Source organism: Theropithecus gelada, chromosome 13 (assembly GCF_003255815.1).
Source record: "Theropithecus gelada isolate Dixy chromosome 13, Tgel_1.0, whole genome shotgun sequence".
NCBI classification, from domain to species: Eukaryota; Metazoa; Chordata; class Mammalia; order Primates; family Cercopithecidae; genus Theropithecus; species Theropithecus gelada.
In genome coordinates this window covers 30,414,118-30,486,206 of record NC_037681.1, presented here as the reverse complement: position 1 = coordinate 30,486,206, position 72,089 = coordinate 30,414,118, and the positions used below count along the sequence as shown (strand labels likewise).

The 72,089-nt window shown below is 46.5% G+C and overlaps 1 protein-coding gene across 2 annotated transcripts; it reads right to left on the bottom strand.

Annotated features, from left to right (window-relative positions):
* Positions 1-19,604: 19,604 nt before the first annotated feature.
* Positions 19,605-71,239, bottom strand: GRHL1 (grainyhead like transcription factor 1). Of its 2 annotated transcripts, none has more exons than XM_025353909.1 (16): positions 71,058-71,239; positions 67,823-68,009; positions 63,682-63,752; positions 61,101-61,491; positions 59,994-60,070; positions 58,475-58,631; positions 58,171-58,282; positions 57,131-57,225; positions 35,192-35,350; positions 30,831-30,882; positions 29,132-29,271; positions 28,021-28,058; positions 25,246-25,337; positions 24,818-24,903; positions 22,834-22,898; positions 19,605-21,290 (listed from the first exon to the last, which is right to left on the bottom strand). In XM_025353909.1, the coding sequence occupies exons 1-16, from the start codon at positions 71,075-71,077 to the stop codon at positions 21,176-21,178; spliced, it is 1,857 nt and encodes a 618-aa protein (XP_025209694.1). In that variant the 5' UTR covers positions 71,078-71,239; the 3' UTR covers positions 19,605-21,175. The 2 variants fall into 2 exon arrangements, with proteins under 2 accessions (XP_025209694.1, XP_025209695.1); XM_025353910.1 differs by having other exon boundaries at positions 63,573-63,752; positions 71,058-71,215.
* Positions 71,240-72,089: the final 850 nt, after the last annotated feature.

The following is a 72,089-nucleotide window of genomic DNA, read 5'->3' as shown; positions in this document are numbered from 1 at the left end:
TCCTCTACGGTCACAGCCCTGCCATGGCACCTATGCTTAAAAACAGTTGCTTCATATAATTTGTCTAGTTTTCTAGTTGTTTCTGGCGGAAAGGTAAGTCTGCTATCTGTCACCGTCTTATGGTTGGACCCAGCAGTCCCAGCAGAGCTGTGGGAATTTAAAGTTGGTTTTACTCCTCCCATAAGCTCTATGCTCATCTCCGTAAGCTCTATGCTCAGGCGGCTTGAGCGATCCCCACAGTATCCATCCCATGCTCACAGTACCTGCTTTGGACTCTGTGCACCCCTGACTCCTAAAACATTGACACCCACCCTCCCTCCTCCTACTCACCCTGCAGCTTCCACTTGGACTCCCAGGAAGTCTTCCCTGGCCCTTATGCTGGGCCCAGGTGGGTCTGTGTGTGCTCGTGGCTCCCAGGCATCCACGTAACTCAGTGTGGGGCAGAGAGCCTGCCCCTACTACATCCTATTCCTTCGCCTTGGGCCTGGAGCACTTCCATGAACACATGTTGAACACAGAAAGAAATAAAGTAGCACCTGTGCACACACATGCACCCATATGCACGCCTGCCCACCTGACCTGCCCGTACGCGCGCCTGTCCACCTGACCTGCCCATATGCACGCCTGCCCACCTGACCTGCCCGTACGCGCGCCTGTCCACCTGACCTGCCCATATGCACGCCTGCCCACCTGACCTGCCCGTACGCGCGCCTGTCCACCTGACCTGCCCATATGCACGCCTGCCCACCTGACTCATGCATACGCATGCCTGTCCGCCTGACCCGGCCATACACAAGCCTGTCCACCTGACCCGCCCGTACGCACGCCTGTCCACCTGACCTGCCCATACACACGCCTGTCCACCTGACCCGCCCGTACGCACGCCTGCCCACCTGACCCGCCTGTACGCACGCCTGCCCACCTGACTCATGCATACGCACGCCTGTCCGCCTGACCCGCCCGTACGCACGCCTGCCCACCTGACCCGCCCGTACGCACGCCTGCCCACCTGACCCGCCCATACGCGTGCCTGCCCACCTGACTCATGCATACGCACGCCTGTCCGCCTAACCCGGCCATACACAAGCCTGTCCACCTGACCTGCTCGTACACACGCCTGTCCACCTGACTCTCCCATAGGCACACCCATATGCATGCCTGCCCACCTGACCCGCCCGTACGCACGCCTGTCCGCCTGACCCGCCCCTGCGCACGCCAGTCCGCCTGACCCGCCTGTGCGCACGCCTGTCCGCCTGACTCGCCCCTGCGCACGCCTGTCCGCCTGACCCACCCACACGCACGCCTGTCCACCTGACTCTCCCATAGGCACACCCATACGCACGCCTGCCCACCTGACCCGCCCATATGCACGCCTGTCCCTCTGACCCGCCCACACGCAATCCTGTCCACCTGACCCGCCCACGTGCATGCCTGCCCACCTGACTCGCCCATACGCACGCCTGTCCACCTGACCCGCCCACGTGCACTCCTGTCCACCTGACCCGCCCACGTGCACGCCTGTCCACCTGACCCGCCCACGTGCACTCCTGTCCATCTGACCCGCCCACGTGCACGCCTGCCCACCTGACCCGCCCACGTGCACGCCTGTCCACCTGACTCGCCCATACGCACGCCTGTCCACCTGACCCGCCCACGTGCACTCCTGTCCACCTGACCCGCCCACGTGCACGCCTGTCCACCTGACCCGCCCACGTGCACGCCTGTCCACCTGACTCACCCATACGCACGCCTGTCCACCTGACCCGCCCACGTGCACTCCTGTCCACCTGACCCGCCCACGTGCACGCCTGCCCACCTGACCCGCCCACGTGCACGCCTGTCCACCTGACTCACCCATACGCACGCCTGTCCACCTGACCCGCCCACGTGCACTCCTGTCCACCTGACCCGCCCACGTGCACGCCTGTCCACCTGACCCGCCCACGTGCACGCCTGTCCACCTGACCCGCCCACGTGCACTCCTGTCCATCTGACCCGCCCACGTGCACGCCTGCCCACCTGACCCGCCCACGTGCACGCCTGTCCACCTGACCCGCCCACGTGCACGCCTGTCCACCTGACCCGCCCACGTGCACGCCTGTCCACCTGACTCACCCATACGCACGCCTGTCCACCTGACCCGCCCACGTGCACGCCTGTCCACCTGACCCGCCCACGTGCACGCCTGTCCACCTGACCCGCCCACGTGCACTCCTGTCCACCTGACTCGCCCATACCCACGCCTGTCCACCTGACCCGCCCATACGCACGCCTGTCCACATGACCCGCCCACGTGCACTCCTGTCCACCTGACCCGCCCATACGCCTGTCCACCTGACCTGCCCACGTGCACGCCTGTCCACCTGACCCGCCCATACTCACGCCTGCCCACCTGACCTGCCCACGTGCACGCCTGTCCACCTGACCCACCCATACGCACGCCTGTCCAGGTGACCCGTCCACGTGCACTCCTGTCCACCTGACCCGCCCACGTGCACGCCTGCCCACCTGACCCGCCCACGTGCACTCCTGTCCACCTGACCCGCCCACGTGCACGCCTGCCCACCTGACCCGTCCACGTGCACGCCTGTCCACCTGACTCGCCAATGTGCACGCCTGTCCACCTGACTCGCCCACGTGCACGCCTGTCCACCTGACCTGCCCACGTGCATGCCTGTCCACCTGACCCGCCCATACTCACGCCTGTCCACCTGACCTGCCCACGTGCACTCCTGTCCACCTGACTCGCTCACGTGCACTCCTGTCCACCTGACTCGCCCATACGCACGCCTGTCCACCTGACCCACCCATACGCACGCCTGTCCACTTGACCCGTCCACGTGCACTCCTGTCCACCTGACCCGCCCATACGCACGCCTGCCCACCTGACCCGCCCACGTGCACTCCTGTCCACCTGACCTGCCCATACACATGCCTGTCCGCCTGACCCTCCCACGTGCACGCCTGCCCACCTGACCCGCCCACGCACACACCTGCCCACCTGACCCACCCAAACGCATGCCTGTCCACACCCACGCCTGCCCACCTGACTCATGCATATGCACGCCTGCCCACCTGACTTGCCCATACGCAATGCTGTCCACCTGACTTGCCCATATTCACGCCTGTCCACCTGACTCTCCCAAACGCACGCCCATACGTACGCCTGTCCACCTGACTCATCCATATGCATGTCTGTCCACCTGACTCACTCATACGCATGCCCATACGTACACCTGTCCACCTGACCCGCCCATACGCAATCCTGTCCACCTGACTTGCCCATACATACGCCTGCCCACCTGACTCGCCCATACGCATGCTCATACGCATGCCTGCCCACTTGACTCACACGGTTTGAGACGGTGCCCCGCATGCACATAGATTCCCAAGTACTTGGCAGAGCTTCACAGCCTGGCGTACTCAGGCATCTAGCTGGGACCCCTGTCTCAGATACAGCCCCATGAGGAGGGCACTGTATCTCCTGGGCATTTGTGCCCTCAGACTTCTTCCCTGTCTCCCCCTATCTCCCACCAGCTTCCGGGGAGCCGAGGTGAGCCCTCTGCATGTGATTGCTGTGCACACGGCCTCATCTCCCCAAGTCAAGGCCCTGGCACAGTCACAAGTGCAGAGATGTGCTGTGTGTTTGTTGTCTGGACCTTCCAGGAAATCAGGCCTTTCCAGAAAACCCCATGGCTCTGCGCCTGCTGCCCAGGGCCCTGCTGTGGGGGGAGATGTCTCCACGGGGGCCAGGCCAGGCCAGAGGGGCCACGGGCTCAGGGGGCCTGAAAACCACAGTGCCTTCCTTTAGACAAGAAGGCTTATTCTGGTCAAGCCACTTCCCCTTCACCCTCCACATCCAGTCAGTCACCAAGCTGGACCAGTTTCTCCTCTTTCCACACTCTTGCCAAGCCCACGCTTGCTCTGTGTCCCTGCCGTCATTTCGTCTGTGCCCGGAGCTCTGCCTCCTGCCTCACTGTCTCCTGTCCATTGTCCAGCTGTAGCCAAATCAGCTCTCCACAGCCCAGCGGCTCTGGAACTCTCCTGCTCAAACCCCTCTCTGCTCCCCTCTTCCCTCTGGACCAATTTCAAACACATTCAGCAGCAGTGAGGAATGCAGAGTCCCAGGCCTGGATGTGGGCCCCGGCCCTGCTGTTTCTCGCTGGAGATGATGCGGGTGTTCCAGGGAATGACGGGGAGGGGCCTGCATCAGCTGAGAGAGGTCGGAGGAGGAGACTCCAGCCTGAGGAGCTGCACAGGTGCCCACCCCCTTTCCCGTGACAGGAGACCCTCGAAGAGGGAAGAGGCAAACAGTTTCGTTGCATTCCTCTCCTGAGTTCCGCAGCCCGCCCGGAGCCCTCATATCACAGCTGTGCCACTCTGAGGCAGGCCAGGCTCCCACCCCACCTGCCCCAGCCCCAGAGTGCCCTTCTCCACGCTCTCCTCCCACCTCTGGCCCAGCCTTTGCCACCACGTCACCACTTCTGTGAAGGTCCCCAAGACTACCTTGGGATTCCCTGCTCGGTTCCTGCCATTCCAGGTGCTCTACTGCCACCTTCCCTCTTTAGAGAGACCCGGGGTAGCCTAGGGACTTGTGTCACTCATGGGTGCCCTCACCCCTCCCTTCCTGTCTCCAGGAAACCCTTGTCCTGCAGTTTTGCCTCTCCCAGTACAGCGGGCTGTGTCCTGGACAGTTCCTGGGCCGAGGCCTCCGCCATGTTCCTGTCTGTTTTTCCAGCCTTCCTATAGATTTTTAGAATTGCCTTTCTGCCCACGTTAGCTGGAGAGTTTTCTGTTGCTTGCGACCAAGAGCGCTGACTGACATCAGTGTGAATTAGCTGAATCCCCAGCACCCAGTGCAAGGCCCAGAACCAAGTGACAGCCCAGGAAGGTGAGCTCCTTCCTCTTCCTCTTTTCCTTGGGAAGGTATCCCTCTTTCTCCAGGCTGACAGGCCCCACCTGATGGAAAATTGCCCTCGGGAAGAAACAGAACAGCTAAAAACGTCCCATGACACAGGGATTCTTGAGAAGCCCTGGGCCCACCCTTCCACATGGCCTCCCTTCGCAAAGTTAGCAGTGAAGCTACCGGCACCAGCCAAGGGAACCCACCCCCCAACACACACACACACACATGCATGCATGCAATTATACACACATGCTGTGTGCACAGGGGCACACACACATACATGCACCTTTCACTGCCCCTCCTTGTCCGCATAAGTCCTTGGCTGCCACATGAGACTCTGGCCAGGGCAGCCCCCATCAGCACACAACAGCAGGGGTGCTGTGGGGCTGCTTTGCTGGGGCTCCCCCAGTGACGGGCCACTTTCAGTTGGGTTCCCTGACTACACGAAGCCCGATCTCTCTCCTTGTCTTTCCTCAGTTCCCCTCTACTCCTCGGGGTCCAACTCCTCCCCTCTTTCTCATGCAGCCCTTCGGGCACGACATCCATAAGAGAGACCCTGTGCACGGACCGCCTGTGCAGCCGCCCACCCCTGTCTGCACCGGCAAGGTGAGGCAGAGGTGGCTGTGCCCCGGGAGAGACAGCGGCGGACTGTGCTTTAGGACGCTCTCAGGCCAGAGGGTTCTCTGTGGTGTCCTGCGAGGGAAAATGCCCTCGGAGGGTCTGCATTTGGGCTTGTGCGATGTTTCCCTATGATGGGTTCAGAGTTTGCATCTTTGGCAGGAAATCTCCCAAGCCAGGCTGTGCTCTTCTCACTGCAGCTCACGGTGCCTAACAGGATTGATTTCTCCTGTTACCAACAGCGTTCATTGTGGCCTTTTGATGAAGTGTCGTCTGCCAGGCATCTCCGCGTAAAGTTACTCTTTTTTATTTTGTAAATTAGTAAACATTGAAATTATGTAAATATCTATTTCTTGTTAACATTTCAATTTATTTATGTATTAGTTTATATCCGTGTGGAGGGGTGATATTCTGTTTTGTTCAGATGTGTTATAATTATTTATTTACTTAGATGCTCAAAACTCTCCTAGATTTGGCTGGTGGGAGCCCTCATGGTCTGAACATCTGTACCCTCCCCACATTCCGGTGTCAAAATCCTCATTCCCCAGGGTGACGGCATTAGGAGGCTGAGCCTTCAGCCCAGGGTGATGGCATTAGGAGGCTGGGCCTTCAGCCCAGGGTGATGGCATTAGGAGGCTGGGCCTTCGGGAGGTGATTAGGTCATGGGGGTGGAAGAGGCCAGAAAGCTAGTTCCTTTATTTCCATCACAGGAGGACACCGTGAGAAATCAGCCGTTGGCAACTCTGAAGACAGCCCACAGCAGAGCCAGCCATGCGGGCCCGGACCTCAGACTCCCCGGCCTCCAGACTGCGCGAGATACGTTCCTATTATGGAGAGGCCAGCAAGTTATGGGATTTTGTCATGGAGGTGTGCACAGACTAAGACAGAGCCCCTCCGCCCTGGCTCTTGTCGCCTTTTGACATGTCCCATCATTCTTCCAGCAAGTCCTTGCTCTGGCTCGACAAGATACTCCAGGCCCACCTGCCCCTTTCCCAGGCCTGTCCCTGGAGTCAGCCATTTTTCCAAGGAGGTTTGGTTTCTTTTAGTGAAAAACGACACTTAGAAGCCAAGACTTGGGCACCAGGGTGATTATTCTCATCAGAGTGTCCCCCTGCCCCTGAGAGAGCAGCCACACACACTCACAACAGCAACGTGGGTGCACACACGCGCATACACACACGCATGCCCACTCTTTTATTTTTGAGACAGCGTCTCGCTCTGTCGCCGAGGCTGGAGTGCAGTGATGCAATCACGGCTCACTGCAAACTCAAACTCCCCGGCTCAAGCGATCCTCCCACCTCAGCCTCCCGAGTAGCTGAGACTACAGACACACACCACCATGCCCAGCTAATTTAAAAAAAATCTTTAGTAGAGATGTCTCACTGTGTTGCCCAGGCTGGTCTCGAACTCCTGGCCTCAAGTGATCCTCCCATCTTGGCCTCCCAAAGAGCTGGGATTTCAGGCATGAGTCCCCGTGCAGCCGATGGTATTTCTGGATAGGAGCCGGAGGCCGGTGCTTTGCGCTCAGAAGCGCTGCCATAGCAACCCTCATTCAGCTGCACCGAACACCCACCACGTGCTCCGCGAGCTCTGTGCGCCATCTCCGTCTCCACGCTAGCCCCTGAGTCAGTTTCATCATTGCTCCCATTTTCAAACTGCAGAAATGGAAGCTCAGAAGGGGTGCAGCGAGTCACCTGTCACAGCCTAAGTGCAGCAGGCAGACAGGCACCTCCCTGCCTGTTTCTCTAGGCTTGGAATACCTCTAGAAATACAGTTAGATTCCCTTTCTTACTTGTCCCAGGCCCTCGAGCTCTGGGGTCTCCTCACACAGGGGTGAGGTCGTCTTTGCAAGTTTTAGATAAGAAGGTTCCTCTTTTTTTTTTTTTTTTTTTTTTTTTTTTTTTTTTTTTTTTTTTTTTTTGAGACGGAGTCTCGCTCTGTCGCCCAGGCTGGAGTGCAGTGGCGCAATCTCGGCTCACTGCAAGCTCCGCCTCCCGGGTTCACGCCATTCTCCTGCCTCAGCCTCCCGAGTAGCTGGGACTACAGGTGCCCGCCACTGCGCCCGGCTAATTTTTTCTATTTTTAGTAGAGACGGGGTTTCACCATGGTCTCGATCTCCTGACCTTGTGATCCGCCCGCCTCGGCCTCCCAAAGTGCTGGGATTACAGGCGTGAGCCACCGCGCCCGGCCGAAGGTTCCTCTTAGGGACTGCAGTGACCTCCTGCAACCTGTGTGCCCATGGGGGATCTCCCTGGGGGGCGGGAAAGTAGTGCCAGCCCATTCTAGGAGCTGGGCAGGGGCAGGTGGACCACTGCCTGCTGGGAGGCCGAGGAGCCTCAGCCTGGGAAGGGCACAGACCCAAGGGACCTGGTGCAGACGGGAGGCTCTTTGGGGTGGCCTGGTGGATGCCACTTCCTACGTTTGCTTACTGAGTCCTGTCCCAGACCTGAAGAACAAGAATTGCCAGAAGGGAGGGGAGAGTGGGTAGAAGCCGAGAACCGACTTTGGTGCCGTTTACCCTGCAATCAACATGCAATCGGGGAACCCCCTGCCCAAGGGCTACAAAGCATCAGGCTGGAGACAGGGAAGATCTCAGAACACAGAAGCCAGGCAGAGGCGGGTGGTGTCTGGAGGCTTGCATGGCAGGCAGTAGTTTCTGCCCAGGACCCTGCTTCCCTCCCCTAAGGCCGGGGGAGGGCCAAGATGACCTCCCCACATTCCTGCCCCACACCCTCAGGCAGGTGTGAGAGGTGTGCAAGTCATCAGCTCCCCCTACACCTCCCACCCTCGGCTCTGTGCCCCTGGGTCCTCAAGTATTGATCAAGGCAGAGCGAGGGGCTGCGGGTCACCAGGGCCTCATGTATCTGGTCCTGCTTTCAGGAAGCCTTCCCTCTCTGGGCCTCAGTTTCTCCATCTGGCCCATGTGGTGCGGTGGGACCGGCCCCTGCTCTGAAGGCGGACAGCCCTGTGCCCCTGCTGCGGGTCTCTGGGAAGATCGCTTGGGCCTCAGGCTTCCTCAGGGCAGATGAGGGGCTCACCTGTCACTCTTGTGTTGGGGACAGGTGTGCAGGAGGGGGTGCCTGGGAGCCTGTGCCACGCTGCAGGGAGCAGAGAAGTGGCTGGGGTGGTGGTTGTGGGCACTAATCAGGGGCAGAGGTCAGAGTCTCTTTTGGGAGGGGTGTGGCCCACGGACACCATCCTATCGGCCGCCAGAGTAAGTGGGTCACTGAACCTCAGCCCTCATGACAAATGACATTCAGGGAAAGCTGGGAGCACCGGCGCGGTGTGGGGCGGGGGCTTCTGAGGCCTGCGGGCCTTGGGCGCAACAGAGACTCTGGTCCCACACCTGGCCCTGCTCAGGGGCACAAGGCCCCGTGCCTGCTCTCCAGAGCGGCCCTTTAAACCCAGAGCAAGGAGAGGGAACGGGGTGGGAGCCTGCCAGCGACATGTGACTCGTGGAAACTTCAGAGGCCTGGAATCATCTGGAAGCCAGAGCTGGAAGTGGGGGAAAGGTCGCAGCATCATGCCAGCTGTGGGGCTGTGGCCAAGGCCAGTGGGAGAAAGGTGGCTGGTGGCCAGCTGGGCCAGACACACACAGGCCAGTCCCGGCCTGGCCGCCAGCCACCAGGGCCGGCTACACAGACCTGCGGACAGGCCTGGCTGGCTTCTGGTCTCCAGGGCAGGTGCAGGCCAGCGTGGGGAGGGAGAGCTGTGGGCCGTGGAAAGAGGAGGCCCCATGACAGCACCTCCCTCTTCCTGCTTGGAAAGGCTCCTCCAGGCCCCAGCCCTTGCTGTCCCAACAGGAGGGCATTCTGGGGCCATGCCAGGGTGTGATGGCTGGAGGGGAGGAGTTGGCTGGACAGGGGTTTGGTGGCTGTGGGGTCCCCCCATGGGGCCCCTGCTAACCATCCAGCCCTCCTCACCCATGGGCAGGGACTTGGAGGAGAGAGGCAGGGGGAGGAAGGAGAGCAGCGGACCGTGCTCGTCCCTCAGCTAGGCCTGTCCCCTCCAGGCCACGGCCAGGACTGCACAGCCCCCACCCAGCGCAGGTGCCAGGCGCTCCGCCAGGCCCAGGGTGCTGAGCTGCTAGGTTGTTTCCAGATTGCTGCTGAGTTTGTTTCAACAGCAGATGCGGAAGCCCGGCTCCTGCCACCGCGTCCTAGTGCCCTTCCAAAACCGCCTGCTGTGGACAGAAGCAGTTGCATACACAGAGGATTCCAGAACAACCAGAGGCAAGCCCTGGACAGGGAGAGCAGGAGGGGCTGCGGGCATTGGGCTTGGCTGGCAGTCCGTAGGTATTCACCAGGGCAAGGGTGAGGGGGCACTCTCACCAGGGAGCTGTGCAGGCAGAGGTGGGCAAAGGCAGAGCCGTGTCCACAGGGACCCATGGGGAGGGAGTTGCCGTCTCACACAGAGACGTGGTCCTGCCAACTCTGGATGCAGGCAGACTGGAGTTGGGGGAAGCCGGGAGAGGGAGACAGCTGTTTTCAGGTAGACAGAGATCCAGGTCATCTTTTCACAAAAAAAACCCAGCTTCGTTGAGATATAATTCATATACAATGAACTGCACCTACTCAAAGTGTACCATTTGGTAAGTTTTCACGTCTGCACTCCTGAAACTGTCCTCACATCAGATACCGAGCATCTCCATCACCCTCACAGGGTTCTTCGAGCCCCATTTTACTCCCACTCTCCCGCCCCGCCCCCAGCCCAGGCAGCCTCCCTTCTTTCTGTCGCCATAGATCAGTTTGCGTTTTCTAAAGTTGTAGATGATTGGGCCACGTGGAACGTGTTCTTTTTGTCTGGCTTCTTGAGTTCCGCAGTTATTTTGAGATTCATGTTTCTGTGTGGTCAGTGGTTTGTTCCTCTCACTGAGTGGCATCCATTGTATTCTTCAGCTCCTGCGGGAGCCTTGAAAACCAAAAGCCACAATCACAGCAACAACCAGCAGCCTGGAAGCCCCAGAAGTGGCACATCGGGGTGGGAGCTCCTTCGAAGGCTTAATCCGGAGAACTGTCGTTATTTTGCCGTCTGGTGGTTCCCTGGAAAACCCTGCTTGCAAGGCTGCCCTCATTTGACCTGCCCGGGAGCTCCCCCAGTAAGAAAAGCCTTTTTCCCAAGGGGATTTGTCAAAAACGATTTGGAAGAAATTACCTAATTTCATGGCTGAGGAGGCACATGGCAGCTGGAGTAGACACTGGGCTCACCACAAGGCTTAGGAGGAAAAACCGGGCAGTGAAAGGTGCAGAGGTGCGTTCAGAGGCTCCAACATGTTCCCGGCTCCTAGGAGGCCGTGCACACTCCCAGGCACCCGGGAGGCCGTGCACATTCCTGGGCTGTGGACATGCTCAGGAAGGACCTGGAGCGGCTGAGATCTCATCTCTGGGTGATCTTGAGGCTCTGAGCAGTAGGAAGTGCAGGCTAAGGCAGAGATGCCGCTGGCCTGGCTCAGTGTTGAAGGTACCCCAGCACCCCACAGAGCTCTTGGCAAGGACTGGGAAGCTTTGGTGTCGAAGGCCATCTCTGTCCAATCATTAGCCACCCACCGCACTGCTGAGTGGAGGTTGCAGGGTCCACACAACACAGAAAGTAGACTCCGGAATTAGTCCAGAGAAGTCACTAATCAAACAAAACTGCAGCCACAAAACCTGGGGAAAGGGAGAATCTGATTTCCACGGTAGCCACATTATGTTACCTAAAATGTCCAGTTATTAACAAAAACTTACCAGACATGCAAATAAACAAAAAAGTACGGCCCATGTACAGGGGAGAAATCAACAGAAACTTCCTGAAATATCCCAGAGACTGGATTTATTAGACAGAGACATTAAATCTGAGGTTTAAAATATGCTAAAGAAAATAAAGGAAAGCATGTCTAAAGAATGAAAAGAAAATACGAGGACGATGATCTCACTGCATAGCACCTCTGAGGTGCCGTCTGCAGGCCAGAGCCACCCCGCCCTCCAAAAGTTGCCTGCAAACAGCTACCAGATTAGAAATCAGGCTGGGGAGGCACTAGGAGCCCCCTCAAGTCTAAGGGAGCTGGAATGAAAGCTGCAGCCAGCCTGGCCTCCGAGGAGGTGGTGGCCGCAGGCGGAGGGGGCAGTCCTCGGGCACTGTTGAGCTGGGCACACCCTGCTTTGAGGCTGGATCCAAAAGAACAAAAATGACAAAGAGCCCGGCACAGTGGCTCACATTTGTAATCCCAGCCGCTCAGAAGGCCGAGGCAGGAGGATTGCTTGAGGCTAGGAGTTCGAGATCAGCCTGAGCAACATAGTGAGACCCTGTCTCTCCAAAATAATAATATTAATAATAATAATAATAATAATAATAATAAGCTAGGCTTGCCCCTGTAGTCCTAGCTACTTGGGAGGCCGAGGAGGGAGATCTCCTGAGCCCAGGAGTTCGAGGCCGCAGTGAGCTATGACCACACCACTGTATTCCAGCCTGGGTGACAGAGCGAGACCTTGTCAAGGAAAAAAAAAAAAGGAGCTGGGTATTGGGTGTGGGACAGAAACTGCAAAGGGCACAGCCTTTGTACACCGTGCAGGGCTCTGGGGACAGTCAAGAGATTGCCGCTCTGTCTGCTGCTGTGACGAGTCACTGCCCACAACCCTGGGGATGACGATCCTGCCTGGTCAGCTCTGCCCTGTCTGCCTCAAGGTGCCAGAGCGGCCTGAGGGCGGGGTTCTCCTCTCCTTTGGTCTCTCTCAGGGGCTGCTTCCAGAGGGGCTATTGGTCTCAGGGGCACCCTGGCAGCCTCACCCCCAGCCTGCACGGCCTGCAGGATGTTTGCTTACTCTTATCAAGACCAACCCTGTGAACAGAGCCAAGTGCTTCGTGTGGGCGCCTGGCAACTGGGCCACCCTGCTGGCTGCCATGCTCTCCCTGTGCTCTGTCTGCAGTGACAGGGAGGGAGTCCACCGACCCACACAGGCCTGATGGGACAAAGACAAGGGAGGGGGAGGCCAGGGGGAAACCTAGCCAGCTAGGGGTGGGGAGCAGCTGCAGAGAGGCTGCCACAGGCCCTGGGAGGCTGTGGGAGGCAGGGCCTCTGCCCAGGTACCCTCCTTACCCCATGACTGAGACCAAGCTCTGGGCAAACAGACCACTCCTAGCGCCCACCCTGGGAGCAGGACCACCCCTAGACACTACCCAGGGATACAGAGTGGGGAAGGCAGTCTGTCCACCCCCGAAATGAGCATTCTTTGACCTTGGCTGCAGTGATATTAATTTTAGGTGTCAACTTGCTGTATTACGGAATACCTGGAAACTCGGTAAAGCCTTGTTTTCGGGTGTATCTGTGAGGGTGTTTCCAGAGACTGGCGTGTGAGTCTGAGTGGGCTGGGTGGGGAAGACCTGCCCTCAGCGTGGGCGGGCGGTATCCACTCTGCGGGGGGGACCACTCTGCAGGAGCTGAGGCACACCCTTCCTGTCCTTGGAGAACTCCAGGATCCTTCTCCTTTGGACCTATGCCTGTGGTGCCCGGGCTCTCACGCCTTTGGCCTTGGACTGAAAGTTACACCATCAGCTTCCCTGGTTCTTTGACTTTCACACTTGGACAGGGCCAAGCTGTCAACATCCCAGGGCTCCAGCCTGCAGTCGGCCTGTCGTGGGACTTCTCAGCCTCCATAAATGTGGGGCCCAACTCCCCTCATTAATCCTCTATCTCTCTATCATCTATCATCTATCTATCAATCTATCATCTATCTCATCTATCCCTTATCTATCTATCATCTATCTCATCTATCCCTCATCTATCAATCTACCATCTATCTCATCTATCCCTCATCTATCTATCTATCTATCATCTATCTCATCTATCTATCCCTCATCCATCTATCTATCCCTCATCTATCTATCTATCTATCTATCTATCTATCTATCTATCTATCTATCTATCACCCATCTATCTGAAAGAGAGAGAGAGATGATAGAAGTTGGTTTACCATGACCTCCCATCTGCAAACTGTAGAACCAGGGGAGCTCATTCACTCTGAGTCTGAGACTGAGAACTTGGGGATGGAGGTGGGCAGGGAGGGGAGGGTGGGGCAAATCCTGGTCCCATTCAGAAGGCCTGAGAACCAACAGCACCGGTGTCTAAGGCAGGAGAAGAAGAGTTTTCTGGCTCAAGAAGAAAGTGAATTCACCCTTCCTCGGTCTCTTTGTGCTATTCAGGTCCTCAAAGGATTGAGGGCCATCCGCCCACATGGGTGGAGGTGACTCCTCCTCAGTCTACTCATTCAGATGCCGGTTTCTTCTGGAAACATCCTCACAGATGCTCAGAAATGAGGTTTCACTAGCGACCTGGGCATCCCTCAGCCCCTCGCTCACCCCTTGTCAACTTAGCACCCATTTGCATGTCCTTAAACCTCACTTAATCTCCAAATGAAGGCAATAACGAGGTCATCATAGAGCCCTTGGATGTTCAGTCTTCTCCTGGTATCCCATACTCTAAATATTATGATGTGAAATTAACCATACTTAACCACTGACAGAAAGCCAACATGTGTATGTTACATGCTAAGGGGATCAGAGAAGAATGGAAACAAAGCTATTTGAGTACTGTATGTATACCACGAATGTATTCAAAACTAAGGAGGAAACACTCATGACAATGGCGGTCCTATTTCTGTGTGGGGTCGGAGCTGGGCTTTATTCCTGCTTTCTGCCACTCTCCATCCTGCACTGCCTTCGCCTTCAGGAAGCCCCTCAGCTGGCTGCAACTCTCTATACCTGGTGGGATGACCCCACCTTTATTCCTGTGAAGGGTCTGGGCCTTTGGTAATCCTGCCTGGAATCAGTTGTTGCAATTTCCCATCGACAGTAATCACAGAGCACGGGAATATTAAGAGGCGCCCTCAGAGATTGCTAGCATTCCAGACATCCTCTTTCTCACCTCCTTTGTGCAGGAATGTCCAATTTCCCCTTGTAGTCTGGCTCTGCCAGCCATAGCTCTCTTCCTTTGCCTGTTGACTCAGAGGAATGAGGACCCCAAAGTACCCAGTGGCAGTCTTAACTTACAGTTTCATGGAATCGTTGTTGTGTGTCCTGGTAAAAGCATTTCTCCCTCAAGAATTAAGACCACTAGGCCAGCAGAGCATGAAGTTGTGGGAACGAGAAGCAAATATTTGGCTAGCAGGTAACTAGGGGTAATGGTGAGTGATGCCACTCCCATTCCCAACCCTTGATTCCTGGATGCACGAATCCTGGCTATGGGACAAACAGCATCATCCATTGGATGTGGATTTGGAGCAGGCACAGCCTTCCAGAGAACCTTGCCCCAGCCCTGCAGGTATTGCCACCTAGCTGGTGCTGTAACTGTGGCTTCAGAAGGCCATTCCACTGTCCTATCAAGCCAGCTGCTTCAGGATGATGGGGAACATGGTAAGGCCAGCAAGTCCCATGAGCATGGGCCCACTGCCAAACCTCTCTGGCTATGAAGTGAGTTCCTTAGTCAGAAGCAATGCTTTGTGGAGTAGCATGAAGGTGAGAATGAGGCATTCTGTAAGTGCACAGATGGCAGTTTGGGCAGAGGCACTGTGCTCAGGGAAGGCAAATCCATATTCAGAGTAAGTGTCTCCAGGAAGGACAAAACGCAGCCCCTTCCATGATGGAAATGGTCCAATGTAATCAACCTGCCCCAAGGTAGCTGGCTGATCACCCTGGGGAACGATGCCCTATCAGGGCTCCTTGTTGGCCTCTGTTGCTGGAAGATGGGGCACTCAGCGGTGGCTGTAGCCAGATCGGGCTTGGTGAGTGGAGGTCCATGTTGCTGAGCCCACGCACAGCCTCCATCCCTGCCGCCACGGCTGCTTTGTTCATGAGCCCATCCACAGAACAGGTCATCTTCTCCACCTGCTGATTAAAGTCCTCCTCTTCTGAGGTCACTCTTTGTTGAGCATTTACATGGGAGAAAAGTATCTTCATATTTTTGCTAATTTGGAGAGGTTTTACCTCTTCCCCATATTTCTTTGTCATCAATTTTCTAATCAAGCTCCTTCCAAGTTCCTATGTAGCCAAACCATTGCCATGAATATAACCCACATCTGGCCATTTCTCCTTCCACACAAAGTGAATGGGCAGTTGCACTGCTTGGAGTTCTGCCCACTGGGAGGATGTCCCAGAGAGGGGCTGGGGTGCTGCCACTGTCCACCCTCAGGTGGTGTCCGTATATGATGCAGAACCATCTGCAAAGCAGCCAGAGTCTTCTCTTCCTCTGTCAACTGAATGCAGGGCACTCCCCATGAGGCCATAGGTGCAGGCTGGGAGACAGAAGGCAGGGCAGCAGGGGTGAGGACCAGGAGCATCTGGGCCACTTCTTCACGTAACTTGCTTGTGCCTTCAGGGCCTGCTGGGGCCCGGTCCTGTAGTCACCACTTCCATTTCATGACAGTGTTACTGTGCACACCCAACTTTATGGCCTGGAGGTTCAGATCACACCCGGGTCATGATGGGCAGCTTGGGTCGCATAGTAGCTTTGTGGCCCCTGGTCAAGCGTTTAGTTTTTACTAAGGCCCAGTAGCAGGCCAAAAGCTGTCTCTTGAAAGGAGAGTAACCATCTGCAGATGACAGCAGGGCCTTGCTCCAAAATCCTAAAGGCTTGCACTGGGGTTCACCAATGGTGGCCACCAGATAGCGTCCCTATCTGCCGCTGACACTTGGAGCCCCATTGATCTGCTGGATCATATAGTCCAAGTGGCAGAGCAGCTTGCACAGCAGCCTGGCCCTGCTGCAGAGCCTGCCTTAGCTATGGGCTCCACTCCAAACTAGCAGCTTTTGGGGTCACTTGGTAAACAGGCTGGAGTAACACACCCCAATGAAGAATGTATTGCCTCCAAAATCCAAAGATGCCCACTAGATATCGTGCCTCTTTCTTGGTTGTAGGAAGGGCCAGATGCAACTTCTCCTTGAGAAGCGTTACCTTGACATACCCCACACCACCGAGCTCCTAGACATTTCACTGAGGAAACGGCCCCTGAATTTTAGTTGGATTTATTTCCCACCCTCTGATACGCAAATATGTTTCCAGTAAGTCAAGAGGGGTTGCTACTTCATGCTTACCAGGTCCAGTCAGCATGATGTCATCAATGTATTAGACCCATGTGACATCTTGTAGGAGGGAGAGATCAAGATCCCTGTGCGCTAAAGTGCGATGTGGGGCTGGAGAGCGGATGTGCCCCTAGCAGAGAAGGGGGGCTGCTGGCCTTGTCAGCCGAAAGCAAACTGCTTCTCGTGGGCCTGGGGGACAAGTACGAAGAAAAAGGCATTTGCCAGATCAATAGCTGCGTACAGTACCAGGTACTGGGAAATGTGGTAATTTACTTAAGCAATAAAACCACACCTGGTACAGCTGCTGCAGCTGCAGCCACCACTGAGTTAAGATTATGATAATCCACTGTCATTCTTCAAGATCGATTTGTCTTCTGCACAGGCCAAATAGAACCGAGTGAGGATGTGTTGGGAATCACCATCTCCGCATCTTTCTTTTATTATTATTATTATTGTTGTTTTCTACATTTAAAAAAAATTTTTTTATTATACTTTAAGTTCTAGGGTGCATGTGCCCAACGTGCAGGTTTGTTACATATGTATACATGTGCCACGTTGGTGTGCCACACCCATTAAACATCTCTGCATCTTTCAAGTCCTCGATGGTGGCACTGATCTCTGCAGTCCCTCCAGGGATGCAATATTGCTTTTGATTTTCTATTTTCCTGGGTAGAGGCGGTTCTAGTGGCTTCCATTTGGCCTTTCCAGCCATAACAGTCCTCACTCCACAGGTCCTGGAACCAGTGTGGGGGTCCTGCCAGCTGCTGAGTATGTCTGCTCCAATTACACATCTGGAACCGGGGGTCAGGGCCCCGCCAGCCTCACTTTGAGATGGACCTGAGCGAATACTCCATTGATCACCTGACCTCCATAAGCCCTCACTCTGACTAGAAGGCCAGTGCCACTTTGAGTCTCCTGGAACCAGTATCAGTTTAGATAAAGCCAGTGTCCAATAGTCAACAAAAGGTCTGTTTCCTTTCCCCTAGTACACAGTTTCTCTGGCCAGGGTGGTTCCCTTCGGGGAAGGCTGGGAGAGAGATTGACAGTATCAATTCTTGGTAATGCACTAAGGTCCTTCCTTGAGGGGTCTTGGGCTCCCCTTATTCAAGAGGTCCTGGCTCTGTAAACTAGCTCAAGTCCGGAAACTGATTGTGGGGCTGTGACTAGATTGTCGCTGAGCATTTGTCCTTCACCCTGGAGGGGTCTGTTACATGCCCCAGATTGCTGGGCCCCTGGAATGCTACTGAGGCAGCCCCTGCATTTTTGCAGGGATTGTTTTCTGCCCTTTGACATTTCCGTACCCTCCTAACGCTGCCTGGGGAAGATGCTACCCCTGCTCTCCAGGTCTTTCCTGCACTCTCAGCAATGGGATGGGCTGACTGACGCCCTGTGGGCTGGAAAGGTGACCACAGTCGCTGCAGACCAGACCTCCTCACACAGTGAATGCTGGGCTAAGGAATCCAGGAGAGCCGAGGGGGACACTGAAGGTGTATCGTTGGCCCTGCCAGCCGCAAGTGAACTGCTTCTGATGAATTTTAATAGGGAGAAAGAAGTATTTGCTAAAAATGGCAATCTTAACACTCAGACTTCAACTCATCTTGTTACTAATACCACCAATATCCCATGAGGCTCATAAAACGAGTCTTTCTTCCTGGACACATGACCAAGATTGGGCAAACGTCTCCAACGTGGCTTTGAGCAACAGAAACTAAGAGTCAAAGGCATTTATTACCTGAATGCCCACATTTGCTCTCAACATGGCATAACCTCAGCAGGCCTAACTCTGCAGGACCTTCAGCTATGGTGGAATGTGAGGTCAGTGGCTGGAGGACAGATCCTGTCTACATTATGAGTGAGGCAGAGAGCTACTGCAGGGTTCTGAGCAGAGTCCTAATTTCTATTTTAGAAGAATCATCATGGCTCCCAGATTAGGAATAAAACAAAGGGGCCCGGGGTGGAAACAATGAGTGCAGTTGGGTTACTGCAAAGATCCAGGCCAGAAATCCAGGCACAGTGGCACACGCCTGAGCCCCAGACAATTCCACCTACTGGTCCTACTCTGTGGCCTACTGGTCCAAGTCCAGCCCTGACTGACTTCTGGGCTTGTAATGTCTAAAAACGCTCCCTGCTGATGCTTTGCTGATAAACTAGTCACTTTATCATTACAGAATCATTCACTGAGCATCGACTACGTAACCAGCATTGGGTTGGGTGCCAGAGATCCAAAGCTGACAGACACCAGAACCTGCTCTCCAGGAAACCAGAGGCCGTGGAGACAGCCAGCAGGTGTCTGTCAGTACTGGGAGCCGTGAGAGCAGGGAGAGGGTGCTGGCTGAGGAACCAGGGGTAATGTCCCTGGGGAGGCCCGGGAAAAGGGGAGTTTTGAGGCAAAGGTAAGTCCTGGGAAGGCAGGGGGTGAAGGAAACCCATGGAGCGAGGCAGGGCTCCCATGGAGAGGATGCGCCGGCCCGTCTCCCCTGTGTGGAGCTGAACTCCAGAACCGCTGAGTGAACGGGAACCCAGGCTGCAGGAGAGTCTTCACTTTGGCCCGAGGGTTACTGTGAAAAGTGCTGATGTCCCAGGAGCTCTGCCAGGGAGCTTACTTCATTAATCTGACCATGTATCCATTTAAAATACATTCTAGTGTCTACCATATTTAGGCCCTGGATTACCCTGGAATACGTTCAGGATGCCTGTTTTAGAGATTCTGATGATTTAAATATTGGTAAATTTTTTAACTAAATATTTTCTGTTAGGCTTTTAAAAACTAAGAATACTAAGATTTTAGGTATGAAAGCATTCAGCCTTGGTGGTTAAATTTTGGTAAGAATTGGAAAATCATTCAGGGATCCTGACTTAACAATTATGTGGATCATTTCAGGCATCAGTAAGGAAAAGTTAACACGAAGGAAACGACCTAAGCACACATATTAAGAAATAAGGAGAAAGTGCTAGCAATGAGATGCTTTTCCGCTCTTATGTTTTACTGAGCAATGCAAAGTCAAACTGAAAAACAGGAAATGACATATTACGAAATAGACATATAAAATTTAATCCCTTTGGTTTAAAATACATTTTCAATGATACAATTAAAAATAACACACAAGACAAAATCAATTTCATAAAAAATATAAAATAGTTATATGACCCATATCCCATACCTTATCTTAGAAAACCAGCAATTGAGTTCCCATACGTCATTAGAATACTTTAACCTAAGACTGTTACTACCAGTCCATTTACACGAATGACCTAGCCTAGTTCCCTGAACCTAAAGATACCCGTGACTTTGTTATAAAATTCCATATTTTAGTATTTTTATATATTTAAATGTGTACAAAATGTTCCCCTGCCACAGTAACGTATTTTTATAAATTCATGAATGTTTTCTAGAATTGTTAACATACAAGATAATCAAAGCACGAAGGCTCTGATGTGTGAAAAAACAATCATTTCTCAAAACAGGAAGATGAGAACCCCATTTCGAGTTGTATCACTTGGTACACAATACTTGCAATCTGTGTGCTGTAATTACAGTGTTTCTTCACTCTAAGTGCATCTGACTGATACTAGCATAACAAAAGACGTGATTGCAGTAGTGTTTTTCTTTTACTTCATTTGTTAAACAGTGCAGAAATCCAATTAACAACATTCTCAATAGCAAACAGAATCTCTGTCATTTGAGAAGGTTTTGCTATGCTACAGAATGACTGTGTTTAGAAAAACAGAGAAAAAGGTTTTTAGTGGGTTTCACTAAGCACAGTATTCTATCTGCTTGGTATACATCATCAAAAATAACTTAACCTTTGTCTAGGGCAAGTCTTTAAGGTAGCTCTTACTGCATATCTTCACTATATGTACACAGACACCATATTTATATATTATATATTTATATAAGACATGTATGTACACATTTACAGACCTTCAAAAATATATTGCACTTATATACAATGCAGCTTTATCTGAACTGAATCCATACTGTAACCCATTAACATTCTTCATGAGAAAGGCAGTTGATATGTCCAAGAAAGTCGCAAAGGAAGATTTCAGTAACATGCCCTGTTTAGTAAACATCTGGTGGAGAATGAGAGGTTAAGGGAGAGAGGGCTCACCCCTGTACTCTTCAGGTGCGCTCCCACTAACCTGAGGCAGTGGAGTTGTACTGAATTCAGGCAAGGGCACGAAATCTTAAAGCCAAGCCTATCGCCTTTTCTGACTTCCACTAGCGAGCAGGCCCACGGCATTGTAGGCACAAGGCAGATATCCCAATATTTTGATAAATAACGTAGCAGATGTCCTAAAGCTTCCCAGAGACTCTGTTAACTCTTGGAATAAAGTTTTCACTTTAAATCCTGTATATATCAGGACATTCAAACATAATGGTATATGGATTTCTCTTTCATCTGAAAAACGCCAATGCAATAGATTAAATGCTACCACCAAGCCAGATGCAGCCCCGCCTCCAACCTGCAAGGAACCCCTTCCCTTGACATAGAGCTGTGCTGCCGACATGGCTGACTGGGGTTACCTGCACTTGCCAAACCATAAGATCTAGAAACACTTGCACTGAACTCCTGGGGAGCTGTGGCCTGCGGGCCTTTAGATCTCAGTCAGGGTGAGCTTGTACGACCCCCCAGCTTCTTCAATCTGCAGCTGGAAGGTGTCCTCATTGGAGTAATGCTTCACAATGTTGTCGTCCATGTTCACCAGGATCCTGGATGGGGAGGGACAAGACAAGCCAACTTCACTCCCACTCAGTTCTGAAGTCAGACCTAGATTTAACTGTTAGCTCTCCCACTTACTAGTTGCGGTATGTGAGGCAAATTATTTAAATCTCTTTAAGCCTCAACTTCCTCATCTATAAAATGGGGATAATAGTAGTACCCATCTTACAGGATTGTTGAGAGAACTGAGTTAGGAGGAAATCAGGTGATACATTTCTATCACAGCATTTGGAAAATGAAATATACTAGCTTATTTATGATTACTATCTCCAGCATGTATTTAATAGTAGTCACTTGCTAAATGGTACTTGGCTCATACCTGTGATCCCAGCACTTTGGGACACTGAGGCAGGAGAATCACTTGAGTCCAAGAGTTTGAGACCAGCCTGGATAATACAGCAAGATCCCATTTCTACAGAAAAATTTTAAAAACTAGCTGCATGATGGTATATGCCTGTAGTCCCTGCTACTTGGGAAGATGAGGTGAAAGGACTGCCTGAGCCCAGGAGTTCAAGGATACAGTGAGCTACGATTGCACCACTGGACTCCAGCCTGGGCGACAGAGTGAAACCATCTCTAAACGAATAAAGCAAAAGCACATCAATAACACTAACTTACACGATGTGAAGCCACAGCCCCCTGATATATTGCACACTCCAGCAAGTTAGCCTCCAAGTTTAAATGAACTACTATTATCAAACAAAAAATAAAGAACAAAAAAACAAGAAAACAAACAAAAATAAATTAACTACTATTAAGTCCAACTCTTTCCACTAGAACCATCTAGAAATTTCCCATTAGAATTTGTTTTAAAACTAAGCCAAAAAATTCTTATGCTAGCCAATGCTTATCCATGCCAAACATCATAGACAGACAAAAAAGAACTAAAAATACTAATTCCTGGACAAAGCAGCAATATGATATAACTTGGAAATAGGATCCTGGGCAGGAGGGTAGAGCAGAGCATGGGCTGCAGAGGGAGCAGATACCAACCGTGGCTCCTACAAGCCTCTCGAGCTCTGAGCCTCAGCTGACTGTCTATAAACTATGAACAAGCCCTAAGACCAGCTGAGAAAGAAGACGTGAAGACCCAGCACAGCACCGTGGGACGTGCCCAACCCAGTGCGTGGCTCCAACGGGCTTGACGCACGGAGGTGCTGCCCTGGCCATCCTCAGTGGCGCTGGCCACACACCCTGGAGTGTGGAGCCATGGCACTGCTGCCAGGCATGTGGAGGGCAAAGAAGGTGACTTGGAGAAACAATACACAAAGATCTCCTCAAGGCAGATCAATTTTATCTAAGTAATTTCGTATATAATTTAGAAAAGCCACATTCTAGCACCCAGGTTTCTTCGGCTGCTTCTGGACTGGACACAAGGCGCACTGGCACACGGGGTGTGTCGCTAGTGTGCGCAGTGTGCTACACTGGTGCTGGGGGTGTCAACAGCACTGGGGGGTGCGTCTCACTGGCACTGCGGGGGGCATTGGCACTTTCCTTGCTCAGCCCTTCAGACAGGACACAGTGGCTGCTTACCCCTTTTTACACTTCTTGAATATTTTCCCAATCTTGTCATGGGGAACATCGTATTTGTCTGAGATCTAAAAGAGGAAAGAAAAATAATTACAAAACCCTGTATCAAGGCTTTAGAAACCAAACAACAAATACATACACATGTGCATAGTCACTCGACTTTGTTTTTCCAAAACGCAGACACAAAGACATGGAAAAGCCCCAGCTCGCGTGCTGGGGGCCTCCCCCTCTCCTCAGCCCGGCTGCCCTCGCTGTAATGAGCTTCTCTGTGTAAACTCCGGCTGTCTTCCTTTCAGGGCATAGAGGCGATTTTTAATATTTTAAAAGAGAATGGGCAAACAGCTGATTCACTCTAGATCAAACATTGCACTTGTCATCCAGACCATCCTCAGGTTGGCATCACCAGCTTAACCTCAAGCCACAGAGCAAAGTTCAAGGTGGTGCTGAGAAACGGAGCCTCAGGTGACGAACTTGTAGATCCCGCCAACCTTCCAAACACATGTGTTTCAGACCAGACCCTAGCTCCGAGTTCTCACCACACAAACCCTTTTTCTTTTCTGTACCAGTGGATAATACTTTGTGTTCTGATACGTAAGACCTGTCATGAGTTCCCTGTGAGCCATGAACAGTTATGCTTGCCCAGTAACTCTGCATCCTCTTCACTCTCCTCTCTCCCTGTAATCAGAGTAGGCACAATTCTTTTTTTTTTTTTTGAGTCGGAGTCTTGCTATGCCAGGCTGGAGCGCAGTGGCAGGATCTCAGCTCACTGCAACCTCCACCTCCCTGGTTCAAGCGATTCTCCTGCCTCAGCCTCCCGAGTAGCTGGGATTACAGCCACCCACCTGGCCAATTTGCATGATTCTTAAGACATGATGAAGGGTCATCAAAAGGCAAGAAAAGAGAAACTCAGGGGACATCCCAGGAGGCAGGAAGTGACAGTGGGAACAGCACTGCCTGTGCTGTGGGCAGGCAGGGATGCACTGAATGACACCCGTGGACTTGGGCCGCCTGGCTGAGAGACCGCACAGCAGCTCCCCAAACCTACGCCCCATCTCCCCGCTTTATCGTCTTCATTGCACTTATCAGTACCTGAAAAATGACCTCAACTTCTTTGCTCATTTTGGTGTCTCTGTCTTCCTAACTAGAACATAAACTCCATTCAGCACTGTCACTGACGCTCGTAACTCCAGTGCCCGCCACAGTGCCTGGCATGAAGCGAGCCCTTTATCAAGATGTGTTAAATGAATTCAACATACTACAGTCATCAGAGGGAGCTAGGGGAGATGCTTTTAGCCCAATTATGGACACACTTTGAGCTTAAAGATCTCTACAGTCTATAGGAGACAGGTTGGTAAATATCTGCACTCAGTGCTGCTAACATGCGTTTTTCCAGGGCACAGCCGGAACAGGAAATTAACATAGCAGCTTTCCACGTTTCCTCTCTTACTGATATCCCCACAGGGAGCATGGGGTCAGTTTATTCCAGCCTCATGCTGAGATCCTTGTAAGATGGACATATGGCCATCACTGGTTACACGTCTACTTTCTCTGCAATAGGCTGTGGTGAGGTATTGATACAAGTTCAGTAATTTCCTAGGATTGGGAGTTTCAAAGGTAGACTGAGGAGCCACTGTTTTTATTATGTATGAAGTTTTTAAGATTGTACCTGATTAAAAATCATTTTTGTTAGCTTCTAAGTGGCTTGCTAAATGGCAATCTCCCTTTAACCACGTATATAAAAATTAAATGATTTCATAGGCCATCACAAATGCATTCACTTCAGTGGAACAGGTATGACTGAGTGACTATGTGAGTTAAGATCCCTGGGTGAGGATAAAATGTGGGACGCACAATGACTCAAGAAAGGTGTCAAGGATTCCAGAAGGTCTGACAAAGGATTTGGATCATCTGATAAAGTGTTTCAGTGAAATTCTATGTATGTGTCCTTTCATTTTGTACAGGGGATTACAGAGTTGATCCTACTTACAGCTTCCATCAAGCCCTTCAAAGATGGGGTTTTGAGCATCAGGGCATCAAAGACTTCTTCTGACTCCTTTCGAACGTAGAGCAGCACTAATCAATCCCCAACCAGGAATGACGAAGGGAAGAGAGAGAAAAAAGGATACAGTTCACATGAGCAAAAGAGGAAAACAGACCATGGTACCAGCCAAAATAAAAACCACATTCACATCAAGGATGGCAAGCATTAGCCAGTCTCAATTCTGTTTTAAGAACATGGGTTTCAGCTTCTCTGAACTTTGCTGTAAGTCCTAGCTCAAGCTAGATGTCAGTCTGATGGAAGAATTCCCAAGCACGTGAAACTGGAAAAAAAGTGCTTGAACCACTGATGCTTTTGATAGATTCCAAACCCATTTCTGATTTAAAATTCCCACTAAGACACGGAAACCAACACACCTCTCTTTGGTTCTTCTATCCGGGCCAGCTTGGTAGAAGGAGGGACAGCAAAGTCATCTTCTGTGCCGTACGGACCCCTTTTCAAGACAGAGCTGCAGTGATCCAAAATATGCCGTTAGCGATTCAACTTAACCAGCTGCATCAACAAAAGGTGTTTTAGAGCCTATCATGGAACTAGATTTAAAGTGACTTTCATTCTTTATCTAGTCCAGCTTCCTTATTTGTGGATGAAAAATTGGGCTGAAGGAAAATCCTGACTCCGGGGCTCATGGATATTCACAGGCAGACATGGGACCACACTCAGGCTCCCTGCAGCTATCTGCACTCTCATTAGATAAAGTTGCCTTCTCGAAGATGAGGCGCTTTGGTTTTTTTCTTTTTTTTGAGACAGGACCTCATTCTGTTGCTCAGGCTGGAGTGCAGTGGTGCAATCATGGATCATGGCTCACTGCAGCCTCAACCGCCCAGGCCCAAGCAATCCTTCCACCTCAGCCTCCCAGGTGGCGCACACCACCACGCCCAACTAATTGTTTTAATTTTGTAGAGATGGGTTCTCCCTATGTTGCCCAGGATGTTCTCAAATTCCTGGGCTCAAGCGATCTTCCTACCTTGGCCTCCCAAAGTGCTGGAATTATAGGCGTGAGCCACCGTGCCTGGCTATTGGGTGCTTCTTTTCAGGAAACACTATGGCGGAGGTAGGATCTGAGATAACCTTGTATAGGCAGTGACAAAGGAGATGATGTTTCAAAACACTTAGGAAGTGTGAGCAGGAAAACGTAGGGCCAGCCTGGCTCAAACAGAATGGCCCACAAGAAGCCATATCTAGAAATTTTGGGAAGCCGACTCTACCGTGAATGTCCTGATCCTTCAGTTCTAAGGAATTAAATTTTACATGGCAGGGAAGAGGGAATATTTGAAAGTTCTGTGAGACAGAGTGTGGTCCCCAAAGCGTGGTCAAGACTGGAGGGGACCCCAGGACCTTCAAGCAGAAAAAGCAGGGGAAGGAGAGGCTGGTGCGATCCGAGCACAGGACTCCACACATTTAAAATACGGTGGTGTCATGAAACCAGGGGAAAGAGAGGCTGGTGCGATCCGGGCACAGGGTTCCACGGGTTTAAAATACGGTGGTATCATGGAAGCCAGAAGGGGAGAACAGACCAAGGAGAGTCTGAGGAGAGAAAAGCTCAGATCGAGCGCCTGACTACCAGGGGCACCTGGCATGGAGGGTCCAGCAGGCGCTGTCATGGCGAGCAAGAGAAGAGGTAAATAACTGAAAGTGAAGGGAGGGAGTGCTGGATTTGGAGCAGAATGGCCACTTCGGGAGCTGGGGCTAAGCCTCCGAGACTCTGCCATCTCCGTTCCTAGCACACAGCAGCCATCTAGTGAAGGTGCCTGCAGGACTCAAGCCTGAAACACTAAGAATCAAAGGGGCAGTGCAGGACTCGCCTTCAGAGAGAGGCATGGTGGGTAACGTGTGGGGCATGAATGTCCCCAGTATGACGGTTTAACCCCTGGGAATGAATGGAACATGAGGGAAGAAGGATGCTGAGGAATGAACTTCCCATGGAAACCTTGGCTCTTTCCATCAGGATGCACCTTTCTGAGGGTAGATAACAGAAAGAGGGAGGCTGAGGCCGGAGGATTGCCTGAGAACAGGATTTCTACAATAATAATAATAATAACAACAACAACAACAACAATAATTAGATGGGTGTGGTGGCATGTGCATGTAGTCCCGCCTACTCGGGAGGCTGAGGCAGGAGGATCACTTGAGCCCAGGAGCTCAAGGCTGCAGTGAGCTGTGATTGCACCCCTGCAATCCTACATAGGCCTCAGAGCAAGACCCTGTCTCTAAAAGTAAAATGAAATAAAAACAAAAAGAATCTTTGCCTTGTTGAAAAAGTCCCAGAGCCATCAAGAAGGTTCTGATGGCCCAAAGAGGGATAGTGTCAGCCCCCTTCACTAGGCAGAGTGTCTGAGTAGGGGGCTGCCCGGCACAGGAAGGCAGAGCCCAATTCTGGGACAACCTGCGCATCAAAGTAAATGACTAATGAATCACAACTTATTGAATAAAACAGGAAACTATGAGTTCATACTGATAACCATAAATGAACGAGTAAACTGAAAGTTGGATGGGGAATGAGATATTTACAAAGCTACAATGCACCTCCCCAGGCAACACTTATTATCAAAGGAGCCACTCTGCAGTGGAGAAGCTGGCAGATACCACCTTAATGAAGTGACCAAAGAACACCATTAGTAACAAATAAACCGACATCAAGCGCCATCTGCTAGGACACACGGAGAACCAAGTCTCGCCTCTGTGACATCCCTGCCAGGCCTGGAATCTAACTATGAGAAAATAACAGACACAGGCAAACTGAGAAGAGTCTACAAAACAGCTGGTTGTAATCTTCAAAAATATTTGGTCAGAAAAGTTAAGGAGTGTTTAGTTCTAGACTGTAGAAGATTAACAAACATGACAACTAACTACAACATGTGATCCTGAACTGGATCCTTTTTTGTTATAAAGGACATTATTGGTGCAAATGTAGCAATGTGAATACTCTGGTCTTGACTGTGACACAGCAGGATGTCCTTGTTGCTAGGATATTAGGATATATACCCCACGATATTCAGGAGTGATGGGCCATCAGGTTGGCAACTTACCCTCAATGGCTCAGGGAAAAATGAGTTCTTTGTACTCTACTTGCAGTTTTTCTACAAGTTTGATATTTTTTCCATTATTAAAACAAAACAAAACATAAATCTTACCCTTCACTCTCCAATTCTTCGGAGGCAATGGGAAGGACCTAAGACCAAAGAAATAGATTGCTTTTCAAATGTATGCTCAAAATGTTTGATCATAAATGAATTATTCCTAAAATGGAAATAATTTTGAATTTGATCAATCTAATATAAAATCCTTAAACCTTATTTTTCAATAACCAGATTCTTACAGACGTCTTGAACTCCCCTAACTCAGTGGTTGCGCCAAATCTGGTCTAAAGCCAGTTTATGTAAATAGAGTCTTTACTGAAACAAAGCCATGCTCATTTATTCACATGCTGCTTATGGCCACGTGTACACTAGCGCGGCAGAGCTGAGCAGCACAGTGGAGACCGCGGGGTCCCAAAAGCCGAAAACCTTTACTGCCTAGCCCTTCACAAAAACAGTCTGCGAACCCCTGCTCACCTCCAGCTTCCCATTAGAAACTAAACGTACTGGCCACAGCTCCAAGAACTCTGACAAATCTTTAGTCCTTACGAATCTGTCCACAAAGTGCATGAAAGACTGTCTTTTTGATATTTATTTGCACTCAGCATAAAACCATGCTTCATTCTACTGAAGCTCCTATCTCTTGTAAGCCTTTGCCACAAAACAGGGAGTGACTATTTTTTAAAATTTAGCTTTAAATTTTAAAGCTAAGACATGCCAAGACATGGCCATTGGTAACTACATGTGGCAAGGACGGCTCAGTAACTGGAACCGTAAGAAAAGCCTTCGGATGTTCTTATGTTATGAGAGCTCCTTAACCTAGGTATTCCCCCAAGTTAAATCCAAAAAGATCACAGGCTCAAACTTCAAATTATGTGACTATTCTAGAATCTTTTAAATGAGTTAGGATATGTAGGTATGAAGAATGAACGAATGAATGAATACAAACAGAATAAAGTTGACAGGCTGCACTGCACCTTCCAATCAATGATGCTTACCATTTTTATTGCACGGGCATCATGTCACCCCAGCAGAATATGCCAAAGAGCTGACTAACTGGTCAAACCTCACTCAATTTTGGCTTCTATTTCCCATGAATAATGCCAAAGAATTTCCTTTTGCCATGCCTTCCTTCCTGGTAGCCTCCCCTGGGATCCTGGTTACCTACATGAGTGCCCCGCTGCAAGTTGGCAAAGTGCACGTCAGGAATGAAGAGGACAGGCTGAGTATCGAGATCAATGAAGGGTTTGAAAACCGTGATATCCAGTCGCTTGTGAGAGGGAAGCAGTGGTACTTTAACATCAGAAACTGAAAAAAAAAAATTAACAAAGAGGAAGCCAAGGTCAAAGGATTACATACAGACTGGATGCAGGCCACAGAGCTCTCGCCTCTGTGTAAGACACTCCAAGTGTAGCACTCTGTAAGATACAACAGGGCACGCTGCCTAAGAATCCCAGTTTATGTAAAGGAATTTGCTGTATGTATTTCCACTAAAATCAACTGAATTTTTTTTTTTTTTTTTGAGACGGAGTCTTGCTCTGTCGCCCGGGCTGGAGTGCAGTGGCCGGATCTCAGCTCACTGCAAGCTCCGCCTCCCAGGTTTACACCATTCTCCTGCCTCAGCCTCCTGTGTAGCTGGGACTACAGGCACCCGCCACCTCGCCCAGCTAGTTTTTTGTATTTTTTAGTAGAGACAGGGTTTCACCGTGTTAGCCAGGATGGTCTCAATCTCCTGACCTCGTGATCCGCCCGTCTCGGCCTCCCAAAGTGCTGGGATTACAGGCGTGGGCCACCGCGCCCAGCCAATCAACTGAATGTTTTATCAAATCAAAAGGGAAAAGGTATCTTCAAACACACATAGACACATATCCACAGAAGATTTGTGACAGAGGCGGAGCGTATTTAGTTTTCATTGGAAAGGCTAAAATTTATAATTATATAAACATAATTTGGGAGAAATTTCACCTCAGCTGTCCTCATTAAATAATTTACATTCCAACACTCACGGACCCACTGACTTCAGAACATACCAAGAAACTCGACAATAAGGTGAAGTGTAAGCATGTCCATCCAGTTTTTAATTTAGTAAGTTATAGACTTCATCTTCCCCAATAATCTGGCCCTGAAGTACTCAGTAATGAGGTCTCCTAGTTCGTCAGCTGCTCTCTGAAGTGTCACTGGGAGTTTGCACTTTGATACCAGTGGGAGAATCCTGACTGAGGTATTGCAGGGCAAATGTCTGCTGAGCCAGACAGACCATTCAAAAGAGCGTGCCAGAAGCCCACGTACTACGGATGGAACCCTACAGGCATGAGCAGCCCCTTCTTCATTGTAGAGACAAGGTTTTGTGAATATGAATACTGGTCACAGTTAAAAAAAAAAGAAAACAAGAAAACAAAGCTTTCCTGGTGAAATGTCCAAACAGCAGCCCTATAGATTCTGCAAATATTAAAATACTATACTTAAGAAACAAAATATGATCCTACTTGGAGTCAAGGCATCTTGAATTCTCAAGACCGTTATTATAACTTTAAAAAATCTAGACAAGTCCCAATTTTAACAGTGATTCATGCAGAACGTGTTGTCATTTTTCAAGACTGGAAGCAGGAGTCTGAACGAGAACTGACAGCCAAAAATGCTGAGGTCGGGAAAACCCGGGAATCTACCCTGTGGTCCCCAGGAAAACCCCCCGCTGAGCGGCATCTGCTGCTGATCTGAGGAAGAGGCAGCGCCACACTGCAGACAGGAAGAACACCCAGTCTTCTGTGTGCAAACTCCAGCCACCATTCAACGGAAAAGGTCTGAAGCTTGCCGGGAACATTTCTACTTACAGGCATTCAACTGGGAGCTGGGGTCAGGACACTTGCCTTTTCTTTTGCTTTGCTTTCGTTCTTCATCCCTGATTTTCCGCTCAGCTCCCTGTAGGTCAAGAGAAGACAAGATATGATTCTGTTTTCTGATCTTTAAAATATTTAACTCTTATCCTGACCAATGGAGTTTAGAAAAAGCCCTTCTCCCTTCTCTGGACAGGAACTCCATTACTTACTGTATTCATGAGGCTTACCATAGTAGTTTCTTCTAAAAAGATTAGTCTTAAAATTATATTTAATTCCATGAAATCACAGGGAACAACATTTATTTGAAAAACAAATAAAGCAAAATTCCGGCCGGGAGCAGTTGCTCACGCCTGTAATCCGAGCACTTTGGGAGGCTGAGGTGGGTGGATCATTTGAGGTCTGGAGTTTGAGGCCAGCCTGGCCAACATGGTGAAACTCCACCTCTACTAAAAATACAAAAATTAGCCAAGCGTGTAGCGGGCACCTGTAGTCCCAGCTACTTGGGAGGCTGAGGCAGGAGAATCGCTTGAACCCCTGAGAGGTGGAGGTTGCAGTGAGCCGAGATCACACCACTACACTCCAGCCTGGGTGACAAAGCGAAACTAGTCTCAAAAAAAAAAAAAAAAAAGCAAAATTCCTCCTTATAACGGATGTGGTCATGTTAAATGAAAGCTGAGAAAATCTGAGTATACCACACGCCTGCAAAGACACAAGGGTATCTTCCCTTTCTCCAGGAGGAAAAGGAAATGAAAGAAAAAAACTAGGTTGGCCCTACTGTTGAGTATACTCTCCTATATGGCCAAGGTTATCACTGAAAGCTGTAATTCAGTCCAAGGGCCTGGCATCAACCATGTGGCAGATCTGACCAAGCTGAATTCACAAAGTGAAGATGGAACTAGAAATCTGCATAATCACTTAAAAGAGAAAAAGTGGGCCGGGCACGGGGGCTCACGCTTGTAATCCCAGCACTTTGGGAGGCCGCGGTGGGTAGATCACTTGAGGCCAGGAGTTCAAGACCAGCCTGGCCAACATGGTGAAACCCTGTCTCCACTAAAAATACAAAAAAATCAGCTGGGCGTGGTGGTGCATGCCTGTAATCCCAGCTACTCAGGAGGCTGAGGCACGAGAATCACTTGAACCCGGGAGGCAGAGATTGCAGTGAGCTGGGATCGCACCACTGTACTCCAGTCTGGGTGACAGAGTGAGACTCCCTCAAAGAAAAAAGAGAAAAAGTGTACTCAGAGTCCCAGAAAAAGGACACTCATGTACTCTGTATACTAACTGCGCAAAGACTGATAGTACCACGCAACTGAACCCACAACAATTTTCAAAAGAATCATATTAGTAATAAACACGACCTAAAGGCAAGCAATTAAGCATATTTAAAAACATTACATTTAATCATTTTGCTTGACTTACTAGAATTTCTGGATGGTACAGATTTCTTTACATAGTTATCCAGTTAAGGATGAACTGGTAGCTTATTTTTCTGTTAAATAAATTTGCGGATAGCAAAGAGAGGCAATAAAAATCCCACTGATCGTAGCATTATTATACAATAAAACACTTTAAAAACAGAAAACCACCTTCTGCCTTTTCTAGAAGGTGGTAGCATATTAACATAGTAAATATACAACCTGCTTATAAAAATTGCTATGTAACATTGACATAACAGTCCCTCCTTGACACAGAAAAACAGGTAAATACCCCAATCTCCTTGCCATTATTGTATGAAGTTGGTCTGGGTCTCCCTGTCCGTTCTAACAGTCTAACCATAACTTCATTCTGATGATAAACACCACCCTCCTCCAAAAGGTGGAGGGTGCAGTCCCGTATTACAAAACAGGACTGTCCCTCCTTATTTACCTGTATATCTATAAAGAATAAGGCATTTCTGCTTCTACATAACATGGAGTAACACAGATCACATTTACCCTCCACCCTGAAACAACAACAAAAACCAGACAAAATGCATAAAACAAGAATGCGAGGCCCTGACCAGTAGGCAACTAAACAACAGGGAGAACAAGAACGCGTGGCAAGTCCTAAAACCATGCTGGCTGCTGCCTTCAGAGTTCCCAGGCTGTGGCACGGGAGGGGGAGCCCATGTATTCTCAGTCCAGGTGCCCAGGGTTGAGGAGACAGAGCTGGAAGTCCACAGAGATCAAGGCAGCAGGACAAAGTACCAAAGAAGAAAAAGCTCCGAGATCTTTAGGGTGGCCAGGCACCAACAGGTACAGAGGTACCAGGAAGTTGCCCAAGGCTGGGGGTCAGGGTTGGGAACTGACATCTGAAAAGATTAGAGAAACAGTTCCCGAAACTCACACAGAGCCAGAAACAGTACCTGTTCCCACCATATGGGGTGGACTGGAAATCCTTGTAATGAGGATTATTACAAGGAAACAATATAACTGGAAAAACTTGTAATGAGCAGGACACTTGGTAGAATATTCAGGAAAATCCTGCTCAGGAGCACAGAATGATTAGCCTTATATTGAGCACAGCTCCAGATCCGCCTATCAAATCATAGACATAAGATCTGAAAGATCAAATGGTTTCCAAGCAACTTAACCAGATTTCAGGACAAAATTCAAGGAGATTCACAATAATATAAAAATGTCGAGCACCCAGGAAGGTGAAAATCACCGAATGCCACACAAAGAGTAAACACGATCCAAAAAACCCGAAAAAGGCCTCAGACTCATTCACTGTGCTCAGCCACTGTGCTTTGTATACCTGATGCAAAAGCCAGGGTGAAAGACCAGGACTCTGACAGCAAACATACTTCCAGTTACCTAGCCCCTTCTAAAAATCTCAATAAAAGACAAGCTCCCTTAACAGGATGAAAAGAACTGCCCCCCTCCCCCGCCGAAAATAGGTCCAACATTTTTGAGTTGGAAAAAGTCAAGATCTTGCTGTCTTAGTTCAATGGACCGTCCACTCATCTGCAGTTGCTCCCCAGTTCCGAGCCAGCACAAACTTTCCCCTCAAGACTCGACGCACCTTCCAGACTCTCCCTGTATCAAATTCAGCTCAGCCCCTGGCTCTGCACTGGGCAAAAGTAAGCCTCTCTTCTCCAGATAAAAAGGAGCCACACCAGGGAAAACAGGTCATGCAGAGCTCCCTCTGGGCCTTGCACTGTGAAGGCACAGCCCTTTGTGATTCATCCAATCAGACACAGCTGAAGAAGAGCTTCCGTGCAGGGTTGACTGCCTAAACCTTCAGCAGCTGGGCTCAGAGGGGCCTGTGCACACCTCCTTTACTTATCAGACATGCCCAACAGAATGTACTCATCAATCCTTCTAATCTTTCAGTTAAAAAGTAATTTTAAAAATCTCTCTATAATGTGTCTTTGCAAGGCCAAAACAATAATTAAGCTATTTTAGGCCAGGCACAGTGGCTCACACCTGTAATCCCAGCACTCTGGGAAGCCAAGGTGGGCGGATCACATGAGGCCAGGAGTTCAAGACCAGCCTGGCCAACCTGGCAAAACCCTGTCTCTATTAAAAATACAAAAATTAGCTAGGTGTGGTGGGTGCACATCTGTAATCTCAGCTACTGGAGAGACTAAGGCACAAGAATCGTTTGAACCCGGGAGGCAGAGGCTGCAGTGAGCCGAGATTGCGCCACTGCACTCCAGCATGGGCAACAGAGCCAGACTCTGTCTCAAAAAAAAAAAAAAAGCTGTTTTACACTTTCGGAAGCCAAGGTGGGAGGATCACTTGAGGCCAGGAGTTCAAGACTAGCCTGGGCAACATGGCGGGAACCCTTCTCCACAAAAAAATTAAAAAATTAGCTGGGTGTGATGGGATGTGCCGTAGTCCCAACCACTTAGGAGACTGAGTTCGGGGGATCGCTTGAGCCCAGGAGGTTGAGGCTACAGTAAGCAGTAATTGCACCACTGAATTCCAGCCTAGATGATAGAGTGAGACCTCATCTCTGATAAAGGCTGGGTGCGGTGGCTCACACCTGTAATCCTAGCACTCTGGGAGGCCGAGGTGGGCAGATTACTTGAGCTCAGGAGTTGGAGACCAGCCTGGGCAATATGGCGGAACCCCATCTCTACTAAAAATACAAAAAACTAGCCGGGCATGGTGGTGTGCATCTGTAATCCCAACTACTGGGGAGGCTGAGGCAGGAGAATTGCTTGAACCCAGGAGGCAGAGGTTGCAGTGAGCTGAGATTGCACCACTGCACTCCAGCCTGGGCGACAGAGCGAGACTGTCTCAAAAATAAAATAAAATAAAATAAATAAATAAATAAAATAATTTTAAAAGTTATTATATATTAGCAGCTATATTCTCATTTTGACATTAAATATTAAAGAGACCCTGGTCCTTTTCCGTGAGTGTGTCTCAAACACTTGTTCCAAGCATCCCTGCTGACCTTACCTTGTCACAGAAGACCTTGATCTGGCAGTAGGCCCGGTGCACAGGCTTGTTGCTGCGGTTGTTGTAACTATAGGTATCAATTTGAATGTTAAGAGGCAACCCCTTCACTCCCTTCTGGGAAGAGAAGTCTGTGCTTAAGCAGTTCACAGAGATGAAAACCTGCAAAGGGAAGAGAAGGTTCCATAAGCAACAGGCACCAAGTCAAACCTAGCACAGCTCATGAAAATATTAACATCACTGAAATTACTCAAGTCTATTTTAAATGAGAAGTTCAGTTTCTCATTTTTTAAAAAAGGGTTTTTAAAAAGAGGTGATCAGAGGTTTATTTTAAAACTGCTTTTGGCCATAGAAATAGCAGACCTTAAAGAGGAGGAAGAGTCGGCAGCTCTGAACCTCTGCTCATGTTTCCTTCCGGAATCCCTAATATCAGCTAGGACAGGGGAAGAGGCTGATTAGCTTTCCCGATGCCATTTTCCAAAGTTACCAATAGCATAGCTCCCTCTGCAGTTGTTCTGTAACTTAGTAAAAACTTCCTGGGAATCCACCTATGTTTACGTTGACACCACCTCTTAGGATAACCTGTAGTACTCTATGTCCTCATATTTTAGAACTTATGAAATCGGTGTTCCTCTAATCCACAATTTTTATAAGATTCTAATGAAGTTCCCTCTCAATCTCTGCCCATCCAGACTAAACAGTCCTCATTTCTTTCCAGTTTGTTCTTATTAATCTTTTGGTTAACAAATCACATTGGGCCCAGTCTTCAAGGAATAATTTATAATTTACAATTATTTCCACACTCCTTTCTAGGTACGGAAATATCAGTGCAAGGGTCTTTTATTTAAACATAACTGGATTCTTTACATGTTCAGATTAAACCTAAAACCAAAGTGGTGAAGTTTGTTAATAGACTGAGAACTTAACGATCACTAAACACTCAGGAATGTGTTCCTCGTTCAAGACGTTCCACACAGATGCGGTCAAAATTTCCTAGAATAACCTGGGAAGATGTTATGCTGGTGGGTCTATTTCCATGAGAGAAAAGAAGAATCCAATTCCTTAAGCCACAGTTCTACTATTCAATCATGAAATTACTTCAGAGAAACTGTCTAAACCAGACTTTGAGCTTCTCAACCCACAGTTTCAAAAGTCTGCTTTCCTATCAGTGCCCAAGCCACCACTTCCCATGGGAGCAATTTTTTTTTTTTTTTTTTAAGACAGTCTGGCTCTGTCGCTCGGGCTGGAGTGTGGTGGTGTGATCTCAGCTCACTGCAATCTCTACCTTCTGGGCTCAAGCCATGCTCCCACCTCGGCCTCCCAAGTAGCTGGGATCACAGGTGTGTGCCACCATGCCCAGCTAATTTTTGTATTTTTTTTGTAGAGACAGGGTTCCATTATGTTGCCCAGGCTGGTCTTGAACTCCTGAGCTCAAGTGATCCTACCATCTTGGCCTCCCAAAGTGCTGGGATTACAGGCAGGAGCTACTACACCCAGCCCACAAGAACAATATTTAAAGATGACTTCCAAGTGCAGTAGGTTAGTACCAGGTACACTCCAGCTGTTAGTGTGTGCCTGAGCTATGCACTAAGCCGGCGAGAAGCCATCCAGGGGGATCCCCCACCATCGAAATGGAAGACAGAAGATGTCATACCCTTCTCTCCTCTCCTGGGCTCCAAATCAGTTATCTCCCAGCACACTTTCTCAAAAGTTAAAATAAACTGAGTCACATTATGAATACGACACTGGAAGCTGCTACTTAAGAGGAACCCAGTGCACAGCAAATAAACATGTGCCATTTCCCAGCTATTTTTATCATTCTGGATTTTTAAAATGTTTTTGAGCTCCCTTTCAACTAGTTTTAGAATTTATTTCTGATGCATGTGTACCACATAGTGGACATTATTGGAATTACAGTTTTTAAAACTAAGACTGGCCCATTTCAGACCCAAGAGCTGACAGGGGAAGATTCCTTCTAGCCCCTGGGTCAACAACCAAGAATGGGTCCACCAGGAGCAGCACTGGGTGTCACTGGCTGAACCAGGGCAGATGGGGAGAAATTTAAGTTATAATGGGGGTGGGGGACAGCCATAATAACTTTTTTTTTTGAGATGGAGTTTTGCTCTTGTTGCCCAGGCTGGAGTGCAATGGTGCAATCTCAGCTCACCACAATCCTGCAACCTCCGCCTCCTGGGTTCAAGTCCTTCTCCTGCCTCAGCCTCTGAGTAGCTGGGATTACAGGCACTCACCACTACGCCTGGCTAATTTTTGTATTTTTAGTAGAGGGGGGGTTTCACCATTTTGGCCAGGCTGGTCTCAAACTCCTGACTTCAAGTGATCGGCCCGCCTTGGCCTCCCAAAGTGCTGCGATTACAGGCGTGAGTCACCACGCCCGGCCCAGCTATAAGAACTTTAAGATGAAAGAGAAGGAAGGGAGGGAGAAGAGGAAAGTCAGGATCATGGTGACAAAGATGGCTCTCTAGAAGGCATGCAAAATGCAAAAGCTGAGGTCGAGATTTTACCCTCACTCTAGGCTACACACTGTTTCTCAGCAGGAAAAGACCAACACATCCTAAAAAGAGGAAGGACTTGTTCAAGTTAACAGATTTAAAAGTCATTTCTGATCTTGTCCCTTCACAAGCCCTCCACCCCAGCTGGTTTCCTCACCATCCCCGAACACAATCTGCACATCCATTCCCGCCTCACCTCAGTCCTCGTCCGCTTCCTGCTCCAGGCTTCCTGCTCATGACTTCCCAGGCAGGCCTGCCTCCACAGCTCCCCTCGTCTGTCTCCATCTGTAAGGCCGGCCCAAGTCCCACCCCACACATGGTCACAAGCACGCAGATGGCAGCACGGGCTGGCAACACAGCAGAGGGACCACACACTGTGCACCTGACGTCAGGACCTGTGCTGGGCATGTCAAGCACGGTCTCACCGAATCACCCACAGGGAAAGGGACTATCATCCTTCTTGCACAGATGAAGCCCACAACGGTGTTTAAAGTTGTCCCAAGGTAGAAAGCGATGCACTGGGGTTCATTGGAGGGCTTTCCCCTTCACACCCCACTACGACTCCCAAACCAACATCTTCCACAAATAGCTGGCTCTGATCTCCTACCTGGGATGGTTTGCCTTTTGATATGTGCATGGTTTATTCTCCCTGACTAGACTGTAAATATTTAGCAGGCCGGGTCCGTAATTCTACGCTTTGTCCCTTCTAACACCGAGCACAGTACCTTATCCTGCCTGCTATAATTTTTCTTTCCACTTAAGCTTATTTCCAGTAAATAAGTAAATTGCTTTAACTTAAAGAATACCTAGATCTAGATATATACGCAAAAGTGGCACATACATTACAGAAAATATGTGCTTTGACTTTATATCTTTTATTTATTTATTTATTTATTTATTTTTGAGATTCAGTTTCGCTCTTTTCGCCCAGGCTGGAGTGCAGTGGAGCTATCTCGGCTCACCGCAACCTCTGCCTCCCGGGTTCAAGCGATTCTCCTGCCTCAGCCTCCCAAGTAGCTGGGATTACAGGCTTGCACCACCACACCTGGCTAATTTTGTATTTTTAGTAGAGATGGGGTTTCACTATATTGGCCAGACTGGTCTCGAACTCCTGACCTCATGATCCGCCCGCCTCGGCCTCCCAAAGTGCTGAGATTACAGGTGTGAGTAACTGCTGTCAGCCACGTTTTTTTAAAAAACACTTCAAGTACAATCCCTAAATCCACAAATCAGAGGTATGGAGAGTCTGCGGAATGCATTCAGGTTTTTAAAAAAGTCCATGCAAACAACTAAGCAAAGTAACCAAACCACCATATATTTTTCAATTTACAACCAAATGGAAAATCCGAATTTTTTCTGTCATTCTAGGCCATGTGGCTCAATTCCTAGTTCAAAAACAGCTAGCTGCCTGGGAAAGTTCAACTTTACCCTCACGATTCCAGGAAGTCTTCGACCCAAAGTGATACTACCTTTACAAGAGGATTTCACAGTAATCCAACCCGAAACCTAACCTCCCGTTGCTTCTCGGTTTCAAGTTTCTATTCAAAAAAGAAATGAGCAGGGGCCAAATCCCAGGATCAGGGCAAACACAGAGCTTCGGCACCGCTTTGCCCATGCTGGTGTGCATTTGTGATGATCTGTGGTCTCTTACTGATACACATTTCTCTCTTATTTCAAAAAATCAGTTATTTCCAAACTTGGCAGTTTTCTAAATGTATTAAAGAAAGTTTACAATGGTCCTAATTCAGCATTAAAAAAAAATGCTACCTTGCCTAGATAAATACACAAACATCCCAGGAGAAGGTGACAAAGCTGTGAAACGTAAGCACTGCAGGCCACGAACATGAGAGACAGGAACAGTGGGCTGAAGATGCCAGACAGAAGATGGGGCCGGTGGTCGCGATGCCCCTGCTCTTAAGAAAGGATCCAAGGTAAGAACACAGACGATCAAGGGGACATGCTGGTGCAGAGGGGACATGTGTGCTGGGTTTAACCCTTAACCAAAGTCTACAAGCGGAGCCACATTCCCAACAGAAGCAGCTTAGGTCTAAACATCAAAGCATCTGAGCTGGCCCCTAACTAGCGCTGCAACCCAGGGTCCTTACCTGTCAAAGGGCAGAGTGAATTCGTGGATCTCTAGATGACTACCTCTGGACTTCCATGATTATATACTTACATTGACAAAGGATGAATCCTATATCTATACTGTTTTTACTGGTGACAATAGTTTCGTGTAATACATTTATCTATCAACTTTTTATAAGTCATATTAGTTTAAAAATACCACATAAGTTGCCAGTTAAAGTCATCACAATAACTACTTATGTAAAACTTAAGAATCTCATACAGCAATGGCTCTCAAAGTGTGATGCCAGGAGCATCAGCATGAGGGAACTTGTTGGAAATGAAGATCCTGGTGCCCACCCCAGACTCACTGAATCCAAAAACTCAGGGAGAGTGGAAGGGGAGGTTAACAAGCTCTCCAGCTAATTCCAAATTTAATTCACACTAAAGTTTCAGAATCCTGTCTGTACAACAGTGCCTCACAACCCTGACTGAATTAGTTGTGCCTGGCAGGACTTAAAAACATACGGATGTCGGATGTCCTGGCCACACCCCAGAGATTCTGATTTCATTGTCCTGGGGTGGGTTCGAGATGCTGGGACTGTTTTTTTTTTTTTTTTTTTTTTTGTGCTCTGCACCAAATTCGAGTAATTTGAGTGATTGGCCAAGATAGAAACCACTGCAGTAAAGTGATTAGTCTTCTAGCTGCTTACACACTAGGATCCACAAAAGGTCTCCCTTGGCTCTAAAACTCTGAGATTATTAAAGCAAGTTCCAATACATGGCTTCCTTTCCTTAAAGAGTGAAGATATTTTTTTATGTATTTATATGTATGCCAGCAGGTTTTTAACATTAAACAAAATTTTTACAGAGGCATAGCCCTATCAAATAAGAATATTCATGTAATTTAACTTAAAGAATACCTAGATCTAGATATATAGGCAAAAGTGGCACACACATACAGAAAGATCTAGATTAAAGCCATTTTGTTCAACCCTGCTATTCAATAAGATCATGCAAATCCTCATATACTAAAAAGTTCTTAAGATATTAACCAGGAAAAAAAAACCAATTACACACATATTAAACTCTCCCGCTTATTTTTATTACTCATGTTATGTTTGATTTCATAGGGATTGGCATTTGTGGTGAACTTGTGTGTTCAGCTGAAGGCTGAGGTTGTAACTCTGAACCACAGGACAAAGCATGATGTGTTGCCTTCCTCACTAAACGGCAACCTCCTTGAGATGACCCTGTCTTAATAATCATCTCTATGTCTCATGCCTGGATCATAACACATGCTTAACATATGCTTTTAATAAAAGGAGGAAAATACATACTAGGTATTGAATAAGTATGCCTAAGAATAAGTACAAAGTAGATACATAAAATATTTTTTCATCCCCTTATCTAAACCAGAAGCAACTATTTTTCTGTAAAGGGCCCGATAGTATTTTCACATCCGTGGGCCACATGCAACTACTCAACTCTGCAGTAATAGTATAAAAGTAGCCACGGATATGAGTGTGGTGGTGTTTTGATAACACTTGATTTATATAAACAGGCAGCTAGCTGGCCCAGCCTCAGAGATGTCATCTGCTGACCACTGATCTAAACCATCCTCTAAGTTGCTTGGACATTAATTTATCCTTACATCATCATGATGGAGTAAACAGGAAGGAGGTGTATTTCTCTGTTTGTAATTGAGTATTTCCACTTTCCGCATAAGTGACTTCCTGGCAAGACATCCAGTGTGTGCTGTGCCCATGCATCGCTCCCCTGTGGAAACACACTGTCCCTATCAGCATAGCCCACGCTCATGGAGGGACCAGGGAAGTTCTGAGGGAGAAGTGCAGCTTCTGGGGAGCTTCATGGTCAGGAGGCGGCCTTCTTTAGTCTGCAACTAAACAGTTTTGTTTAATGTTAAAAACCTGCTGGCATACATATAAGGCGAGTGTAGAAACACAAGCCAGAGCTCTCCCTTGGGTCCAGTGGGAGCAACAAGATGGGCACACTTTGTTCCTCAGTTTTAACACTTTGCATGGATTCTACCTAATGGGGAGCCCCGAGTGAGCAAGACCACAGGGCTATTCACCCAAATCCAGGTAAAACCAGGCTTGGACCGTTCCTATCCTGCAGACAAATAGTATCAATGTGATTACAGAAAACACTCCACTATCTTTACAGAGGATGGGAAAGAGGTAAAAAGTACGATGAATGAGGACACATCCAACTCCTCCTTTATAAAACATATGGGAGTGCATGTATACACACACACACGCTTAAAAAGCCCCATTTCAGAATCGGAGTAGGCTGAAGATTTACAACCTTCCTTCTCTAGAAAGATGTGAAGATCTCTCACATAAAACTTTAAGAACTCAAAAGATGACCTTTTCTGTTTTCATGCTTCCCACTTATTTTGAGAGAAAACATTTGTATTCAAATAATTAGAACATTAATGTCAAAAGATGAGCAACTAATATTATTCCCACCCAAATTATTGGAAGAGAAAAAAACTAACCACAAACATAAACTGCTGAACAATCCAAGGTGCTCTACAAGATTCCTTTTAAAACGTCTAGCCCATTTTTCTAAGGACAGTTCCTCATTCCTGACCAATAATTTATGCACTTAGAATGTTTCAAAGTATTTAATTTTGTTTTCAAACCTCAGTTTGAAAATGAGAGGAAAACAAAATAAAATGATTTAAATGATCAAAGGATTAACTGATACAGACTTTTATTCTAAATGCTCTCAAGCACAGAAACCAACAAGAAATCAGATCTTGAATTTATGATGATTCCTCCAGGAAGCACTGCGGCAGCCACATCAGCGCTGTTCACACTTGGCTGCTTCCGCCAAGTTAGTCCTCAAAGAGAAAACAAGGAGGAAAAAGACAAAACAAAACAAAACAAACAAACAAAAAAACCCACTGTGCTCAAAACAGAGATCACCATCAGAGGTTCATTTCATAGCTGGTATAGGGAAAGTAACTGAGAATCAGTTTTATAAAATCCCCAACTCACCCACTCCTTTTGAGCTTTATCATCAACACCACAAACCAAGACACAATTCCAATAAAGCTTGCTAACTGTGTAGTCTAAAGAGAGTGGTCAGGAATGTGAACTTTAACAAGTAAATTTAATTTGTGGAGAGAAATTACAGAAATATTTTTAACTCTCCTAAATCATAGAAAAGAAGGCATGAACAAAGCACTTGGAGTTCATTAGTTAAAAGTTACAAAAACATTAAGTGGTGAAGTTAGGAGCTAAGAGATGAAAATGTTTAATACATATCAGGGCTTTTTTCATGAACTAGCAAAAAGGCTGCTCCTCTTTAAAAATTACCACAATGACAGTAATACTCATTCTATATTATCATTCACCTATAAGAAAATAATCCAACATCCAAATATTAGTCTTAATTTTTTTCTACTGAGAAATTTAGGTAAAATTTTACATGGTTTTGTAACATTGCTGCTATAATGCTGAAAATAATTTCCATAAGACTTTCATAATACAGTTTGCTCAAATGAGTAGAATAAAACAATTTCAAAATTTGAGCACTGGCCAGGCGGTGGCTCACGCCTGTAGGTGGGAGGATTGCTTGAGTCCAGGAGTTTGAGACCGGCCTGGGCAACATGGCGAGAACCTGTCTCTAAAAAAATAAAATAAAATAAAATAACTGGGTGTGGTGGTGTGCCCCTGCAGTCCCAGCTACATGGGAGGCTGAGGCAGGCGTATGGCTTGAGCCTAGGAGGGAGAAGCTACAGCGAGCTGTGTCATGCCACTGTACTCCAGCCTGGGCAACAGAGTGAGACCCTGTCGTTAGAGTGAAAAAAAAAAAGTGAACATTTAGATCCATTGAGACTAATATGAAGCAACTTTATGACAGTTTGGATAAGATTTTCTTTTTTTCTCTTTTTTTTTTTTTTTTGAGAGAGAGTCTTGCCCTGTCACCCAGGCTGGAATGCAGTGGCGCCATCTCGGCTCATTGCAACCTCTGCCTCCCAGATTCAAGTGATTCTCATGCCTCAGCCTCCCAAGTAGCTGGGATTATAGGCACGCACCACCACAACTGGCTTTTTTTTTTTTTCTTGAGAGGGAGTTTCGCTCTTGTTGCCTAGGCTGGAGTGCAACGGCACAATCTCGGCTCACTGCAACCTCCACCTCCCAGGTTCAAGTGAATCTCCTGCCTCAGCCTCCAAGTAGCTGGGATTACAGGTGCTTGCCACCATGCCTGGCCAATCTTTGTATTTTTAGTAGAGATGGGGTTTCACCATGTTGGCCAGGCTGGTCTCGAACTCCTGACCTCAGGTGATCCACCTGCCTTAGCCTCCCAAAGTGCTGGGACTACAGGCACAAGCCACCATGCCCAGTCGGTTTCCTTTTTAAAGACCTGATTTTCAAACTAAAATAGAGTAAGTGCTCTGTTCATAAGACCAAGTGAGATGTCACAGGTGCTCATCCAGGCAGCATCATCTCAGTGCTTGGGAAAGTGAAAGAGCCTAGCTAGGAAAAACCACTAATAATCTTCAATGGTTCTCTGCAGTTTGGTGGCAGAAATCCAAATTCTCAAGGCCTTCCAAAATCCAGATCCAAATGCCCATTCTCGTTCACACCTCCTTTACAGGTACTTCCAAACTTTGGGGATCTTCATTTTCTCTGCCCCTGAATTTTAAAATATCGTTTCCTCCATTGTCTACTGACATACATTTCCCTTATGGATAAAGACTCAGCACCAACGGATATACCCTTTCTCATCACCATCCCCTTATCTGCCCAAAGGGGAATCCCTCATGTTCTCAGCTGTGTCCATCGCACTCTGTGTACAGCTCCATTTTACCACTTACCAAGTTGGACTAAGTAGCTTTTTCCTTCCCTCAAACTTCCTGTGAGGCCAGATTATATGGTTTGGCTGTGTCCCCACCCAAATCTCCTCTTGAATTGTAGCTCCCATAATTCCCACGTGTTGTGGGAGGGACCCTGTGGGAGATAACTGAATCATGGGGGCGATTTCCCGCATATTGTTCTCGTGGTAGTGAATAAGTCCCATGAGAGCTGACGGTTTGATAAGGGGTTTCCCCTTTTACTTGGCTCTCATTCTCTCTTGCCTGCCACCATGTAAGACATGGCTTTCACCTTCCACCATGACTGTGAGGCCTCCCCAGCCACATGGAACTGTGAGTCCATTAAACCTCTTTTTCTTTATAAATTACCCAGTCTTGGGTATGTCTTTATCAGCAGCATGAAAATGGACTAATACACCAGACTGAGATTCTTCAGGGAAACGGCCGCTTCTGTATACTCTCATCACCTCGGTCAAGGTCATCACCTGGATCAAGGACAGGGAGGACGGAGCGAGAATCTTAACATTCACCTCTGTTTAACTCCTGTCCCTGTAACACTGCAGTTAGTAAGCTCCCAAGGCCCCTTGAAGGCAGGGATGTTGTTCATTTTAAAAATTTCTTCCAGCTGGGCGCGGTGGCTCATGCCTGTTAATCCCAGCACTTTGGGAGGCCAAGGGGGGCGGATCACTTGAGGCCAGGAATTTGAGACCAGCCTGGCTAACATGGTGAAATCTTGTTCTACCAAAAATATAAAAAAATTAGCTGAGTGAGGTGGCGCAAGCCTGTAATCTCAGCTACTCGGGAGGCTGAGGCATGAGAATTGCTTGAACCCGGGAGGTGGAGGTTGCAGTGAGTCGAGATCATGCCACTGCACTCCAGCCTGAGTGACACAGTGAGACTCTGTCTCACAAAAAAAAAAAAAAAAAAAAAAATTCTTCCAGTGTTTAGCACATATTTTGTATTTCTTCCAATTATTATCCATTATTAAGTGGTACTGTATTAAATACTAGTAATGAGAGACAGAAAAACGATGAGCATACAAAAATCTACATACTCTCCAAATCTTATTTCAACAAGTTTCAAATCCTCATAAAACTGTAAATACACAACAGTGCCCCCACCAAATAAACATAAACAATAAAAAGAGATAATATAAAGTTACAGAAATTAAACATTTTCTTCCAACCTCTAGTAGAGGACCCTCTGAACAATAAAATGGCTACAAATCAGGCAATTAAATGAAAGAGACAGATTGCTTAATATTAGGCAATTGCCAAATATTAGTGTCACTTCAGAATCTTAATCATGTATTCCTAAACATTTTCAGTAGCCTACCACAGTCTATGTGAAAGACTACATTCCTTAGCATTCAAGCTTTTTATGTGACTCCGATCCACCTTTCCAGCCATACTTTGTACCACCTGTAACAGTATTTCCCAAATGTGAATACTATACATATCCTCTTTAAAAGGTGAAAGTTTCACCCTTAAAAATACACCCAGATCTGAGTCTGAGAAATGCTACTCTATTTAAACGACTGCAAAATGTCTGATCACCCAGCACCCCAAGACCTCATGTGGCCTTTATCTGGCTTCAACCCCAAACCTAAGCACACACCCCGGCACTGATGTCTCCTGGCAGCATTTGGCTCTGGTGGCATGCAGGATATGCTTCTGACTAAAGTCTCATCATTGACTTGAAAACACAACATTACACAGCCTCAAAGAACCTCCAGCCCCAAGACCCTTGGCCCACAGACCCCACGGATTGGAGACAAGCTCCTTGTGAGAGCACCCCACGACCTTCCTATGCAGTCCCCCTCGCTCCTGACTCAGAAGACATCAAAGGTCACAGCTCATTCTGGGCTCTGCATGCCAGCCTGGTTCCCACTATCCTTTGGGAACCCCCCACCCCACTGGGGTCACCTGAGAAGCGTGACGAAACTTCTAAGTAAGGTTCCCTTCCTTTGTGTCACCAGCATCCCTACACTTACTAGAGTGGAATCCTCCTACTGAGTTCTGAGTTTTGGGTCACGGACTACTCACCTTTCCATTCCAAGAGCATCTTGGCAGTGCCTGGCCAATAAGAAATATACGTTTCCTGAATGAACGACCCACTTTCCTAAACTCCAGCCAAATAAAACTACATGCTGCTATGGTATTTGGGCTACATTTATACCATTCTTTGACCCTGAAAAACACCTATGAAGCTGATACTATTTTGGCCCCATTTTACAGATGAGGAAACCAAGGCTTAGAGGTTAGGTAACTTGTTGTCCAAATCCACAAGTTATTTGTGTTTATATATATATATTTTTTTGTTTTGTTTTGTTTGAGACAGAGTTTTCATTCTTGTTGCCCAGGCTGGAATGCAATAATGCAATCTTGGCTCAACCTCCAACCCCGGGTTCAAGCGATTTTCCTGCCTCAGCCTCCCAAGTAGCTGAGATTACAGGCACGCACCACCACACCTGGCTAATTTTTTTTTTTGTATTTACTAGAGACGGGGTTTCACTACATTGGTGGGCTAGTCTCAAACTCCTGACCCTCAGGTGATCCACCCGTCTCAGCCTCCCAAAGTGCTGGGATTACAGGCATGAGCCACCACGCCCGGCCTGTGTTTATATCTTTCTTTTAAGCTGACTTGAACTCCTAGGTCATCAGGGTAGAATCCAAAATGCCAAGCAGTTTTTTACACATACTGAACAGTAAATATTTGCTGAATACTGACTGACTATTTATATCCCCTGAATTATTTTGGAAAAGATTATAGTATTTAGAGACTGCCTGAGACACACTGAGACATACAAGGTAAGTGCCAGGGTAGAGATAAACCCACCTCACAGGTTATGACCTGGTTTTCTACTGTGTGTATTCACTTTTAGTTTTCAATTCCTATCTCCAGTGACTATCTTTCTGTTACAAAAGCTGCAGGTACCTAACAATTTTTATTTGATAAATACAGGTTTAACCCTTCATGTTGCATTTACAGATGTGGTAATGTCTGTGACTTCAGACTCCTCTGTGACTAGAGCTGTAGAAGACAAGTCTGCAGCTGTCGCCTCTGCACTACACAGGCCTTAAAAGGTGAAAGCACCTCTTCAGACTAAGCTGTTCCAGCTGCCCCTTTTCCACTTACATTCACAACAGCAACTCTATGAGGGGAAAGATAAGGAAAAATAAGTAAGATCCAATCAAACACCTTTTGCAAAAATATTCTGCAGCCCCAGCAAAGACTCTGGGGATTCCCTCAGCTAAAAGTCCATTTCCCTGGAAATCTTAAGAGCATGTTTTTACCCTCACTTACAACATAGACCAGAATACAGAGTATAATCTCCTCTGAGGACAGGCTTTATGCTTCAGTCATTTTCTTACTCTTTTGCAGTGCTTACATAGAGAAGTGCAACAAACAATTCGCTCAATGAATGAATGTACAGTTCGGGAAGCTGACTCCCTGCAAAATGATTTCCTAAGTCAGTTCTTCCACAGATGCAACAGAGTGATCACCTTGCATAGAATTTCCTGGATGTTAGAAAACAGTCTAATTGGTCAATAACGAGAGAGAGAGAAAAAAAAAAACTTTGAGGAAGCGTTTTGCTTTTGTGAATCAGAGGATGATCCCCAGCAGGCTTCTGGAAGCACCAGCCCGCAGAGCTGAGAGTGCCTGCTGGCCCACGTCAGTATGGCGTGCTGTCACGTGTGTATCATCATGCCCAACTAAAAGTTTCAAGTGAGTTCTAACTACCTGGTAAATATATCAAGAAAATATCTGTTAGAAGGCAGAAAAGAAAAAAGTAATGTAGGTTGATTTAACTGGAGAAGATGCTTCAGAAAGTTGGTCACCAAAAAAAGTTTTACATTCCCAAAATGCACTTATCCTCACTGCCTACCCTAAAAACATTCATCTTTCACAAGAATATCACATAGCGCACAGTCTCTGGCTATTGGTATCTTTAAACTCAAAAGAGACAGTGTCAAGCTGTGACTGAGCCTCAGGCTTTGAAGATATAGATGGCAAAAGACACACAGTTAAACAGGTGACAAAGCCAAGGCCAGGACCCAAGTCTCCTGATTCCAACCTCAAGGCTCTTTTCTCAAACCCACACTGCGACAGTGACAAATAGAAAGCCAGAGAAGTACCTTGTGGAAAAATTGTTTGGTGAAGTAGACGAACGTAGAGAAAAGGGCGAACCCCGAATGGTTCTGAGCAGGTTGCTTTTTGGTCACGAGGCATGAAATTAAAGGTCTCTGCATTTCGAACCACAGAGCTAGGCTGTTCCAAACTTCCTATTTGACTTCACATAAGTCATGAGTCTAGCTGGTGACGTGGCTCCATGAGACAGCAGCAGCGGTCGTGGACACAGGCCCAGTTGCCTCTGGGAGTCTTTATCATTTTAACCCATCCTAGTATTTAAATTCAATTTAGTCAAATGCCGACATAATATCATTTCAGAAAGTAATCTATCTACTAAATTGAACGTAGAAACCCTAGGGAAATTTCTACTTTAATTCTCTAAATCAGTGAAAAAGATTGCTCTAAGATAGTTCATAGAAACCTAACAACCAAAATTAAAATGTGAGGTCCATAATGTAGTTTATTCTAACCCCAAATCCAACAGCACTAAAAGAAAATGAAATCACCATTTTCTAAGACATTTATATACAGTTATAAAATTCAGCTGAAGCCAGGAGAGTGGGAAATAGTTTAACAAATCAAAGTCAGATTGTTCAGGAACATTTTACTAAGTATGATATGGCAGACACATAATCATCATAGCATTCCTTCCCCAACCCGAAATAAACAAACAAACACTGATGACCTTCCTTCTGTCTGGGCCTTGTGGTCCCCTGCTAGTCCTCCATCTGTGTGGGTTCCATTAATTCATGAGGCCCAAGAAGATATTGGGGACTGAGTCACAAACTCAGAAGCAGAACCCAGTCCCACTCAGAGAACCCCAGCATGCCTGCTCTGATGGTGGGAGGAGACCAGCCTATCCCAGGGCAGAATGCTACCCCCAAGAAATAAAAGACTTCCAGTGGCAGCCAGCATTTGTGTTATTTCTCAGACTATCCAATCACCATCAAGGAAAAAGAAAAAGAATTGGCAGGAGGTGGGCAGGGAGGACAGGGATGTGGGAATAAAGAGGCACTAACTTGAAATCTTCCCACATCTATGTGGGGCGTTTCCCTGAAGAAAAACAAGAACGAGTCAGCAGCCTGGCTGTTGCCTCAGCACCACCTTCCCACACCGCCCACATATGGGCTTGGTTTCTGTGGAGTGTAGGGAGCCAGGGAAAAAGTCACAGAGATAAAAAGAGAGACAGAGAAAAAAAAAAAAAAAAAAACACCACTGTGGAGGTACCTGCACACTCTTCTCCCCTGTGTCACGGTCCTGTAAGCAGGCCCTGGTGAACCTAAGGACACTTGGCATATACAGTGATTTGGCACCTGTTGTCCCAAGTAAGTACAATGTTTGTTCTGAAATATGCAGAACTGGATGCAGGTGTGACACAAGGCACACAGGCCACATTCCATCCTCACCAGGCACAGAACAGGGCAGGCAAGCCCATGGGCCAGAAAGGAAGAGCTGGCGGGCAGGCTGCCTTCCAATCAGAAGTTCTCTTTCATTTACAAGGAAAAGCTAAAAACAAAATCCCTAAGTTAATGTAGGGAGTGCCCTGTATTTACTAAAGGATTGAGGGTCTTGCGTGCAGAAGAGCTCCACATAAAAGAAATCTGAACTCCAAGGCCCCATGCTGCCTTGAAACTGCTGTGCTGGGTAAGTTCAGTTACTACTAATGATGTCAGGTCACAGTCAAGCTCTCTGCTTTAGTTTCCAAGTAGCAAAACTGGTTGAAAAGACAGCTTGAGAAAGCTACCACAGATAGAATTTCCAGGAAGGACCTAGGAGAAGGAGGGTTAAGGTGACAAGCTATCAAAAAAGAAAGTTTTATAGAGGAGTCAATTGTTTCTTGACAGTGGCAGGGTGGAGGAAGGGGGAAAATTCAACCAAAAAAAAAAGAAAAAGGAATTCAAGTAGCAGCCCAGATGCAGGCTACACAGACATGGGTGCTTGAAATCCGTTTCACAAGATGCAAGTTTCACTACCAAACTACAGCTTTCTTCAGCTGCCAAGTCCCTCCCTGGTCCAGAGACAGCTTCCGCTTGGCCCTTACCCCCCGGCCTGTGCGATGACAAATGTACGTTTCGTTACCTGTGGATTCCAAGTTCTACCGTGGTTCGATGGACTTTATTTTACATCTGCATGGAACATGTCTTCAAGCCAAAGTCCAACAGACTTAGCTTTAAAAAAAATGAGAAGTTTCTAGGAGAAATCATCCTCACAATCACCCCGAAAACAGCAGCTTCGTCAAAGAAAAATGTCCAATTGCTAAATAAAGACTTTATTCTATATCAGCTAATTAAAGGCATTCTCTACAAACTTCCAATCGAGGAAGTTTTCTTGTTATTTCCAATACTGATCAAGCTACAACTCTAAAAACTACTCATTCCGTATAAAGGAATGTGACTATCTCGACTCTGGTACAAAACATTTCGTTTTTTCTTTTAACAGATATGTACTGTTAAACTGCATAAGAGAAAACCCCTGGGATCAAACAAATCTCAATTCAGAAGCCTCCACGGCTATACCTTGGGTTTTCCTTGGGGTTTAAGGATAGAAATGCATGAATAATCCAGCTCAGTCTAGTCAGCTTCGTGATCTGCCTAGACACTAAAAGCCTCTTCTCCTGCATTTTAAAAGTAACAGTGCTTCCTGACATCTTTTTCTATTTAGGCCAGGGAGTATACCTTTAGTTTTAAATCTCCTGTCTTCATTTAATTGCAATTGCAAGTAGGATGTTTGACTCACTTCTCTCCCCCCTCCTTCCTCCCATCACACTGGAAATTTAAAGTTGTGAAACAAACCAAACCTGTCCCTGCCTAATGGAACCAAACGTGGCAACACCTTATTTTAATGGCACACTTGATGGGTGCTTCACTAGAATGGAATCCTTCTAAATGCAAGCAATATGTTCAGTCCAAACAAACTAAAAATTACTCTCACAATGAATTACAAATATTATGCTTAGACAAAACAACAAACTTATTAAATTCATAAACCTGCATCCCAGAAGCAGAAAGACTTTCGTTCAGGTTACCAGGATGGTTACACCCCTCTTTTACAGAATGGACTCTACAAGCCTCAATAATCCCTCACCAAGAACTCTATCGGCTTTTGCCGAGACAAGGAGACAAAACAGACAGATACTGATTTCCCATCCAAACACAGACTCCCTCACAGAAAAGCTTCTTGGTACTTAGCTGGGCTCCAAATTCTACTTTAATCCTCTTTCCTTTGTAACATGAGTCTTTCCATGACATAAACCATTGGACTCTCAAGGACGACCCTTCCAAAGGCCTCAGAGTTCCTTCTTAGAGCTGATAGATCATAATTAAAAGCAAAAGCACAGCGTCCTCTGATTTGACAGGGTTTTCTTCCCCCAGGAAACAAGGCTCTCTGATTTTGTCCTGTCTCTCACTGCCCCTTCTTCTTCTCCACAGGCTGAGACACCACACTGAAGGGAAAAGATGGACAGGGACTGAACTGGGAAGAGACAAAAGTATGTTGAAATTGGCTCTGGCACACCCAGAGATAAGATCACGCCATCAAGAAAAAGACGCAGTTCCATCTGTCGGCGAGCAACCTGCTCACAAACTGGGACAAAGAGCTTCCTTCCAAAGGTTTGATAAAGACTTTCCAAAGCAACCAGGTTCCAAACACAGCACTTCAGGAGAAATGCCCAAATCTTCAGGGTGTTTTACCATGGAATGCACAACACAGTAAAACCAAGTCAGACTCTACATCTATCTACTTCTCTGACGCTACTTACTCCAGCGGGAGCTTGGCGCACGTCTGGCAAAAAGTTCTTGCTGTTACTATTTTTAAAATTAAATGTGTGAATGAAAACTACAACATAATTCACTTTACAGTGTAAGGATTTAGGTGTTACCACTGGAAAAACCTCTTATTTTGTATTCCCAGGATTCATTACATCCTTAAAAAGTGTGCTTACTATTCATGAAGATCATACCTATGCACAGATGATCAAAGAAATTCTGCAATTTCCTTTGACCGCAGCTGTTTTCCCATCTGCCATACTGGGTAGCTGACTCTACCAAAGGTGTCCCTACACCACCCCCAGACATCCCCTTCTTTAGTGCCTGCTGGCTCACAGGTCTCCCTCAGAGCTGGCTGGCCCAGTTTTCACTGGATTCCAATACAGCAGCTTTTTAGTTTATAATTTATCTTCCGTGCTTAAATGTTACTCATCCAACTTAAACGTTATAATATAATACAACATAAATTATTTCTTACGAGCAAAGGTGCTCTCATTTATATTAGTGAGTCCATAAAGTTGCTCTATTAATAATAATACCTACATTTTTAAGTAATCTTCCCTGTCAATAACGTTTTCTATTCATTTCAAGGTCTAGAGTTTAGCTTCCTCAGAAGACCTCATTTGGATGACCAAGCACCAAGCACATAATTGCATGGAGTACTGAGTGCTTTTTATGGGTGCTGGGCAGGCAGCCATGCCCCACTAACTATGAACACAGGTGAGGCAGCTTAGCACAGCACCTAGCATATAATAGGCACTCAAAGAAGTTAATGCTCTTTCCCTAACTTCTTTTTCCTCTGTTTATTTTAGATCTTCAGGCTTCGAGAGGCCCTTGCTTCTTATCATTCAGCAAATCTCAATGCTGTTGTAGACTCTTAAGATTTACAACTCAGGCAAGAAATTACACTCTAGGCCAAGATGCACAGCCCATTCAGTTCAGCCTATTCTAAACTCACTTGGTTTAGAAAATACTGAAATTGTTGCAGAACAAACAGCCCCAATTTATAAACTGCATTCCCAAAGTTCATTTTTAAAGTGGCATAAACATTTTTCCTAAGAAAACATGATGCCATATATAAGATCTCGAGCTGTCCCCACAAACTTATGCCACTATCTACCTAGCTGGCTTAACTAGTGGCAGGAGCCTAGATCCAGCCCACGCCTTGTCCACGGCAGGCTCTGGGATGTGCTGGGCTCAGTTCTGAATTCCTGCAAAGGTGCACCGCTGGCTCCAGAGAAAATGTTGATCCAGATGAGTTTGTGTATATCTTTCTCCCACCTCGCTGTATGCACCCCTGCCCTCAGCTCATAGGCCTCTCTTCTGCAGGAGACCAGTGCCCTCACCTTGTCCTACAAATCCCAAACTTCAGCATCTTACCAGAGCTCCATCTTTTAATGCTTCAAAGGCAATTGCTTTTTCTCCCTGCAAAAATTACCTCGAGCAGCTAATCTCAGCTGTGCATCAGGAAGAAAACTGATTATTTCACAATGAAATGTGAATGCCTCATGGCCTTTAACCTGTCCAGAGACCTCTGACTCTTAACTGCCCAAACAAATCTAATTTTGAGGGAGGACCATGGAAGGAATGAGATACACCTACGCGACAGACAGATCCCACTAAGGGCCTGTTTCTGAGACATTTCTGCTTCTCAAAAAGCAACTTCCCTCTCTTCCACCACTTGGAAAAGGAACAAATTTTCACAAGTTCCAAAACTTCCAAAAGTTTCCATGACAATGGTAGACATGTGTTTATGGTGATGAACAGAGTGCACACAGGGCCAGTGTAGATGGGTCCTAGCTTCGTCAGTGTTTTTCCCAAAGTGGAATGTAAACCAAAGCATTCCCGATTCAACCCAAAACATCCTCAAAGTATCATCATTTCCAAATGGAGAAGCAGAAGCTACAGGTAAGATTCAGATGTTGACACTGGGCCAGATTTTCAGTTTTACTCATCCTGGCATGGCCAAAAGAGTACATTAGAGATCACTAAAAGGGGAGGGGAGGAAATGCCACATAGCTCCAATAAACCCTTATGTTTGTGAGGAAGAAAGAACTGGAAGTCACATTAACAAATACCACATAAATACGTACAATTATTATGTGCCAAGTATAAATCTTAAAATTAAAAAAATCGACAAATGTATCCTAAATGAGAACAAGAAAGTAGGTATTTTCAGAAAATAGTAAAAACAACAACAAAAATAACACAACTATACAGGATTCTGCATGTATACTTGTTCACTCTTGCTGCCCTGAGGCATTAATTACTTTAAGAACAAAAACAGAAAACACCAAGTTGGCCAGGGAAAGCAAAAACCCTCGATACTTAATTAGAACACGCGCTTGAAGTTGCTGCCTGATACTAGCTTCAAAAGCCCGTAGCCTCATTAAGAAATGGCACAACACCCTTCTGGCGGCAGGCAAAGGCTTCAAATCACATCAGTGCTGGGGGTCTGAAAGGGGAAATGAAACTGAGTTTACCTACATCAATTAGCAATGCTATTAAGGCTACTTAAGCCACTCCTCCAACAATATTTCTAATACAAATACGCTGCAGGCCTTCAGAATAAAACAAGCCATTATCCCTACCCGTCATCTTGGCTTTCATTACTCCCACCCCAAAGAGTGACACATCAAACAAACAAAGCACCCTGCCCATGCACTGGGCTTTTCGGCCAAGATCTCCACGCCTCTGACAAGCGCTTATTAATCCTGACAACACCCAATAAAGAAGAGCTGGCCACTCTAATCTTGTGACTCTCCTGGGGGATCAAGGGGAAAGGACTGAGGTAGTGAACTGAGGGACTAACCCAAGGTCATGGATAAGTTGGAAAAGGGAACTCAGGACTTACGGGCTCTTTATCACCTCCTCCACAATTTCTCAGTGAGGCCCCAATGGCAAATAGCAAGTAACACTCCAGTTTGCTTTAAGAATAAAAGCATCCTGGGGCACAAGGCCAACACTTTTTATAGGCTGTTCTTAGTAGCCAGTGGACTGAGTCCTATTATGATATTTAATTTCAAAACAACCGTAAACAATTATATAAAATGGAAAGTTTATCTATTTATTGCTTAGCCAAGCAACAAACTCTGGACTATGCAGCCACCTGACAATTGTATGTGACTGAGGTGGTTGGCAGGAAAACCCACCTAAAGCTACAATTACCTAAGCTTCCTTACTGCCTGGTGGGCCCAACTGTCTAGAGTCTGCAGTCTGAAAGGCACATGTTTGTCTTGGACATGATGACAATGATAAGAAAGAAAAGCAATTATAATACAAGCTTAACGTGACTCTCAAGACCCAGTCACATGATTTTCGAAAGCATTCTTGGGGAGGATAAAATGAAACCCTAATAGTCAGCGCCTAATACAGTATCTTATTCTTAAAGTTACTAAAATTCTCATTGAATACATAAAAGAAAAAGTAAAAAACAGAGAGTTAAAAAGGACAAGAAGATGAACATAACTTCTTTCTACCAGGTCTCTGAGAGAATGCTATACCTAATATTGCAACGAAAACTAAAGATCAGCCTTCTGTTAACAACTGTCTGAAAAATGACCTATGTTTCTATTGAGTTTTGTGGTTTTTTTTCTCTTTTTCTTTTTTTTTGGGACAGGGTCTCACTCTGTTGCCTAGGCTGGAGAGCAGTGGCGTGATCTCAGCTCACTGTAACCCCCGCCTCCCGGGTTCAAGATTCTCCTGCCTCAATCTCCAGAGTAGCTGGGATTAGAGGCGTATGCCACCATGCCTGGCAACTTTTTGTAGTTTTAGTAGAGACAATGTTTCACCATGTTGGCCAGTTTCACCAAATTCTTGGCCTCAAGTGATCCACCCGCCGCAGCCTCCCAAAGTGCTGGGATTACAGGTGTGAACCACCACTTCTGGCCTCTATTCAGTTTCTTGAGTTCCCAGTTTTTAAAGTAATCCAAAGAAAGAAATACAGGAACTCTAATAATTGAGTGAAGAGACGGATCACACTCACAGGGAAGAAGGCAGAGGAAAGGCAGAAGGGACTTAAGAATATGATGAATTTTTCTTAAAGGGCACAAAAAGTCTCATTAGAGTCACCCAGATGGAGTAATTCTAGCCAATTAGAGTTACTCCATCTGAATTGGAGGCAATTCTTCAACGGGAAAAGCACAAGACAGAAGAATCTTAACATGGAATCATATTTATAAGGTGATGATATGAAACAGAGTACTACTAATAATCACTTATATTTAAGAGCCTTTCTCAAAGACACTCCAACAGTTTGATGGGCATTGTTTCATTACTTCTTACACTTCCTTGAATAGAGGGAGGAGACAGAAAGCACCTCCACTGTGCAAATGAGGAAATGAGGCAAAGTGAATGGGGAGTCAGACTCAAGGCTGAACAGGCAGGAGTGGCAGACTGCAACTTAATCGCAATGTTTCACACAGTGGACTCCAAGCAAAGGATGGCAACAAAAATGATCTGTTTTGGAGGAGGGGAGAATAGAAAGGGGAGAGGATAGTTTCATAACACCTGAGAATGAAAACACATAAAACTGTGGAAAAAAAAAAATCAGTTGTCAAATCATTAAACTCCTCCCATTCTCAAATGGCTGGACATAAGGCGCCCAGACCTCACCACCCACCTTTGCTTCATCGTTGATGTCCCACGTGAAGGAAATGGCGTTATATGCAATCTCCTCGATGTTGCTGATAGTGTTGAAGCTTTCTTTATAGTCAGCTATAGGAAGCAGGGGAAGAGAAAATGAAAACTCATGAGTTTCAGTTTCAACATGGGATCCCAGCAGTTCAAAATAAGATCTATTTTTTAACATTATCACCTATGGACAACTTAACATTTTGTTTGGTTAGAAGAAGTTCAAAATATGAAGAAAAAGCATCACAGAGTTTTTGTAATAGAGGCAAGCTTAGACATATTTAATTCAATCTCATTATGTCACAATTAGGAAATTTAGGTCTAAAAAGTTTAAATAACAGTCCCAAGGTCACAAAACTACTCTGTAGAAACAAGATTAGAACTGAGTTCTCATTCTCCTGAAAAGGCAACAAGAGCATTACAAAAGGTAAAGGAAAAAAGTAACACTAATATTAACAGCCATCTGTGATACAGACAATGGTTTTACATGAAAATAACATACATGGCAAGGATAGAAGTCTGTGTAACGCTACTTCAGTAAATACAAACTTGCACAGGTTTGCCACTACAGCTCACAGATAGGTTAGTTACACAGTTTAGCATATCTAGGGAAGACTGTTAGGCAACCGCACAGCAGCAGTATCTTTTTTTATTTATTTTCTTTTACTTGCTTTTTTTCTCTATCTCCATCATGTCCAAATAATAATCAGAATCTATTAAAGAAGATATTACCCCTTAAAGCAATTGCAGACTGAAAAGTGGGGACATTCTCAGGTTAGCCAGCTACATGGCTTCTGGCCCTAGTGTCCTGTGGAAAGCCACCACGTGGGCACATGTCCCATTACTGCATGGGAGGAATGGTGAGTGCACTGGTTCCAGGAGGCCGAGGACAGTGTTTGGAACAGATCAGTAGCTGGCATAAAAATTCAAATGCTTTCGGCAGGAAGCTGATCACTGCCAAAAATAACTGGATTTAGAAACTGGATGGCTGTACCTCTGGGAATAAGAGCGGGCTCTTGAGCTGCTTACCTATGTCAATGCATCTTTGTTTAGCAGTGTGCTGCCGGGAGTGCCAGTACTTCCAATGCCTTAACTGATCTTCTCTGCTTTTGTCTTCAGCAAAAACCACCATGATCACACTCTGTGAAAGAGAATGCATTACAACATAAAGACACTGAAGGGTGAGTATGTCTTGGAAAACGTATTTAATATTATATTTTACAGTGAAGGCTTAAAGCTGCAATTTCAGGCGGTCATTCAGAGCTGCTTCAGACCTGGAAATGTTAGACTCTGACTAGCTTTCCTAGAGAACAGGACTAAGATCAGAACTTACTCGAACTTTGCTGATGGGATGATGGATTCCTTCATTGCTGCTCACCTCCTTTAAGGTGATAGGATAGAACTGGCCTTTGTTCAGGTATGTCATGGTACTATCTCCCGGCTTCTGTCGAAGTGATTTTGAAGCTTCTAGGGTATATTCAAAGTTGTTCCTAAAGGACAAAAAAAGTCACAGGTCTCTAAATCTACTCTCGTGGAAGTTTGCTATACATCATATTACAAATAACGTTTGCTATCTTTTTCATGACAAAGAAAATCTGAAACAAAAGTACTCAGCAGCTGAAAATTCTCAAGTCTCTCAGATGTGGAAGTACAAATTGTTGCCGATTAAAAATTCTATGATGTGATGGATGTTAGCAATCGGACATCCTGAGTTTGAGGGCTCGAGATATTAAAGATACTAATAGGTGGAAAGGACTTTGGAAGGAACTTCTCACAAGACATGCTGCCAATCTGGTATTTCTCCAGCAGAGGTTTCAGACAGGTGGCTGGTGTTCCTTTGACTAAATTCCTTTTGGCCTATATAGCACTTTTTTGTTGTTTCTACTTGTAATTTAAATGTCTTTAATAGCAGGCACTCCTCAATTCTCGACATTACCTATTATCTAACACTACCACTCATATGTGCCCCTAAAGTTATTTAAGAACCTTACCAGGCCACGGCTCAGCAGATTACACCTACTTTTGTAACTAAAGTTTTATTAGCACATAGCCACATCATTTGTTTACATATTACCTATGGCTGCTTTTGCACAGCAGCAGACCAGGATAGTTGCGAAAACACACAGAGGTTGTATGGCCCACAAAGCCTGAAATATTTACTCTCTGACTCTTTACAGAAAAAGTTAGCTGACCCCTATCCCAAACCCTAAAGGCATTTCCGTTTGGGACTCCTGCATCTTGAGGCAGATCTCTAAGGGAAGTCTCAATTCCCATAAAATCTTAGACACTTTTAAAACCATAAAATATAACACATGTAAAAAACACATAAAACAAAACATGAGTTCCTAATTAACTTGGAAAATATTCATATTGCCAGAGATACGATTTTGTGAGGTCAAAAGAAAGTTGTCAGCTCAGAAAAAAGTTGACTTCATTTATTTTATCGTTAGTGAGGCTGATAAAAAAAAACAAGCTTTTATCACTTTTTTATCACTTGATATTCTTCCTAAATTCTCACCTAATTATATATTTTTGGCAACAGAAAGGACCTCAGAGACCTAATTTAATCCCGTCATCTCTCCTATTAGATTCCATTCTACTACCATCACATAAAGAAACCAAAAGAAAGAAAAAGCACCAACACCAAGAATTAAGGAAACTTGAAATATAGTTTAAAGAGTTCAAAATTAAAAGCACTGAAGCAGATGTCCTCTACCCAAGACTATACCACAGTAAAAGTAGTAAGATAAGGGGAAAGCCTGCTAAAGCCACCTTTGATTTATTAAGTTAACGTGAAAGGAGTAAGTTATAAAAGCTGCAAATTAAAAATCAAATTAAAAGACATCTATTACCCAGAAACACTGTCAAAAACATAGTCCTCTGAATTCATGCCAGGCATCCGCAGACTGAGATCCGAGGGGAAGAAAACCTGAAATATCAATGTGATAAGCCACAACTATTTAACTGGTTATCATGGTTACTAAAGACCAAGCTCTGGTACTGCATAAAAGTATGTGGCTTACAGCAACCCACTATCCTTTCCATATTTATTTTTGAATAAAAATTTTGAAGCTACAAATATTAAAAAAATTAAAACAGAGAAAATGCCCACTTTTATATGCCACTCAAGTAAATGACAACAAGCTGTGTAGGTATCCCCACTAAGTGCTTCTGACTCACGACCCCCTTTTCTGTCTTTCACACACATCCCAACTCTGTTCAAACACTAGGATCTGCAACCAAAATGTCATGACTTTAAAGAGTCACCCTATCATTATATCAAGTTAAGACGCAGCATCAAGTTCACACCACAGCTGGAGACGTGGTGCATTTTCTTGGGAAAGGCTAACATTCTGCCCCAACTCCACATGCAGAGATGGATGCTCTTTACCTCATCGAGTCATTAAGTATGGTTTCTAACACCTTCAGTCCCTAACTTTTAGCTGAGTGAGGTATTCATCACCATAGAACCCCCAGAACTATTTGGAATTAATCTGTAAACTTCACACAATGCATTTGAGCTCTCCCTGACTATATTACCAACCAAGAAACATCAAGCAAAGACATAATAACTCATTTTATATTAAGACCAGTTCCAGGGAGCTTGTTTGGCGCTGGGAGAAGTGCTGAAAACAGACTATGAGAATCTACCTGTGGTCAACAGAAGATTATGTATGGGGTTCTCTTTCTCTTTCTCCAGCAAATCACTTAGCTGAAATCATAATTGTTAACTCAGCTGCTGGTAAGATTAGCCATGCACCCTTGATAACAACTTCTGGTTTTATAGGTTTAGCTTCCAAATTATACCCATCGGCCTTTTCTCTTAAAAAAAAAAAAAATCTTTTATTCCTAATCCATTCATTTCAGGCCGAGTTTCACGCTTACATAACAAGGAAAAGGTGGAACCCAATACTTATACAAACACACAGGCGTCTTAGGAAGATGTTTGTTTCCTGTACCTCCTGAACGCCTTCCTTGAAGGTCTCTGAGAAGGTCGAGTCTGGAGTTCGCCTTTGAGCATTTGGGGCTTGAGCACCAGAGCTGAACTGGTCAGTACTGAGATTCCGATCGAAAACCACCACCCGCTCAGTGGGCTCAGGATGATACACTGCTGGGGGGATTCCCACAGCAAAGCCATGCGGCTGGGTTTCTGTCTTGATGGAGTGGGTAGGCATCGTTGCTATGGAGACAGTGACTGTCGTATCTGGAGCTGTCAGATGGCCTCTCTTATCAATGCCCAGCTGGTTGCCATGGGGAAGGACAATGTTAAACGGCACATTTTTCAGTACTTGCACTCTGTTTTCTCCAGCAGAAATGAGGGGCTGCTCTGTCACAATTGGTATGCTGTTTCTTTAAGAAAAGAAAACTGCTTTCAAACTCGATGTTGATGTAGTTCTTTGACAATTTTTATTTTCCTAATGGCACTGGGCTATTGGGTCCTGTGCAATAACAATACACTTGACAGGGAATAAACAGAAAACATCAAAACTACCCATTACTAGATAAAGGGGAAAAGGCTTTCTGGTTATCGGTCAAATAAAATCCAACATATTAAGTAAAATTTCATTTGAAATACTAAGTACTCAGAGCTCTCCTCTAATAAGCTTTACTTTCCATAATCCTAAAAAAAAATTACTATGTTTTACTAGAAATCTGAAGCTATGTGATCTGATCAACTGGGGTTACAGCATAGACGCCAGGGTCAAATTGCCTGGGTTCAAGTTCTGTGTCACCTGAGCAAGTTACTTCATCTTTTAGTAACTGAATCCTCATCTGTAAAATGGGGACAATAATGGCGTGCATTCTCATCAGGTTGAGATGAGATGATACACTAAAATGTGTATAATAAGGCCTGACACACAGTCTTCAAGAAGTATGAGCCATTATTACTTGTGGTCACCACTTTTCCAACCACCTATGATATTTGGCTTTCTCCTTATTTTTTTTTCTTTCTTTTTGAGACAGAGTCTTGCCCTTGTGGCCCAGGCTGGTGTGCAATGGCATGATTTTGGCTCACTACAACCTCCACCTCCCAGGTTCAAGCAGTTCTTCTGCCTCAGCCTCGCAAGTAGCTGGGATTACAGGCACGTGCCACCACATTCGGCTCATTTTTTTATTTTTAGTAGAGACTAGGTTTCACCATGTTGGCCAGGCTGGTCTCGAACTCCTGACCTAAGGTGATCCACCTGCCTCAGCCTCCCAAAGTGCTGGGATTATAGGCGTGAGCCACCGCACCCGGCCTGGCTTTCTCTTTCACCCAAGAAAACCTATTGTTACATTATATCAGTAGACACATCTGCTTTTTATAAAATTAAATTTTGGTTTGATAAATAATTTGAGCAATACAAGATGATTTCCAGTGGGTAAAATGAATGAATTTTCAAAGCCCCCAGAAATCTTACAGGCTGAAGCTTTAAGAAACAGGCAAATTGGGAATTCTGTACATTTCAAGATCAATAAAACTGTTTGAACCCTGAACCATAAATTCACTCCCAGGAATTTATCCTAAAACGGAAAAAAATCTAGAAAGTTGCTCCTTAAGGCTTCAAAATAGTGAAAACTAGGTTTAGCAGCAATTATAAGGATATTTAGAGTTTGCTTCAGAATGTTCCACCAAAATTAAATAAAATAAAAACATGAATTAATCTCAAAGTTGAAGAAGAGGGAAGAATACATCAAACGAGGAATTCTGTTGATAACTGTTGAAGCTGGTCAAGGATACACGTGGGCTTATACTATTTCTCTATTTTTATTATGTTCGAAAATGCCCATAATGAAAAGTTAAAAAGCCACAAGTCCTCTTCCAAAGGATAATTATGAAGATTAAAACACAGAGAAAATGTTTATGAAACAAACTAAGAAGAAGAAAGTATACCACCAAATCCTATCTGTGAACAAAACCACAGGTACATAAAATTTGCATGCACACCAAAACAAGGAATAAAGCAATCATCAGGATAATGGGATACTGGGTGATGATCATTCTTCCTTTAAATAGGTTTTATTCCTTGATTGATAATAAAACACAGGGCAATTTAAAAGGTGTCTTTTTAAAGTTTTTCATGGCTACAAAGACAAATGTTAATTAAATTTCCTGAAAGTTTTAATCTAAAATATTTCACAAATAATTTCAACAGGAATTTGAATACAATTTAACTTGCTTTATTCAATTTTACTTAGGCAGCTGTTCAAGAGTCAATTGGTATTTAATTTTTTTAATGGACCACTGCCACATCTCCTAAAGAAAACCTCAAAAACAAATAAACAAATACTTAAGTTATTACTAAAACTATCCCTTTGGAGGAGGAGAAAGTTAGTGCTTTCATCCTAGAAAAGGCAACTACTGTGCCCAAAGAAAAAAGGAACTTTTCAGAGCAACAGAGGCAAATCAGTGATGAAATCTGAATTTAGATAGTAAGAGTCCAGCTTACCTATCCCTTCCACTAGTTGTTGTTCATTTAAACAAACTCCCATTTTGCTGTTACAGAAACGTGGCATTTCCCCCTGCACTCTTTATGCTGTTTAGGCACTGAATGTTACCTTTTGCTGTGATCTGGTTCGGGGTGCTCCACCTCTGGCTTTGCTGTTGATGACCTTCTCTCTCTTGGAACCTGATATTAGCACACATGAAAATAATTTAGCTCTTATTCAGTGAAGTGCAGTTTACCCAAAGATACAGCCTTTTATTTTTCAGTAAATTCAATCATTCATTTATCTACTGGTTGCCTAACAAACACCAGGCTATGGGGACACACAAAGAAAAAGACAGTATCTGCCCTCAATGAGCTTAAAATCTAGTCACCCATCTGGTTGATATGTAAAAAGTAACTGTTATTGAGTTGCCAAATAAACTCAGGGCATGATACATTTATTCTGTCATGGAGTTTGGGTCTCATCTCTTAAAAGAATACCTCCACTGGCCGAAGCTGCTGGCTCATGTCTATAATCCCAGCCACTTCGGGAGGCCAAGGTGGGAGGACTGTTTGAGCCCGGGAGTTTGAGACCAACCTGGGTAATATAGTGAAACTCATTTCTACAAAAAAAAAAATTAAAAATTAGCCGGGCGTGGTGGCATGTGCCTACAGTCTCAGCTACACAAGAGAGACTGTGGTGAGGAGATCGCTTCAGCCCGGAGGCAGAGGTTACAGAGAGCAGAGATTGCGCCACTGCACTCCGGCCTGGGCGACAGAGCAAGACCCTTCCTGACTCAAAAACAAAAAGAAAAAAAGAAATACCTCTGCCCTGGTTTTACTGGTTCATCTATACAACATTAGAGAAGAAGCTACTGAAAACACAACAGAGCTCTTCCAACTTTCTCAGTGCTCTTTCCTACTACTCTCCATTCAGATCAAATGCAAAAGCAGAAGGAACAGCCATGTTAACCGTTCATTTCTTCTAAGATCCAAATGAGGGCTTCATATGATCACTGTCTTTAGATATGCTGGGATTCATACATCCATCACCCAAAGGACCAGTCTAACTCAGTGTTCTGTTCCTTTTTTGGTTCTTTTCTTTGCAAGGGAAGTGAAAAGTAGGCAAACGTTAGTGTCCTGTAGAAATAACTCAACTGAGATTTTACACCATTGCACGCTCCAAAATGGCTAAGGTGCTTAAAAATGGCTTTCAGCATGAAAATTCTATTCCTGTATCCTTGTGTTCACCATTAAAGACAAAACACTGCTGGCCGGGCGCGGTGGCTCACACATGTAATCCTAGCACTTTGGGAGGCCGAGGCGGGCGGATCACGAGGTCAAGGGATCAAGACCATCCTGGCCGGCCGGGCGCGGTGGCTCAAGCCTGTAATCCCAGCACTTTGGGAGGCCGAGACGGGCGGATCATGAGGTCAGGAGATCGAGACCATCCTGGCTAATACGGTGAAACCCCGTCTCTACTAAACAATACAAAAAACTAGCCGGGCGAAGTGGCGGGTGCCTGTAGTCCCAGCTACTCGGGAGGCTGAGGCAGGAGAATGGCGTGAACCCGAGAGGAGGAGCTTGCAGTGAGCTGAGATCCGGCCACTGCACTCCAGCCAGGGTGACAGAGCAAGACTCCGTCTCAAAAAAAAAAAGACCATCCTGGCCAACACGGTGAAACCCCATCTCTACTAAAAATACAAAAAATTAGCCGGGCGTGGTGGCGCACGCCTGTAGTCCCAGCTACAGCCTCCTGTAGGCAGGAGGCTGAGGCAAGAGAATCACTTGAACCCAGGAGGCAGAGGTTGCAGTGAGTTGAGATTATGCCACTGTACTCCAGCCTGGGCGACAGAGCGAGACTCCATATAAAACAAAAAACAAAAAACAAAAAAAACCAACCAAACAAAAAACAAACAAAAAAACCACTGCTTCATGTATTAACAATATGCTTTTCAAGCTTTATCAAAATTATTATGTAATAATGACTGATGCTTACAACCAAAAACCTGAAACAAACAATTCAGTTTATTTAAAAAAGAAAATAGGCCAGGCACAGTGGCTCACGTCTGTAATCCTAACACTTTGGGAGGCTAAGGCAGGAAGATTACCTGAGGCCAGGAATTTGAGACCAGCCTGGGCAACATAGTGAGACTCCATCTCTACAAAAAGTTTTAAAATTAGCCAGGCATGACCTGTAGTCCTAGTTACTCAAGAAGCTGAGGCAGGAGAATCACTCAACCTCAGGAGGTTGAGGTTGCAGCGAGCTATGACTGCACCATTACACTCCAGCCTGAGTAAGAGTGAGACTCTGCTGCTAAAAATACTACTACTACTAAATGAAAAATTAAAAAGAAGAAGAAGAAGAAGAGAAAATAAATGTACACCTATCACAAGAAGTCTGACAAATAAGTACCACTAAAACTGTCACCCTTCCCAGACAGATGTGAGGATTTATTTGCTTATGAGACACAGGAGTAGTATACCTAGTGTTATTACACTGGTCTTTCTGGCACGAAACTTGTACCAACAAGTTTCTCCCATTCTCAAAAGTTTCAGTTAAAAATGTGTAACTTCATAATAAATGTTTTAGAAACTTAATTTATAGTAAGTCAATAAAACAAGCTATAAGAACAGATATATAATAATTTCCACTTCAAAGGAACTCTTCATGGCTATGTTTCCCTGGTAAGGGTTTCTTCTAGCATCATTAGTTATTACACAAGTTTCTGTTCATATTCAAAGAAAAAAGAGCTTACCTCAATCCCTAGCTCCAACTTAGTTAGACACATGGCCCCATACTAGGAAATAATCACCCTAATTTTTTTTTTTTTTTTTTTTGAGATAGGGTCTGTCTCTGTCACCCAGGCTGGAGTGTAGAGATATGGCATGATCTCAGCTCACTGTAGCCTCCAACTCCCAGGCTTAAGTGATCCTCCCACCTCAGTCTCCTAAGTAGCTGAGACTACAGGCATGCGTGTATTAACCAGCGGATTTCTGTATTTCTGTATTTATTTATTTATTTTTGGGTAGAGACAGGGTCTCATCATGTTGCTCAGGCTAATCACCCTAATTTTAATAATAAAACTATCTCCTAGGCTTCTTTCACCTCTGTATTTCTTACATTAAGGAAAGAATACAGTGCCAGAATGTAGCCAATGGCCAGCAACTGGCGAGTCTGGGTAAAGGTATTCGAGAATTAATTATCCTCTTAAGTTTTATGTAGGTTTGAAAGTTTTTAAAACAAAAATATAGCAAAAATAAACTGTAAAAAATATACACTATATTCATGAGAAGACGCTTGTCATTCAGAAACTTCTGGTAATCCCAAACAGATCCTGTTTTCATACAGGTACTGATGACAACATAATGATTACACAAGTTAGTCACACAGAGTGACAATGAGACAAAGGCCCCATGGCAAAGCTGTGCTTCAACGTAGTCTGCTGTTTTAAGTAGCACCCTAAAGACGTAGCCACCCCCAAATGTGTGTTCCTGGTCAGAAGGAAGAATGGAGAGGTGAATCCAGAAGAAAAGCAGTATGCACCCTGCATTAGAAAGACAGTGGCCTCGGCCATGAACCAGACTAGGGCCCCAGATGCACACATCCTAGCTATGACCTCTGAGTGTGAAGTCTCACACAGGCTGGTAACATGTCTAGCGTAACAGTGACAGCTAGTGTTATCAGGACAATGATGATGATGACACAGATCAGTAGTGTCATTTCCAGATAATGAAAACCATGTAAAATTCCATGCAGTGTATAGATTATATTTAATTAAGATTACTCCAAATCTCTAGAAACAGGCAACAAAACATATCCTGATCTTGGAACTAGACAGTCCTAGACTAGAGAATATGGTTTCAAAGGCTCTGTAGTATCATTTCGGGAAAGGAAATCATCTTGACTACACAGGAATAAAGGTGAAAGGTAAATGAGCCCTGCCCACTTTCCATGGCACTAAGAACCACCTTCAGTGAGATGCTCAAACCCAAGAAGGCACATCTAACATCCTCTTTTATGGTGGTTTCACCTTCTGGATACAGCCACAGCAGCTGACTGCTTTGCATGTTTTAAAAACAACCCTTTGATTCTACAATCACAGATTTTTAGCTTTGAACCACAGTAAGTCAAAGTACTCATTAAACTATTTATAGTCACTACAGAAGCAACTTGCATGGCATTCTACCAGCAAATGACTGTTTTATATGCTGCTGAATCAAGTGCATTGGAGACTGCTGTTAAGGGTTTTAAAGGCAGGCAAACCCACCTTGTAGTAGTCATAGAGCAGGCCCAGTGCAGCAGCGCTGTCTTCATCTCCATTGATGCTCATCATCGCTTTGGTGGCTGCAGTGAGAGGGTTTTCCAGGAAGGATTTCCAGGCCTCATCCTCACTAGTGTAGGACCGCCGCTGTGGATAAAGTGCTTCATTCTGAAGAACCAACACTGGCCGTTTGCTTCAGAGAAATTAAAAAAAACAAAAACAAAAAAACACATACTTTTCTACTGCAAGGCATCATAAGCTACCAATTCCTTGACATTGCTATAAAACAGTCTATTGTTTCATCAACGACCCTAGGAAGTTAAATTAAGACAAGACCAGAAGACAAACCACCTAAGTGCAGACCAGTGGGTCCCACAGTAAGACATGAAGTGTCTAGGCAGCCAGAGAACTGGCAGTTCACTTACACATGGAACCCAGGATACACAATTTGGCAAAAAAGCAAAACAAAACCATCCCTGAGAAAATGCCACGCTATTCAAATACTTTCCATAAACAAACAGGAGGACACAGTAAGGAAAAGAGAATATCTGTTCTCTTCCAACAACAATCAGGATGGTCCCCTCTTGAGAAGAGTGTGTGCCGTTCATCACACTGCTACGTTATTCCCTCTTTCTACTGTGGCTGCCATGCCTTAAAAATTCCTACCTGAACACAGTGGGGAGGGGAGAAGCAGCAGAAAGAAAAAGGGATACTTCACGCAATCCTCGGGGGTATATGAGAAAGCCAGAATATTCTACTGATTACCAGCAGATTGAGCATGGAATGTGGCCAAAGGGGACTGTAAATCAATAAAGAGGCATAATTTTCTGGCATGGGAGTTAACTGTTTATCTTAGAGATAAACACTTAAGAATCTCCAACAATAAATGAAGCCACTGAACAAAAAGATTTAAAAAAAAAATAGGTGGGAAAATCTGGCTTTTAAAATGTCTTTACTAGTTTTCCACACTGCACAAGAACTGTTTCATTTTAACACTGTAGTTTGGTGGGAAAAATCCAAAAAAATCAATGGCGATCTTAGTGAAACCTTATAGAAGATTTAATTTAAAAGATTAAAGCAAACATTACTAATTCCAAAAACCTGAAATGTAAACAGTCTCAACAACTGTTCAGTTGGTACTATTTAATAAGTCAATAAAGAGAAAAAATGGAACACTGACTCTAGCAAAACAAAGCAGTTTATTTCCAAGGAGAAAAATAAATTTTAAATGTTTGGAACTCCTCTGAATTATTACTATTCTAACAGGCAAATTGAAGGACTGGCTCTCATTGCAACACACAAATGAAATATGTAAATGGCCTAAAGGTGACCTACCTATTTTAAAAGTGAATGTAGAAAGACTGATTATCTTTTCAAGTAATCAACAAAGGTTAGGGTTTGGGAATCACCCAAGGCCTTTAAAAACAGATAGATTTAGAAAAAGGAGAACATCTTCAAAAAAGGGGGAAAAATCCAACAATGTGTCCTCAGTCAAAATGAAGTGTTATTTGAAAGCCAATGTTTTTACTCACTCATGGCATAAATCTTACATTTGGTAAGTAAGTCTTGAGGTGGTATACTATTTTAACACAAAACAAACATAAAAGGCTGTTCAAAGCGAGCAGATCATTTGTCTAAAAATGGAGATTGCTTACGCAAATCTCAACTTTTAAGAAAATAAAGAAATATACAAAGTGGCATTCCCTGAGCCATCAGTACCAGAGTACAACAGCTACTGAACGGGTGGTGCCATGGACTGATTTACTGGTGTATTGCTAAGCTATAATTAATAGCGTAATAGCTACCTCCAGAAGACTATGACAGCACTTGGCTGTTCAATTCCCTTAATGCTAGTTTTCAACTTCCTCCTTCTCCCACCCACATCCCAAATTTGTACAAGCAATAGAAAATAGAGAAATGGCTTTATGTTCGGAATCACCCTGAAGCTGTTTCATATTTCCAAAGCCTGCCTAAGGCCAAAATGTTAGCTTTGGAAATTTTGCCTTATCTAAACTATACGTCAAGAAATAAACACAAAACCAGTTGCCTTTGTCTACTTCCTCATGACAGTCAGGAAGGAGGCTTCAGTCGCTGAAGGCTCATCATTACTTTCAGGTGAGCCTTAAACCTTGCGTCAGCGATCTCTCAGACTTCTGAAATATGTTTCAGGCAATAATTTAACTGCATATTCTACAACACAAGAGTAATCCATTTAAGATACTGCATACAAAATATCTATCTCATCCAGAAAAAGAACACACTGACAAAAACCGATCCTTCACAAATAACTAACAAACTGGCAGGGGAACCTATCTGCCTTAAACTTACTGATCTGAAATATACTGACTGACTTGGTGCGATTTCCCTTTTTTTTTCCTTTAGTAAGTTTTTTTAAAATTTTAGAACAATTTTATATTTTTAGAAAAGCTGTAAATACAGAAATATCCCTCGCCCAGTTAATCCCCCATGCTTTATTACATTACCACCTTATATTTGTCGAAATATGCTTTTAAATCACAAACTCTAAAAGGCATATTAGCTTGTACAGTACTTTCTCGTTTAACACCCGGATTTCAAAGTTTCATCCTCCTGATTCTCTCGAGCACTAAAAACACGGTAATCTGTAATTACCATCAATGATGCAAGTGGCAAAATAACTCCTACAGCCGTTTTCCCACTCATACCGCCAGCCAGTGAAAAGTAAACGTCCGGACATCGGGGCACTTCAACCTTCCCCTACATTTCTGTTTTGGAAGTTCCAGCAGGTCGCCGAGTGACGAGCCTGAGACCACAGATTACCTGGAGAAGTCCACCTGTCCCGACGCGGCGAGCTCCCCACCGGGCTCCCGAGGCCGACCGGGCAGGAGACTGGGGCGGGGAGGCCCGGGGGCGTTGGCGGCGCCCCGACCTCGCGCCGCACCTGACCGCGCCGGGGACCCCAAGCCCAAGATGCGCGCCCGAGTGGGCCCCACCTGGCCGGGGGGGAGGTGAGGAGGGCGGCCCCTCCGGTGTCGAGTTTCCCCGAGGACGGGGTCTCTCCTCCCGAGGCTCCGACCGAACAAAGAGCCGGGCAGGGCTAAGGGGCAGAGGCCGTGGCGGCGTGGAGTGGACAGCGGCCCCCGGCCCGTGCCTGGCGCCCGCCCGCCCGCGAGGCCTCAGGTCTGCGCTCGGCTCGCTCGCTGCAGGTGCGGCCCCTCAGCGCGGCCCCCCCGCGGCGGCCGGACTCCCGCGCCTCACTCACTTGTCGTACTCCTGTGTCATCGCGCCCGCTCGCCGCTGCCGGGCCGCAGAACTGGACTTTCGGGTTGGGACAGTACACCCGATCCGGGGGGAGGAGGCGGCGGTGGCTGCGGGTCCGGAGCGGCGGCCCCGACGGGTTGGGTTGGCTTTTCTCGCTCTGAGCCGGCTCCGCGCGGGCTGCGCGCACTGGGCGCCGGGCTCGGCCGCTCATTGGCTGGCGATGCGCCGGCTGGGGGTGGGGCCTCGGGGCTGGGAGGCCGGCCGCGCCTCCTGATTGGTCAGAGAGGGGGCGCTGGGGCGGGGCTGACGGGGTCGAGCGGCGCGGGCTGGGGGCAAGGGCCGCGCGTTCCGCGAGGTTGCGCCCGGGACTGCGCGCCCCGCTCGCGGTCTTACGCGCCTGCCCTGACTGGAGAGGGAGCGCGGCGGCTGTGGCGCGCACCCGCCGACCTCCGCGCGCACCGAGAGCGCTCCCGCTCGCGCCGGGCCGCCGCCCCCGGCGTCCCCGGCCATCCCCTCCGCGACGAGCCTGGGCCGTGGAGCCGCCTCCTTCTTCGCTCACTCAGGCCTCCGCACCCCGTGCCCACGTTGCCCGCTGTTCCGGCCCCAGCGCCCCGCGCTGCCACTGCGCTCGCCCGGCCGAGGCGCCTCTGCCGGTCCCCGCGCTCCCCGGTCGCGCGTCTCACCTCTCGGTTCTCGCAGGCTGTCACCCCCGGGTCCCGTGGCTTCCCCCGAGAGCCGTCTCCGGAATGTCCCTTCTCCCGGCCCACCGCGGCCGCGCGCTTTTAGCATTTCTTGCCCTCGCGGCTCCCGCGGTCCCCTCGGCGGCAGGCCCTGGGGCTCCGCGATGTCTCTGCCCCGGGCGCCACTTCCCCGCGCGGCCGCCCCACGCTGCCCGTACAGTCGCGCGCCCCGGGCCGGCCCCGGGTACCACTCCACTGCGACAGCCCCCACTTGTCCTTCCCGACCTGCCGTCTTTCCCAGGGTCTGCCCACTGAGTCCCCACATGCCCAGCGTCGGACCTGCCACTAGGGCA

Excerpts from the sequence above, each read along its gene's own strand:
- GRHL1 (XM_025353909.1), bottom strand. The coding sequence starts at position 71,077 with ATGACACAGGAGTACGACAA. Across the intron at positions 57,226-58,170 it reads ACAAAGATGCATTGACATAG|CTGACTATAAAGAAAGCTTC; the intron begins GTAAGCAGCTCA and ends TGCTTCCTATAG. Across the intron at positions 25,338-28,020 it reads GAAGAATTGGAGAGTGAAGG|CTCTGTCTTGAAAAGGGGTC; the intron begins GTAAGATTTATG and ends GGATCACTGCAG.